The 71,298-nt window shown below is 45.5% G+C and overlaps 2 protein-coding genes and 1 long non-coding RNA gene across 3 annotated transcripts in view; 2 read left to right on the top strand and 1 right to left on the bottom strand.

Annotated features, from left to right (window-relative positions):
* Positions 1–12,228: 12,228 nt before the first annotated feature.
* Positions 12,229–17,860, top strand: LOC128150551 (uncharacterized). The gene is made up of 3 exons (XR_008238090.1): positions 12,229–12,507; positions 12,716–12,829; positions 16,943–17,860. It is a non-coding gene; the product is annotated as an uncharacterized LOC128150551 (long non-coding RNA).
* A 3,263-nt stretch (positions 17,861–21,123) lies between these two features.
* Positions 21,124–42,099, top strand: ACBD3 (acyl-CoA binding domain containing 3). Its single transcript, XM_052806007.1, has 8 exons — positions 21,124–21,441; positions 29,244–29,385; positions 30,417–30,557; positions 31,303–31,461; positions 33,516–33,690; positions 36,953–37,145; positions 38,803–39,087; positions 39,993–42,099. The coding sequence occupies exons 1-8, from the start codon at positions 21,177–21,179 to the stop codon at positions 40,202–40,204; spliced, it is 1,572 nt and encodes a 523-aa protein (XP_052661967.1). The 5' UTR covers positions 21,124–21,176; the 3' UTR covers positions 40,205–42,099.
* A 28,317-nt stretch (positions 42,100–70,416) lies between these two features.
* Positions 70,417–71,298, bottom strand: part of LOC128150133 (histone H3.3A) — a 6,701-nt gene continuing 5,819 nt past the window's right edge. The window contains exon 4 of the mRNA XM_052806063.1: positions 70,417–71,054. Within this exon, the coding sequence (XP_052662023.1) occupies positions 70,926–71,054 (129 nt within the window). The 3' untranslated portion in view covers positions 70,417–70,925. The remainder of the gene's footprint in view (positions 71,055–71,298) is intronic.

Below are 71,298 nucleotides of genomic sequence, written 5' to 3' on the forward strand. Positions count from 1 at the left end.
CAAAGAAAGAACTGTGGTCACACAAACCTGATTTCATTAACTTAGAGGAAGTTTAAGACAAAACAAAACCACATTTTTGCTGTTAAGACTTAGCTTAAGTTTAAGCTATATTGAAGAAGCCATGCCTGTAGAACTATCTCACAAATAGAATTAATTGTAGACCAGACACATTTTTATGGTTGCATACATAACTACATTTGCTCCAGAGCTTCTGCTGGCATGAAAATGCTGTATAATTTCCAGCTTCTCTAGCAGGGCCCTGATAGCAAAAATCATTAATGCACACTAGGCTTAGGTTTTGAGGTTTTTTTCATTCTGCCTAAGAGGAAATCGTTAGATGAATACCTAATTTCCCTCCGATTGCTTCTACTCGCTGTGACAAAGCTCTTCACAGCCTCCGAATGCTTTTAGAGGTTTATCAGGTCTTCCCAATGTACATACACCAAGATCTATATATTGAGGCACACCCAGGCTTTTAGGTAGAGTTCTGAGATCTCACAGTGATGTCATGTGTTTAATTTAAAGTTGTCATTTCATAGCGTTTATGTTTTTAGCCCTCATGGCTATAACAAGGAAGAGCTTGAGAAGGTGGGCTGCATATAGTCCTCACTTTGGCATAGTTTGCAGATCTTGAAGCGTATTCTTGAGAGACCTGAGCTGCCTGTCCACCTTGGCTGTTGAGCTGTGTCCCTGAGAGCTCCTCCTCGCCAGGGCCCTGGCAGGGTGCTGAGGAGGTCCTCACTGCCTCACCCCGCACATCATCCGCTGCTCCTAGGGGACTCCTGGAACAGATCCCAGCCCATCTGAAGACAGGGACCAGCACCCTACAGAGAAAAGGGGTTTTGCCTTCCTCGTCAGCCCAGGAAGCATATTTGATGTAGAGGGCTCCTTCTGCCTCTCGGAAGGATGGACGATGGCATGCTCACACTTAGGGCTGTGCCGTTCCCACTGCACGCGTGTGGCGGGTGTGATCAGTACAGTGACTTGTCTGAAAAGCGCCGCAGGCTGAGGATGCCGCTATTGCATTCACAGCTCTGTCTCTGGTCTTGCGTGGTCCCAAGCAAAATGCTGACTTCTGTGCCTCGGCTTCACCGTCTGTAAAACTGAAATGGCTGGGTTTGTCTCTGACCCTCAGGCTCGCCTCCAGCTGTGAGACAGTGAGGTGGATCCAGTGTCTTACTACAAGGTCGGAAGCGTGACTCGGCCACACTCCAGGCTGTCCCCAGGCTGTCCCGGTGGGCAGCAGGCGCCTGGGTGCTGGGGAGTGAAAGGGAGAGCGGTGCTGTCCCTGTCATGTGGCTGACAGTGGGACCCATGGCGGTGCGGCCGCAGCATCCTGAATAAGTGACCTGTGACCAAGGGGCTGGGCTGAAGCCCTTTCAGGGCTTTTGTACCTACGGCTAAGAAATATGTGATGGAGCCCATCGCGTTGGAGAACCAGAATGATGTCAGAGCCTGGTGACATCAGTCCCCAATGCAGGACACTGCTTGTGCAGCCCAGCGCAGCTGCAGTGCCACCAGTTATTTCAGATCACAAAGTAAAGGGCCAGTCTTGTCCAATAGCTCTATGCACAGATCTTCCACGGGGTTAAAATAAATGCAATGTGACAAGTGGTTGTTTTCTCTCTGAAAGATGACTGTCTCGTTTGGCTAGGATCTGATTACATCTATATATGCATGATCTATTTTCCTTTTAAAATTAAACTGCTGTCTCTCTTTGGTTTTGGCAACAAGGAACTAATAGTGTCTTGTGACTTCAGCTGTGTGCTTAGGAGGGGGATGTGACTTGGTGGGGTAAGCCATTTCCTGAGAGGTGCGAGACGTGACTTCAAGACCTGGTGGTGCCATTCGTGTATTCTGTTCCGAGGACTTGATAAGAGCTTCAGACACCCAGAAAGCCTTGAAGAAAGCGGCCGTGAGGGAGGCGTAAGAATCTAGCAAATGCATATGAAAAGATCAAGGGGCTGCACTTGCTAAATCCCAACAGGAACAGATTTGGGGTGAGACGTCCAGGTCCAGAGGGGACCCAGACGTAGCAAAGGGGCAAGAGCAGAGTATGTCTGATGGCTGGCAGCTGGCTCCCTACCTTCAGAGGGAGAGGAAGATCAAGGATTTGGGAGTGGGAGGGAGATAAGAGCAAATGGTGAGGGTGGGAAGAGGGAAAGGAAAGGGCAATAGGGAGGAAGCTACCTGGAGACAGGAGAGACTGGTTGAAAGGGCAGGCGATATTTGCGGTTGAATTTAGACGCTGTTAAACCTCAGCCCGCCTTTGAGTTTTGAGATGCCCTGAGAATGGCAGGATGTGTGTACCTGACTCGCACTGTTGCTTCTGCAGTGAGTGGGCAGTCCCACAAAGATTGCTGTGGCAGCAAGCCTTAGGCTTAAACAATTCCTTGTTGCAATTTATCTCTGTGCCCTCTCTGATTTTATGGCATGTGGTACCATGAGAGAACCTAAAGCATCTATTTAATAGAGCTCATCACGTTGCTTTGCTTACTTGCATGCCCTGAACAAGGTCATACCCCATTCTTAGAGATACTTTCCTTAATGAAGCATTTTATAACAACTGTTGATGCAGGTAGTTGTATATATAAAATTACTGGGTCATCTGAACTCCCAGTAATATTTAATTAATTCACTGTACAAGCAAAGGAAAAAAATCTATCTCTGCAGATGAACAAAAAAAAACCCAAAACCAAAGAAGAAGGTAAGAATGGAAGAGGTAAGGAAAAAGACAGGACCCTGTTTACTTCCTTTTCATACAGCACCTACTTAGGAGAGGCAGCCTTCCAGGGTGCAGCCAGAACAGGCACCCATAGCAGGGCTGGCAGGGGAAGGCAGGGTGATACATAGCAGAGAGGCCACATCCTCTTTTAATAGCACTGAATAACAGAAAGAAAAGCTCCAAACAGTCCTCTCTCTTCCTTTTTCAGGCTCCTTGGCCTTAGCAAGCAGTGCTAAGGCATTGTTTTGTACTTTTTCTTGGCAAACTCCTAAACCCTTATCATCACCCCCTGCATGCAGTGAGGTCTTCCTTCTACCCTGATGTAGCAAAACGACAGTCATAAGATTCTCTGTTTCTGTCTTGCAGTGTTTGGTATCTGTCCAAGCGCGCAAGCTGCTGAAATTAATATGTTTTTATGAGAATTTCACTTTTTTCTTCTTTCTTTTGTTAAAGGTTATTGAGAAAAGGATCCAAATGTGAAGCAATTTTTGCTCCAGTAGTTCAAACCAGAAGGCAATACATAGAACCAGAAGTTTCCCGGTAAGGTCGGATGCCCATTCCCATACGAACACAGATCCACCAGCTTTCGCTGCCCCTGGCTGCTCTGGTGCTATTAAACCCCACAAGTCTTCCCTCTCTGAGTGGTATTGACTGGAGATTTCTTCAGCTGGCTCCCCTGCGCTTCCCTGCTGCTGCTTAAGCACGTGCCAAGGCCGGTGCTCTGGCTTCAGTCTTACCATTCATTCTGTTTCCCATCTTCTTTTCTGGTAAGTTTTGGAGACAAGGGACTGTTGGTGTCTCGTGTATCACGGCATTTGCAACAAAACCATTTTGCTCTAGCATTTTTTTCTGGGGTGTTTAATTTCAAAGATATTCAGGCCTCTGTACAGTTTGGAAGATTTTCAGCTTTAACATGTAGATGGAAGGTGGGAAGTTCCACCTGAGTTGGGGATTTGCAGTTGATCATTAAATCAGCAGTTTCGGGTGATTATAGCTGGGGAGTGCAGTGGTTACTATGCCATTTGATGAAGTAATTATCTTCCATGCATGAATTGACTCATATTTCTTTGCTATTTAAAATCAAACTGAAGAAAAGAAGAAGAAAGAAAATACCATGCAATGAACCCAGTAGGCATTATTTTTGCATGTTATCCTGATTTTTGTAAGCCCACGGCACAGTTTTCTGGTGTCTGACTCACACAGAAGCTCCACGCATTTGCATAGAAAAGTATCTCCATCTTCCTCCCCCACTATCCCATCCTCCTGCCTCAACCATCCCAGATAAGCCATCCCATACCGTCCTGCATGTTGCCTCACTCTTCTCCACAAACAACGCTCTCTAGGGCATGTCCCTGCCCTCCACCCAGGACCGGTGCCCCCCGGGCTGCCCGGCTCAGGCAGCTCTTGCCCCGGACTTTCAAACTTCCTCTTGTTCTCTTGACCCTATTTTATATGACAGCTGTTTTTCTTCTCCTATTATTGAAGCTCAGCTTCTCTGCTTTTAGTTCTGGCAGGGTTTTTTTTCTATTTGACTTTGACCCCGTTTGTCAAGGGTGCACCCTTGTCACCTCCTTAGTCTAATCCTCTCCTTTGTTGTCTACAGGTCTTCCTCTCTTTCCTTTTATTGGTACTTTTATCTCTTTCTCCACTATCTTTTAGTCCTCTTGATTCTTTCCCCTCTCTTTTGCATTTGACCAAGCTTGTCTTACACATATTACTTGGGGGATTTAAGACTTTTCTCCTTGACAGCTTTTCTTCCCCGCCCCCTGGAAGTTTCTCCGTGCTGCTGGACACATGCCAAAGAGCAAATACATTTATTACTCCAAATGAGACAACTGCAATCCCAGATCGAGAGTGACTCCAGGCGGCAGTGATCGCAGCAGCTCTCTACTGCCATTTTAACCATCCCCCAGTATCTTTAGGCAACCATGTTTTTCCTCTTTTGCTGTCATATCTTCACATCTGGGAGGCTGTCTTAAGGTCTTTGAGGTAAGAGAAGGTATAAAGGAGGGGCGAGAGTTTGCTGCAAGGCTGAGTGATCAAAAAAGGGTGCAGCAGTGTTGTAGTGTAAGTTTCTATTTGCAGTTCCACTGCTGCTATCCTCTTGTTACTACTCTCAGGCTCACTGTCCATGCCTGAAGCACGACTGTAGACAAAGTCTTTATGATGGTGGCTGGAAACTGCAAAACTGGGCACAATATCAAGTCAATCACAGCATCACCTGGGTGTTTTACATCGTGTGTCTTGGTCAGTGCCAGCATAGCAGCATCCACGGTTTTCTAGCATTTCAAAGAGGCTGTATTTCTTTCAAATCTTGCTGGGATAGAAAAAGTTGGGGTCTTCAAAGGGCAGAAGTGAGAAGATAAGGAGTTTCCTTTGATTAATCTCTCTTGGTTGAACTGTCCTTCCTCCGTGTTTTGTATTTCTTACCAGATAAGGCAGCAGGAGTCCTGGCATGTATAGAGCAGTCCAGGACAAACAGGGAACCTGCTGACACTGAGAAGTCTGATCCTCCCTGTCCACAGAGCTTGATTTTGCATCTCTTTAGGCAAATGGTGATCTTTCCACTGGCTGCATGGAGCAGGCTCCTGCTTGAGGGACAAGGATAATTTCTAGCTGTGAGATGTGAGGAGCCACACAGGTGCCCACACAAGCAAACTCCTGTATGTTGCACTCTTTCCTCACCCTAACAAAGTGTCCAGAATGTATGTGAGCACTGACCTCCTTCATCTCAAACAGGTCTTTGCATTTCAGCTTTCCGCAGCAGCAAGTTGCCATTAACAGCATATAGCCAAGTCTGGGCTGTCCAAACATATACATCAAATGCCACTGTAACTTGCCTGTGGCACTGTTGCTGAAGGGAAGGTGCATGGCACGCTGGTGAAGGTACACAGGCTTGTTCCTAGAAGATCCCTGTTCCAGAGCAGGATCTGTGCCTGCTTCCTGCTCTCCAGGCCTTTATCTAATCTTGCAGCAATGCAGCTTCACCAGATTCCTTTGGCTAACCGAAGTGGAACAGCTGGTTTCAGATGGGAATTTTACTTAGGACCATGTAAAATTCATATGCACAAAGAGCTGCAGAAGACCCAGTCATTGCAGGTCTGCCTGACCTCTTTTCTCTGTCCACATTTCCCAGGGTCAGTTCTCAAACTCTTGCCAGCATTTTCAGCAGATGCAGAAACTGTGGACCATATCACACAGCAGGAAAGAGTTATTCACTTTTTCTTCACAACAAAAGGAGAGCCACTCCTGTGACATCCTCTCTATATCTGTGGGTCAGGGTTCCTGGTTTTCTCCATGTACGCATGCAGAAATCATGAGAAAAAGGAGTCATGAAGTGCTCTTTGGAGCACTTGCAGAATAGCCATAGTTTAGATAATTGCAATTTTTTTTTTCTGGGTGAAGTTTGGGCCATTTGGGAATTGACCATTGAGCCTGGCATGAATAGGAAGGGGAAAGCTAAGTGGAAAATACGTTTGCTAGCAGTGCCTCTAGTAGGCACAGCAGAAATAAGCAAGGGATGTACCTGCTTTGGCTGGCACTTTTTTGGTGAGTAAATGCCCCCAATTAGACCTATTTCTTGGTGGACTACATTAGCAAAATACTCCTAGTGTGGCTGCTGCTATATAGCGAAGTGTTATTTTCCACCTCCTTCCTGAAGAAAATAAGCAGTGCTTGTTAAAACAGAGATTTTGCTGTTAGAACTGTGTTTTTATTACAGCGCAGAAGAGCAGAGGGCAGCACTGGTAACGTTGTGGGGATGCTGTAGGGCACTGCTCTCAGTTGCCCTGCATGAAGTACATGGGCTACGTGTGCCTTGGTGAGGAGACAGTGTGACACTCTCCGCTGGTCCCCTTGTGTAGTGCCAGGTGGGAGCACAGCATAAAGAGGGCAGCAACAACCTCGGGGTGAGGCTGGAGAGGACTTCTGTGGTTGCCGGTGTCACAGGTTTAAGCAGAAATTCGTTTGACATTTTGGAAGGGGGAAGGCAGTGCCGATCATTCCTGGCTGCTGTGCTGGGTACGTGCCGATGCACTTGGCTATGAGGATGATGCATCTTCCAGCATAGAGGAGGCTTGTGTCCATGCAGTTTTAAGGTCAAATTGTGTCATCACGCCCTTGAGACAGTAAACAGTGGCAGATTGTGAAAGGGGCTGTACCAGTAACTCTTAACCTTGACATTTTTGGCACGCCATCTAACCAATGTCCGGGGAAGGCTCTCAGACCATGGTGATGCACCGTCTCCTCACATTTTGCAGCCTTTCCTGGTGAAGGTAGGCTATACATCCCTGGCTTGGCCTTTTAAATGGACTTCTTGCCAGGATGGTGGTGGCTCCCTGCAAGATGAAACAGAGCAGGTCAGGGAAAGAGTAAGACATTGACATTTCCCCATGAGGTCTTTTAGGATCTCAGAAGAAACCATAGCTGAAAACCAAATGATCTTCAGTCACAGACTCAGAGGGGAGGTGCAGTGCATGTAAAGCTGTGAAAGGTACATCAGGAAACCCAGGCCATTCACATGGACTATGTCCAGCAATATAGTAGTATAGATATTCAGACACGCACAAGCACAGGTGGATTTAGAAGTTTTGGGGGCTAGACCTCATACGATCAGCACTGGTAAAACCTCTGCGCTAAATCTTTATTTGGCAGCGTTTCAGCCTCCCCTATTTTATTGTACCCTAGTTTGCATGTCTTGTATTACATGGGCAGTCCCCTTGAAAGAAATTGAACCAAAAGTGTCTTCCGAATATTCCACATGGAAGAGAACCACTTACATATAGCAGTCACAGTGGCTGCTCCTATTCTTGTATCATCATGTCTGTTGTCAGCCGACAGATGTGATGATGAAATGAGAAAAGGGAGCCTGGAAGGAACCACGGCAACAATTTGGATACTTTGAGGAAAAATACTTGATTAGTATGTGTGATTTCAGCTCCATGGGCTGGCATCGTTGCTAGCTGGGCAGAAATGCCAGGCAGGCATAGGGAAGAAGCACATCATATATCTCATCCCATATCTCTCTAGCAGGCAGGGGAAGTATGTGGCTTTTTATGTGCTATAGTAGCCCAGGTGAGTTCATGGAGCATTGCAGTGTGGAGGGCCGTCCTAGCCCAAACTCTTTCCTTAGTACCTAATCCCTTTGTGTTAGCTACAGAGATGGCAGAGTACAGGCAGTAGTTGCTCCAAATCAGTGTGGTGAGTCCCCGTCTTCAGGTTTATGGGACTTGCTCTGAAACTGTTCTCCCTTGTGCTACTGCAGAAGGTCCTCAGGGCAGTGGTGTACCATGCTGCGAGGATTTAAAGCAATGCAGAGGTTTCATTCAGGAGGTCTGTGCCGCAGCAGATGTCACCCTCGGCGACCATTATTCTCAATACCCTGGAGTCCTGGATAAGCTTCCCCAAACTCAGCTTTGTTATTTTCTTAATAGTGAGTATGGTGCAAAGCACTATCCTGAAAACTCTGAAAGCTGCTGGTCCGGTCCATAAAGGGGCTTGGGTGTGTGATGCTCCTCACCAAAGATTTTTACTGCGCAGCTGCTTTTATCCAGGTTGCAGCAGCATCACGGTGGCACCAGTGGTAACAGCATAAAAGCATTTAGCCTCTTTTGGTCTGGACAGTCGTCTGCGAGGCACTAAGAGAGCTATCACTACAGCGGTCAGTCACTGCTGACCTGGGCCAGCTTTGAATGCTGGGTCCCGAGATGAGAGGTTTCACCCTGTCATTCTTCTCCAGAGGCAGCTGCTTTTCCTGAAGAAGGCTTTCAAGAGCATTTCTAATGGATGCAGGAAAAAGAAGAAAAAACATCCCCAGGCTTTTACTTCCGTGCTGGCATTGCATTGCTTCCTGTGACCCTCTCTCCTCCCAGCAATGCATGGTTTTAAGGTTGCATAGGCTGGGTGGAACATATTTTAGAGCGAGACTCTATTTAGACGTGATGTCAACTGCAGCCAACTATAAAAAGATCAGTAATGCTCTTTGAAAGTGTAACAGCTGCTGCTCTACACAGTCTCTGGTGTATTACCAGTCCGCCCTATTTCATGTGCACACAACCAAAATAAAATATTACAGCAATCATCTTATTATATAGTTCAAGGAATTTGGGACATAAACTCCCCAGAAACCAGGAGGAATTCAAGGTTAGACAAACTGGGTAATTTTACACAGTTTGTTAACAGAAAGGTAATTTTATCCAGCTTTGCAACATAGCCTGACTTTTACCTAGTACTTGACTATGTGCTATCAGCGATCCCTACATAGTGACAACAGAGCAGCAAACCTTTCCTTTGGTTTTGCTGGGTGTTGTTCACATATTTATAAACCGAGCTCTTGCATGGGGCAAGTCCAGCAATATATTATTCAATATATGAAACCTATTTTTGTCCTTAACTGGATGTGGCTACATATATTTGAAAACACACTAACCAGGCCAAAATTTCCCATAAAAGCAGGACTGTTTAAGAAAATGTGATTTATTAATCTAGAGTGAACAGAGAGAAGTGAATGACTGTGGAATTGTGCTAGCACTACACACCGTCACAGTACTGGAGACGGGGTCTCAGCTGGGTCTCTGTTAAGGACAGCCCTGAAACTGTGGATGGTGCAGTAAAGCAAATTCTTCTCTAAAATCTGAACAATAAACATTTAGGAATAATCCCCACATTTCACTCTGTGGAATTCCTTCTGTCAAGGATCTTGATACATTTTCCAGGGCTGACTCTGTTTTACTAAAACGTGGGATGGTTGAGCGGCCTGCCCGCAGTTATGCAAAAGCCAGTGAGTGGCAGGGCAAGAAGGGGAGCCTGGCTGTTCTGGTTCTGCTTTCCCCCTTCCCGTCCTTTCCCTTTAGTCACCAGGCCTGCCGTTTGGTGAGCTGACATTACCAGTGGTCCATGCAATTCAATTCTCTGCAACTAAATGAGAGAGCTTAAACAATATGAGTCCAGGAAGCAACAGCTACATAAAAAGGACAAAGAAAAGTTTCAGAAAAAATCTCACGAGTGCCCAGTTTGCTGCAGTGGTTGCTTGAAGTCCTGCTGGGTTGAGCCCTGACTCGGCGGGGTCTGTCATGGGGAGCAGCCAGGCTGAGGGACAGCACTCTCCTGCCTCGCAGAGCTGAGCGGATCAGCGCGAGCTCTAGGTCCTTTCTGCGTCCTTGACAAGACTAAGCAGTGCAAAGTGGCCGCGGTGTTGTAGGCAGGTTGATTTTGTTTGTTTTGTAGTGCAGACAGGGCCTTTGTAGCGTGGGTGAAGAACAGCCTGTTCCTAAGTGATGTGTAAACTTCTCTGACACAGGTTTGAAGCAGCGGTGAGGTCACCAGTCTGCGAGGAAATGGTCGGCTGCCAAACACGACTGTTACCAAAGGTGACAGGGCAGTTAGGCAACGTGAGGAATGACTTGGCATCAGACAAAGCCGCTGGGATGGAAACGTGCACACCGCAGGACGGGCTCGGCCGTGTCTCTGAGCGCTGGCTGCACCCAGCTCCCAAGCAGGGATGTTTCATCCATGAGGAAATGAGAGGCACCCAGAAATGAAAGCAAGCGGCCTCCAGTCACACGGGAAGCTTCGGAGGGAGCAGCATCGGTGCCCAGGCGACGGTGCTGCGGGTGCAGGCCCATCCTTCCCTGCCGGCTCTCTGGAAACCCCTCGGGTTCCCCCAATTTGCCAGGGTGCTCGGGCTGTTCACTGCTGCGGGCATGAGCAGCATTAGCAAGATGAGCAGCTGACTGGGGGAGCTAGTTTCTTCTATGTACAAATACACACGCAAACACACACCGTATGGTTGTTTAAATAAAGTGATGCTGAAGAAGGGTGACTTGTGTCAACAGACAGAGATGAATTTACATGCTACAGCGTGTAGCAATATGCTGTCAGGTAAGAGCTGGCAAATTTTTTGTGTCCAGCCGTGCATACATAAAGGTATCACAGGGGGAGCTGAGTTGCTGTGGAATTTAAGGTTGTGGTTTTTAATAGCACCTAGGAAACAGGATACTGGAAATCCTTGAACACTCACCCAATAACTTCCCAGCCAGAGCCTTTATTTGTCCTCTAATAGTCTGCAGATTATTTAGGATTGTACTATACCCCTTGATAACTAAGAGCTCAGTTCTTTAGCTATCAGGCAGCCTCCGTTCTAAATAAGGATGGCTGAGACTTTTTGCAAAGCTTTTGTCTACCTTTGTCTGAGGCTTTGCGACAACTAAGTGGCTTCCACACTTCTAGAAGTGAGACGGGTAAATCGGTGGCCATGAGCCCATTTGTTCAAAGAAGAAAAGAAAACAGTACTGCAATCCTACAGGGGTGACAAGATGAAGCTGTCTGTCTCATACAATAGCCATAGAAACCTCAGGCTCCTGGTGTTCTGACATCCTGGCTATGATTTTCCACAGTGACCAAGTAATTTATTTAATCCTTTCACTACCTCTTTGTAGAGTCTTGGAGCTTTAGGGTGTCGGAATCATCAAACTAACTCCTGCAAGGCATTAGAAGGCAAGATCTTGCAATGTGTCACTGGGGGCAAAAAAGGACTTTTCTTTCAAAACAGATGTTTTCCCTCTAATATATTTTACAAGTCAAGGAAAAACAAGCTTTTTAAAAAAAGAAAATTAATTGAAAACTTGGATCCTTTTGCAATGAACGTGATGCCAAAGCTGACATCTTGTTTCTCTCACATGTGGTTAGAGACATTTTCTTCTTTGGATCTTCAGGGCTTTCCAGTTCTCCTGAAGGATTTTTCTCCTGACTCCTAGGTGACTGTTAAAAAGATAAAAATTATGAGATATTTTGTAGTGCATTAAATTACTTGCCTCTAAATTAGTATTATTTTCATCAAACCAGTTGTATTGGATATTCTCTTACTTATTTTTGTGGAATTTGGGAGTCCTAATCAGGACCAGCCCTTTCCTGACATGGCCACTAAAGCCTGGGGACTGGATTATTCTGTTAAAGTAATCAACAGTGAGACAATTACATTTTGCACGCAAAATGTAGTGAGGGGGTCAGAAGGAATACCCACTGACCTGAATGTGGCATTTCGCACCATAGCAATAAGGTTCAACCAGCAAAGATTGCTACTACCCTCTTTTTGAATAGAGAGGTTTAGCAAGAACCGGCTGTCTGTCGTGGCTAACAGGTTACTGGGAGGTGCTGGGCAAACAGCTAGTGATGTTTGGGACTCCATCTGGCAAGGAATTTCCTTCCCCAGGTTTTGATCTGGAAAGAAATGTCAGTTGCTGTTGTGAATATCAGAACCTGTTCTCTAGCTGCAAAAATATTGTTGTTTTGCTGTTATATAAAGGCTGCTCAACAATTACAATGACGGGCACTCTACGGAGGCCTGTAATAAAAGCAACATGCAAAAGGAGATATTACATTCACATATTTTTGAGCCTAAGAGCTTGTCTATACTAGAGATAGGTTTTTTTGCTGTGTATCAGTGAGGTTAAAGACACACTCTTCCTGCCTTTGTCTGTATAGCTACATCTAAACGAGGGCTTTTATCAGCATAACTATATCAGCAAAAGACCCAGCTCTTAACTCACATAATTGCACTGGGAAGGCTCCTTAAGTGGAGGCCAGCTTATACAGATTCTGCAGACGGAAGGAAGCAAGAGAATTGCTCCTTTCATCATGATGGCGTTTTATCTCGGGGGCCTAGTGCTGGCATTTTGAGTGTTGTTAACCTCTGCTATTTTAGGACTGGTGTGTAGGAGCGCATCACTACTGAATCAGGCATTCAGATACTTCTCTCCTGGGAATACGGTTCAGAAATCTGGCTGGTAAGACGTAACCACCTTGGATAAGCTCTTCCTTTGAGAACTCTTGCCCTGTTTTTCCTTGATGAAACTCCCTCACATGCCAGCCATCCTGGACCCTGTTTTACATGAGATACATGATGAGGTCCCCAGTGGATGACTCCATGACTACTTTAAATTATATGTTAATATGTCGTTCCCCTCCTCATTCAAGGATTTCATTATCTTGCAGCAAAGCATGTGAAAGGAAGAGGATTCACGTCTCCCTATATTTAAGAGAAAAAACATATGACCTGTTCAGCAGCAATTCGTCTCAAGCATCAATCAGCAAGATATGGACCAGAAGGTATGTAAATAAACTGTAGACATTTTAAGCCAAAGGGGCTGGGTCAGATTATGGATGTACTAAATGTGCCAGTCTTGAGCTCTGGCTTGATGAAAAATGAGGGTTTGGCAGCTTAAGGAGGTGCTGCCTGCCACTCCCTTTGCCACCTCGCTCATTCACACTCCTCTCCTTGCAGCCCTTCACCCTGACAATTGTAGTGACTCAATTGTTTATGGGGCTGGGCTGTGAAGGAGATCTGGGAATAAAGCCAGTTTAAAAAGAGAGAGAGAGGGTGGGATAAAAGGAAGGAGGCTGCATTTCACTGCGAGCCAGTATGGCCACTGAAACCCCATGGTACCATAACACAGCCTTCTGCAGTGATGGGGAGAGGAGCCACAGTCTCTCCAAGAGGAACATCTGCAAGCCAAGAAAAGGCACAGTTACTAGTGCAGCCCATACACAAACATAGATTTATGACTCTGCCCTGCAACAAAGGATCTTGCATTACTTTTATAAGAAAGGATGTTACTGCTTATCTCCTTTGAGGACAGCCTACTCACAGATAAAGAGAATGGGAAGTCTTGTCTCAGTAATTTGTCCTGTGCTGTCCATTAGGAAAACAGAGTGAGGAGGTTTTAGCTCGAAGTTTCCATCTTTGTTCACCAGCCTCGCACACCATAGTCTGTTCTAATTTTATTATCCTTGATGAGAAAAAAAAAAAGAGAGAAGAAAATTATGTCAAAACACTGTCGCCAGTCTGAGGGGACTTGTGTGATTCTCAGCAGTTCTGCTGCGCAGCAGATTTCAGTCTACTGTTGTTGCCACTGTGAACAACTTCCAAGGTCCACAAAAGCCACAAAGGAATGGAATTCAATAGATTTAGTCCCACTGTGCAGGATCTGCCTCTCCACTAGCAGTCCACAAACCAGAAGAGGTTGAAATTGCCTGCTGAAGTGCAATTCTACTCGCATGGAATAAGGGAGATAAAAATACACTTCCTGCACTGAAAAGATGTTCATTAGAGCAGAAGAGCACAGGTAGGGAAGCAAACTATCTAGTGATCTGACTATTGCAGGAACAGCAGGATGGCTGGATTGGTGTGGCTACTTCTTAGGGTGCGGTTTGGTATTACAGCTGAGCTGATCTAGAAGCTAGTTGCTGCCTGTGCTTCCTGTTTGCGCTGCTTTCCTTATATTGCATCTAGTGGCTGTATGGCCACAGGGCGAATCTGTTCATCTGGCTGATAACAGCGGCAAAGTAACCGTGCCATAAAAATGAGTAGTTTTCAGCCAGATCAGCCAGCTGAATCAACTCACCCTGAAGCCACTCTGTTGCTAGATTCAGCACAAGAGAAAGGGCAGGAGAACGCAGCTGGGAGCAGCAGTGGAGTGCAACCACTGCTATTCGGCATTAGCTCATTCATGGCCCTAACTGCAAGCTGCCTCCTGAAAGGACAACCTGCTCCCATTTTCCCTTCCCTGCCCCCGGCAGTGTGTTTCTGCTGCCGCCAGTGCTTTCCTGACCCTTTGGTGAATCAGGCCTGCTCTTTAAGCCATCAGAGAACCAACCTAGGAAGCGAATAGTTTTCTCCCTGTTTGATAAGGTGAAGGGGATTGCTGAGAGGTCCAACAAGCCTAAGAGCTGGCAACAAGGATGCTGTGTGGTGCGTGGCAGGGAGCAGACCAGGGTGGCTCCCTCTGACAGCAGCCATTTCATGAAACCTCATTCTCAATTTAACCCAAAGCAGGAAAAAAAACCCCAAACAACAACATAAAAAAGTGAGCCGTTGCTGAGCAGATGGGAACCAGCTGCACGCTCTCCATTAAAGAAGAGTGCATCTGATAATTAGATGAAGAGGGACAGGTTTAATGTGTGCTTTTGAAATGTATGTTATCCTTCTGCTTGCTGAATGGAAGGAGTGACATGACTAGTGCCATGTATTGCACACATAGCCTTGCTCTTCGCAAGAGACAGGCAGGACAGTCAGCAAACAGTTTTGCAAAGAAATCCTTTCTCTGCCTATCATTTCCCATGCCATTGGGGGCCCAAAGGTAGATACAGTTCATTTGTGAATAAAGCCAGAAGGAAAGGACACTGGAGGGAAGAAGCTGGTACGTAGCACAGTGCAGAGGAGGATGTGTCTGGAACATTAGAGCTCAGGGGCAGGGGTGTGACATCTCTGTCCCCTTTGGGGACATGTGCTAGTTGGGGTCAGACCCTGACCCAGAGTTACCACTTGCTTTGGAGGTGTTTTAAAAGAGCATCCATAGGTGCTCTGAATTTACATGGATGGAAATCATTCATCTGCGTGTTGATTCACAGTTTTTTCTGGGCAGATAGCCAAAAATGCAATTGCTAATTGCATCAATTTTCATGTTCTCTCTTCTGTAAAATCACTTTATTAGAGGAGTTGGTTAAATTCAGGAAGTGCTCAAATTCCCGGCCGTATCTTGTTTAGCAAAGACTTCTTGATAACAGTGCTGTACTACTTCTCCCAGCTCATGTGCCTGTAAAAGGCATGATTGTGTACACAGTTAAGCTGCTGCAGATGCAATCATATCAGCATAAGATAATTAAACTGGTATCACTTATTTTATTAGACTGAACTGTTCCTTTATGATCACCTGTAGCTGGCATAACTGCGTCCATGCTATGGGATGTTTGCTGTCTGTCAAAGTGGGAATATTTAAGGAAGATGGACTTTAGCATGTGTATATTTCCTCAGGAGTCGCTCTAGCACTCTGTCAATAAACCCAATTTCAGCAGTGTTTGCTGATGTGGCTAAAAAGGTGTTGCCAGACCCTACATCCGATTAACTGTTACTCTGCACCTCGTGTAATAATTTAGAGAAGTCAGTGTGAATGTCACCATAAATTACTACAGAAATGCAAGGCAGCAGCGCAGTGAACGGTGTTAGCTTCAAAGCAGAGACAACTATTATCGACCCCACTGTAAAGGGGTCCCAGAAGGGACTGAAGTAGTCTGCAAAATTGCAACTGTACTGCTGTCTTTCAGAGTTGTCCAATGGGATGTGAAGCAAACGGCACTGTTTGCTCTTGGGTGCCAGGCAAGATTAGACCATGCTTTAAAGGAGACCTCTTGAAGGAAAAATAAAATGGAATTGTGGTTATTTTCAGGCATCAACCCAAATAGCATACGGGTTTCTACTCGGAAATTGCATACAGGCTTCTACTTGGAAAATTACCTTTCTCTTTTTTTTTTTCCTTCTCTCTCTCTGTTTTTGGAGCTTTCATTACTTCTTAGGAAAACTGACTCTATTCAATCCAGAGGAGACCGTGGTGGGGGTCTTGCAGAAGTGGATTCAAAGTGCTCTCTTGCTTAACTGAAAAGTAGAAACATAAAATCTTGAGCTGGCTTATTTTTCTCCACAGACATATGACATTTGAATAAACAAGTAGTAATGAAAAAGGACAGATTTAAATGACTTGAGAGAATTTTCTCTCAATGAATTCTGTGGTGCCATTACACACTTTGTTGTCCCAGATCTGCCAATCCCAGTAGGTCCAAACCCAATTTACTGTGCAGGCACAAATGGTTGGAGTGTGATCCTTGAATTTAATGTGTCCGGAACATCTAAAGAATTACTGAGAAGTTCCACTGTCTGTCAAACATACAGTAAGATCACCCTGGGCTCCTAAACTTCAGGAAAACCAATAAGCAGCCACAAAAAAAGCAGCTTGTTGGTAGATGAGGTTGAGTGGTCACCAAAATGGGCAACACTGGCAGATTCACTGTAGCTCCTGGGACAAAGATATTTTCCAACAGGCTTCCAAAAAAAAAAAAAATCAATTTCTATAAAATGACTGTGAGCAACAGAACTATAAGGGGAAAAGAAAAATATTTACATACTCTTTAGTTTAGATTATATCAGCCAAAGCAATGTAGAGACATAAGCACAAATCAAATTTGTTTTCCTTTGTGTTGCTATTAGAGCTGGGAGTCCACTACGCTGTAACAGTGCCTCCATGGGTGGTTTTAGAGTCCATGGGTGGTTTTAAGATCAGCTCCTAACCAAACAGCTTGTATCTGTCCTTTAAGGAAAGGCAGACAGACAAAGAGAAAGCCTGTAATTTAAAGTAAAAGAACTTGAACACTTTCTTCCTTCTGGTCCAGGTCTGTTCAGGCAGTACAACTCTCATGAATGCAAAATGAAGACAGTAAAAAGAGGAACAGAACTGTCATGTTCTGGAAAAAGGTAAATCCTGTTACTACTCACAATTGCCAAACCTTGGGGAATTTAATTCTTCCATTAACCTGGTCACTCTCCCAGAGATACACGTAGCCTTTTCTTCCAGGCAGTCCACTTTCCTCTCTTGCAGCTGCAGGAGCTCTGGGCTGGTATGATAACGCTAGGGCTGGGAGTGATGTTCGCACCTGGTTTATTTAACATAGCCATTCCTGAGAAGCTGATAACAGTATTTTCATAGTGAACGATTTGCATTTCTGAGCCCATAGCACAGTGCCAGACCCAGCTGCTCGGTGGTGTTCATTTGAGATAATCAAATATTTAGCAGCCATTGCTGTAGCAAACGCTGCATTAGGCCACATCTCACAAAGCGGGGCTCCTTCCTCTGTTAGCCACCACCGTGCAAGTGGAACTCCTCCAAAGGACAGCCTCTGCCGCAGGAAGCCCACGGGTTTCACCCATGGGTACCTGGGAGGAAGGGCTGACAGTCTGGTACCTGCAAACACCAGGAAGAGTAGAAGAGCTGTTTGTTTAAGTGAGACTACTGCTCTATGAATGTTTTAATGGTTCACTGTACAATTGCAGTGAGTAGGTTGCTATTTTTAAATGTTAAAACATTCACCAGCTTGAATTAAATAATTGATTTATTCTGTATAAAGTTTCTAGGTCTACATTTCTTAGTGGAGGGCACTGTTGCTGGACTAGACTACCTCTCTGGGACTTGTATTTCTTCTGTGTTTCTTTTCCTATGCAGAACCAGCTGTTACAAGAAATAAATGAATAATTTACTGGCTCAAATTAGCATTTTCATCTTATCTGTGAATTAAGCTAAGGTTTTTCTCAAATACATGAACCACTGGGAACTCTTTGTCATAATCAGTTGGGAGATACTTCTTCATTTACAGGATTCACAAGCAATTCACTGAAGGTGTTAGAAGTCATACTGGCTGCATGCCAGGGAACAGCCAGGGCCAGCTGCTCCCTCAGGGCCGGGGAGCCAAGGGGGCCGGGAGTGTGAGCCAGCGGGTCGGGGTGCAGGGCAGGATCTGGGGGCCCGTAGCAATAGATCAGGTGGGGGCCAAGGACAACAGCCTCAGCTGAACCAGCTCCCAAGGGCCAGGGCTCAGTGCCGGTGGTGGCCTCCCTGCCGCACTGCATGGGAGCGTTCTCCATGGCTGCGAGCGGGCCCTGAGCCCCGGCAGCCAGACCTCCAGCAGCGGGGAGGATGTGCTCAGGGGCTCGTGGCTGCCTGGACACGTAGCTCCGGGTAAATCTCTATTTTATACCAGATGAGCCAGGATTCCACACTGTAGCTCAAATAACCATCTCTGTAAAATCAAAATTTTCTTCTGGAAATATATTTTGTCGTTTGTTATTACATTATGCCAGACCAGGACTTCCTGACTCCTCTCAAAATTTGAACACCCATTTTTTTTCTAATATATCATCTCACAGCTATTCCCCTTCCTATATGTGTTCATGCACTCAGCTTGCCCACCAGTTGCACATCACAGCATTTACTGACGCTGCAGTGTAACAGCAAGTTTCTGTATTTACAAATCCGCCTTGGCAGCACCATGAAAGAGAGGAGAGTTGATGTAACATGTCCGTTCCATGCTCACCAGACAGCTGTGCTATGGGAAAGGCAGGCAGAGAGCCACTAAGGGCAGCTCAGCACTGCCTGGTGGCTCTCCAAAGAAGAGGCAAACCAGGTTACAGCACTGTGCCTTGGCCATGCCTCGGTCGGACGCAGCGCTACCAGACACGTCTTGCTTCGACTCTCCAGCTGGGACCTCTCCAAGAGACTACGTTGTGCTTTGTGGAGAAACCTGCTCTGCTGGCGCCAGCTCGCATGCCCGTTGCATGGTATAGCAAAGCTGGCACAAGAAGAGAGCAGTAGTCTCACATTTGCTAAACGTACCAAACATTTGCTACGGGAGAGAGCCTGTCAGGAAACAAATCAGTTTTCTGTAATTATTCCCAAAATCAGCTTGTCAAGCAAGATGCTTGTGGAGCATCTTGGATTTAGCTTGGCCTCCAAACACATAGGCAAACTAAGGGCTGCCTGGTTTTGGGCCAGCCTCCTACCAGGAAGCAGAGACACCTCTGGTTTTGCTAGTATATAAAATGAAGTAAATATTTTCTTCCATTTGGGTGAAACATAGCAAATCCAGTAGGGATCAGTCAGAACCTCAGTTTCTTTTACTCTAAGGATGCATTTTAGGATAAAGAATTTAGAGTTTCTTAAAGCACGAACTTTAAGATTAATCTAACTATGGTTAAACTGTAGAATCGATGCCATAAGAAAATATTTATAAAGCATAAACTCCTCAAGCCAAGCAGGAAATGTGTCAGATCAAAACTTTGAAAACAGACATTTTAATACAAGTGACTTTATAAATGAACAAACAAATCTTAAAGTGAAGTTGGATCTGATGCTGAAGTGACAGACTTGTAAAGCAGGGTGCAGGCTTGTATGAGGAGATAAAATCATCTGTTCTGCTGTTAGTCTGGTCCATGAGATAACACCAGAATATCAGTATGGAGAACTGTGTGCCCTGGAGAGCTCCAACTGTCAAAGAGGACAGTACACACTTGTTCTGCAGTCTTTGGCAGGAAAAAGCAAACAATAGGGTGTTACATTCGATCCTCAATCAAAACAACCAAACCCAAGACGCTAGTGAAGAAGCTACAAAGGATTTCCAATTGGTTGTAAAATTTCTTTTGAAGCTTAGCTGACTAATCATCTGAATCAAATTCTGCCCCATTTGTAGTAAACAGTGCCCTGCGTGGCATTCACTCTCCCAAGAAATACTAACTGGAAATTAAGTACTTTAAATTAGAGCTTTACATTTCTTCTCCCTTTTGCCCAAAGGCTTCAAAGCACTTTATAAATGTGACAATAAAATCCCTTCAGCATTCTTGAGAGATCAGCAGATGGATCTAAAGCTACCTTGAATGGTAGATAAACTCCTAGGCGGTGTGACCGACTTCAGAGGATAACCGCAGAAATGGGCAAAGCACTGGGGACAGGGGGACTCCCACATGCACCCCTGAGTTTCAGGAGGTTGCAGAGCTGTGCGGTTCTCTTCCTTTGCATCAGCTTCATGCACCACCAGACAGGGATGCCCCACTTTCCAGGCGTGCAGTCTGCGTCTCCGTTTGGGTGAGAAACATGACCAAAAGCACTTCATGCTAACGCAGCCTTTCCCGAAATCCTGTGAGGAGGATTGCTCGCGCTGGTAATAAACCTCCTTAGATGTATGTGGGAGCGATGCTCTCCCCTTGCGTAGCACACGATAATAGTATTGTTGTGAACCGTGTTTCATGGTCACAAGGGGGTGAGCTAATTGCAGATACAGCTCTTGAAGAAGTAATTCCCTTGTACTCTTCTCTTTTTTTCTCTGGCTCTTTTCTTTCCTTTCCCGTGTGAGGCCTGAAGCACGTTTCCTGAGAGGAGTTAAGAGAGGTAGGTGGCAGACCCCACACTACCTTCCAGCTGGAGCAAAAGGCTTTCAGTCTGTGACGTAAAGCTGCCGAAAAATCATTGCTCCCTTCTGCAAAGCAACCAAAATGCGCCCGCAGAGCGTTCACCGGCAGCTCCCCCCCACACTAACGTAACCTCCCGCACCCTGGCATTTGAGGGCCGCAGCAGAGGAGGGTCTGCGATCAGGGGCAGGCAGCCCGAACGTTTCTGGTGCAAGCAGCGCTGCTGCCTCGGGGCAGCTCCCCCGGCCCTGCCAGCGCTGCCCTACCTCCGGTCCCGGGGGGCACGGGGCGAGTTTATTTTCAGCCCCAGCCCCGAGGGGCTGCGGCAGCCCGCCCCGGGCGGGTGTTAAGCCCCTAGGCCCCGGCAGGGCGGGAAGAGGGGGGCTGCGAGGCACCTCACGGGCGCCGGCGGCCACGGCCGTCAGGCGAGCAGGAGCCGGCGGGCGCCAGCCCTGAGGCGAGGAACGGACCGCCGCCACGCGCGCCGACGGCCGTTGGGGAAGGGGCGGGGCCGGGGGGCCGGCCGTTGGCGAGGGGGCGGGGCGGCGGGGGAGGCCGTTGGCGAGCGGCGTGGGCGGGGCCGGAAATTCCGGGTCGGAGGGGACAGGAAGTCGAGACGTGGCCGCCGCAGCGGAGCAGGAGGCGGAGGGCGGGTGGAGGCGGCGGCGGAGGATGGCGGTGGTGCTGAGCTCGGACCGGCTCGAGGTCTCGGTGGACGGGCTGACGCTGAGCCCCAACGCCGAGGTGCCGCACTGTGAAGCGCGGCCGGGGCAGGGGGAGCCCGCGGCGGGGAGGAGCCGAGCGGGCCCTGGCTCCCCGGGCCAGGTGGAGGCCGGCGGTGAGGCGGCGGCGGAGGAGGAGGCGGCGCTGAGCCCGGAGCGGCGCTGGGGCTTCGCGCTGGAGGAGCTGTACGGACTGGCGCTGCGCTTCTTCAAAGGTGAGGCCGCCCGGCGACGTGGCCCGCAAACCGCCCCCCCCCCCCCCGCCGCCGGGACCGGGGCGGCGAGGCGGGAGTCGCCGCGTCCCGGGAAGCCCCGGGCACCGTCCGCCTCCCCGCCGAGGCGAGCTCCGGGGCGCAGGCGGAGCCCCGGATCCCCCGAGAGCCGCGGGGTGGGTTGGGGGGGCGGCGCCGGCACGGCCCGCGGCCCCCGGGGAGGGGGGGGTGTCGGTGTGCTGGGGCGAGCATCGTGTCACGGCGGCTGGAGATGGCTAGTGGGGACGCGGTTTTCCTGGTGCGAGAGGTGAGCCGAGGCGGGCGACCGGCGAAGAGCCGGCAGGTTGCCCCGGGCCGTGGTGTGCCCGCTGCGCCGGGCCGGGAAGGCATTTCCGAGGGTTTGCACCAGCCGACCTAAAAAGGGAGGGGGAAAAAAAAAAAATAAAATTCTTGCTTGTGGTATGCCAAGAAAAACCCTGCAAACGTAGGCGAGGAGTGCTCTCTTTGAGTGTTGTCGAGTCTGCTGACAGCCCGGATACTGGCGTGAGATGTCGTGCCGTCTCCACAGGATGCTAACTTCAAGTCTGGCTTTGCCGCTTCGTGTGCCGTCATGACTCCAGCTGGCAGCTGTGCGAGGGAGCCATGAAATACCCAGGGTGTAGACTTGGAGCGTTTGTCTTGGGATCCCCTGTAGCCAAGTTTGTTTCTGCAGGAAGCCGGAGGTACCTTGCCACGCTTGCTTTCCTCAAGAGGAGGAAATCGGCTGCGTGGTTTTGGAGGAAGAGCTGTGTTCGCTGTTGCATTATATTGCGCTACAGCATTTGAGCACCTCACAGCAATCTGTTGCTCTGTTGGCTTTCAGGCAGCTGCTGCTGCTTAACATGGGGCACAGAGCAGGGGGTCTAGCAACATGCCTGGGCTAGGGAAGATACAACTCTACTTCGAAAGGTCAGTCTTGTGGCGGTCAGTTGTTAGAGGACCCCCCAGGAAAGCTGCCTCTTACAAGGGCAAGCATACTGGCAGGTGGAGACTGTGCTGGAAGGACAAAGTTGTTTGTTTTCTTCGCTTTGGCTGACCTGCACCCTGATAGTTGTTAGGAGCTTGTAAGGCTCTAAGCAGTTTTCTTGAGCTCTGGTTCTTTGACCCTGTTCTGATGCCCTTCCACAGAGCAATTTTTTTGTTAGCATGCTAATATACAAAGATACTTCTTTTTTTTTTTTTTTTAAGCTGTAAGAATCATAAGGGTATTGATTTTTTCTTTTTTTTTTTTTTTTCCTGTGCCAAACTGCTGCAACGGTGTTTCAGGTTGTAGAAGCATTGTAACTTCTGTCTCTTTCTCCTTTCTGTAAAACAAGCTGCTTGAAAGAGTTCTGGTTTGGTTTAATGAGCTTTTGTTCTTAAAATGTGATGCAGAAATAAATGTCTCTGCAGTAGCAAATTCCTTGCCTCAGTCAAATGTGGTATTATTTTGTCTTGGGTTTAATATTCTACTAGAACCTGTATTTACAGTGCAAAAATTACACACTGAGAATGAGCTTATCTACGTTATTGCTACCCTGTGTCTATTATATCTCAGGTTTTAATGAAATTTATGTTCTACCTTTACCTCCTCTTGGATGGTAAAAAGTCAGTGGAGTGTTACTTGTATCTAGGTTCCAGTTCCTTATGTTGTGTTGTCTCAACAGTGGGGTTTTTGTTGCCTTCCTTTTATTAAAAGCTTAATTTCAACATGTTTAACTTACTGCTGCTCCTTTTTTAGCCTTCTGCAATTTCTTGTAATGCATGGTTTTGCTCATAAGAGGAAAATTTTCCACATTGTATGGAGCTGTCAGACTTTCCAAATGAAGACCTTGTTCCTCTATCTTTATGGCTGGAATAAGTCACATGAAGTCTTTGCTCGTATTTTCATCTGTAGTTTTTTGCTGAAAGTGACATAACACGAGGATTTTTTTAGAAGTTATGGTGAGTTACAGGAGCTTGTAATACTTGGATTACTGATTCTGCCAGCTTGTTCTATATCTGTATGGCTCTGAAAATAATTGGTCTTGTTTCCAAATTATTTTCATGCATCCACTGTCAAAACAACTGTGGGAGTGGGCATGCTTTTTTAGCAGCCTTGTAGGTGCCAAGGAACAAATATGGATTCCTCCTTTCCTTCAAGAAGCAACGTATGAGGGATCTGAAGGTTGACCTGTGTTAATAGGTCAATGCAGAGATCTTGTTTCTGATCATTCTTCTAAATACTATACTGATTTGGAGATGGGGGGCGTCTTTGAAAAACTTTCTTAAAGCTAGTTGGTATCCATGCCTCAGTATATGACATTACCTACTCACACAGCTGCTGTGGAACAAAGAAGTGACCAAGGGCAGCACTTGTTTGGGAGAGTGATGGTGTCTGGATTGACTATGGTGATTGGGATGAAAGGAGCTCGGTCGGGATGCTAGAGGAGTCCCTGTGCGAGGTCAAAGGGTAAGCAGCAATCGCTAGTTAAGCAGCTTTTTTTCTGCATCAGTGTGCAGACTGAGTTGTCTGGTTGTAACTCATGATGTACTTCCTAGAAAAGTTGAATCTGATCAAAATACTTCAGATTTGCTTATTACAGTGACTGCTAACACTTGTCTGTGGTGGCATATTGCATGTAACAGAATTACTCAAAGACAAGACAGGGTGGGAGTGCATATAAACAATGTGAAAAACACAACTGAAACAAGGCTAGGATATTAGAGAGACTCAAAAGCTACTTTATTCTGTCTCTGATAAAGACAGAAGCAGATCTAAAATGCTTGACCCTGGGTCACTTTAACTGTCAGGCCTTAGGCTGTGCAGGAGATGTGTGCTAGCTTTTTTTTAGCATCCATAATGGCTTGTGAAGAAAGCTTTTCAGAATAAGGGGCATAGAAGATAGACGGTTAATAGTGTTCCAATCCATTTTTCTGTGAGAAACAAGAGCCTTCCTTACAATAAGCACTCTTTCCCTTACTGCTCTGTCGACCCTAGTTCAGGTCGACCAGCATTTTGGCTGCCATTAAGAAGCTGCTCTGCTGTGCTGGATCCAGCATACAGTGGAGAACACAGCCGTGTTACTGAAATGGGTATGTTTCTTTGTCTCTTGGGCTGTCTGTAATTATGTGCCCTGGGGCAGCTGGCAGAGTAGAATTGTCTCAGACTGCTTATTCTGCTTGTTGAGCTGGTACGAGCTACACCAGTGAAGGTAACTTGTTTAAGGTGTAAGCTGTCTTCTGCAGTAGGAGGGGGTGGCTTGCATAGCTCTGCTAGCAAATCTCTTCCAGTACCAACCTGGCTTTGGTTTTTAACATCGTGTCATTGAAATACCATTGCACCCAACCTTCAATATATGACAGTCCCTGAAGCGTTCATGCACTGTCTAAAGTGATTTGCAGTGCAGCTCGTCTGAGTAGACAGTATACAAACCATATCGTTTTGGTATCTAAAAGCTCTCCTGGTATGTTAAATACTCTAATTTTGTTTGACTGCTCCAAGTTACTTCCTCTTATCCTAACAAGAATGCATCTTCAAACTCAGCAATACATCATTCTAAATTAATTGTTTGGCCTCATCTTTTTTTTTTTTCAGGGCTAATTTGATGGCGTGATTGTAATTCATAAGTTAAGTGGACTCTTGTTTTCAAGAATATGAAAACCCCTATAACGTATCTACGTTTGATGTGAAGTTGATCTTTGGTCACGTTTGATTGGAAGGGCCAGTTGGTAACTCTTCTGTTGATGCAGAACATCTTCAGGAGAGAATTAGGAGTGTGAGTGTGTACTGGGATCTGCAGGCAGTGATTCAGTTCTCGTGCTTCTCAGTTTTGGTCTTGCTCATTAAAACTTTGCAAATGAATAGCATTAACGTGTGGCTTCTGCTTTTAAAAGCTATGAGATGAAGAATTGCACTTCACAAACTCTTTTCTAGCTTCTTCTAGATGACTCAACTGAATGGTATCCCATGGGAATTAGGCATTTAGAGTGAGTGCAGTAGGTGAAGTTGGAGTGGAAGCTGCAGCATGTTGTGCCATGTTTCTTATAGGGGGGAAAAATCTGAAGTCACATAGGAGTAACAGTGTATTGCATGATGCAGTCTTTTACGCATATTTCTTAAACTCCCTTGAGTCTAAATTTGTGGGTTTATACCAATTCATGTCAATGGTACAGTGCCACATAGTGACGTAAGCCTCTGTTACCTGCTTTTCATTACTAGTTGTAGCTTCAACGCTCTGTTGCGTTCGGTGGTCTTCAAGCATACAGTTAATTACCTGTAGCACAAGGAGGGTCATTGGTGTTTAAGTACTGGTTTTCTGGAGTATTCAACTGAGTTGCCCTCAATGGATCTCAGTTTTGTGGGCATCTAAACAAAGTAGCCACTGTCAAGGAGAGCAGTAGTGTGAAGAGCTGATATTAGGTATGCAGGGATTTCCCTTTCAGGGGTGACAACACAGTAACAGTGTGTTGTGGTGTCATGGCACACATCAGGGAGGTCTGAGCTTGCAGTAAGTGGGAGCCAGTCTTTCTCCGTGTTCTGGGTGAACTACTTCATGTCATTGGTGAAGTACATGTGTATGTATATGTGTGTATATATGGGCCCTTACTGCAGAATGCCTGAAGCATCACAGGTCCATAGCCTGCCTGGTTCCTGTAACCATACCCTTAATCTAATCATACCCTTAATCACTACTTGAGTTTGATCTGTTAGTGGCTGCTGCTTAAGGGGAGAGTTTAGTTGACTTGAGAAATTGCCTTTTCAAGTGAATGACGGTTTGAAGTATTGCCAGGAAAGAAGTCCCCTAATCTTCTGTAAGAAAGCTGAGCCTTTCTCTGGCCCTGTTGGGTCAGGCATACCAGTGGCACAGGGAGAGTTGTATAGTTGCTGTACTACTGCTGTGCGCATCCTTTGTATTTCTCAGTGTGTTCCCTAGAGCTCTTTGATGTTCTTCAGCTTCCTGACAGATGTGTTAGATATGTGGGTAATACCTACTTAAATGGTATGTTCACGGATGCTTGAATAAATTTGGCACTTCTACTTGTCTGGACTCTCTAATGCTCTTTTTTGGCATATTTGACTCTGCAGATGGCTTTGAGTCCTCTGGTTCAGTTTAATGGCAACAGTTCCAAATCTTTTGGATAACTATACAGGGTGGTTCGTGCTGAAGAATTCAAATGCAAAATAGCTAGTATACAACTTCACTCTCTTGACTGGTTCCAAATATTTTGCTGAGAGTTTGCTTCTAATCTGCATTATCTACAAGTCACTGAGTGCCTGTCTCCTATTTTTCTCATCTGTCTGTTTTCCTCTCCTATTTAGCTTGCTTGTTCTTCTTCCCTTGGGCCACCGTTCTTTGTAAATGCAGATTTTGGCTTCTCTTGATAGGTAGGTCTTGAGGTCTGACTTCTCTGTTCTGTGAAAATGCAGATGTGCTGTTTATAGCATGGGAAACCATGTTTTTTTTCCCTCTAACCCTATTCAGGAGTGAGTTCAAATACTGTTGATGATAGCTGGCTTAGGTGGGAGTCTAGTACAGCAAATAGCTATGGGTTTTGGCAGACAACTGTAGGTATACAGGTTGTGCAAGGTAAACTATGCCATAGGGACCCCCTTGAGAAGCATACTTCACTTAGAAAGAAGCCTGGCAAAATTTCAGTGTAGTACCCTTATCAATTGACTTGCTTTTAAGCATGCTGCCCCAGGATATTAAGTAGGATTTCAAAGTGCATGCTGTTTATTGAGGCTAATGGAAGTGCTTGCTACTTAATAAGCAAATTCTGAGTTAAATGTGAAGTGTGAAGAATTGAGGAGAAGCTGAAGGGCTCTTTGGGTGGCCTGAAAGCAGGAGACCTGAGATGCAGGGAGAGAGCTTACCAGGACATGGTGATTTGCCTCTCTTAAGGATCACAGACCTGTTGGGGTGGGAAGGGACTTCTGGGGATTGTCAAGTTTAGCCCTTCTGTTCAGAGCAGGCTTCTCAGGACTGTGTCCATTTGGGTTTTGAAAATCTCCAAGGATGGAGAGTTCAAAAGCTCTCTGGGCAACCTGTTCAGTGCTTGATCGCTCTCAGTTTAAAAAAAAAAAAAAGCCATCTCTTACGCTTAAGTGGAATTTCCTATATTTCAGCTTGTGTCTGCTGCCTCTTGTCCTTTCACTGGATACCACTGAGTAGGCCCTGGTTCAGTCTTTACATCCCCCCCTTCACCCCACCAGGTATTTTTGGAAATAGATATTTTTGTGGAGAAAGGCTTCTGGTTTTTGAAGCTGGAAGCTATATTTGCTGTAGCGTTGTGCGACACTGGGAGAAGAGTGAATACTTGAGATTCTGGAAGAGGGAAGTGGACCTCTAGGAATGGATAATAAGTAATTAGATGTTTACCCTCCTAATTCTTTGATTCTGGCTTCAAAACAGATGGCATGCACGTAGTGATTCTTTGTGATGTTTTAACTGAGTAAGTACAGTAATATGCTGAACTTACTGAGTCAAAAATATAGCTTCTTCCTGTGACCTGCAAACACTTTCCCTCTGGGGTTGTTTCCAATTTTCAGAAGTATTTGCTCTGAGTTTCTCAATAAGTCATAGAAGAGGTATTTCCCTTCCTCTCTTGTTCTGAGATTTGCTTCTTTTCCTGTTAATAACTCTGTTCAGAAGCTTCAGCCGAGTAATTTCACAATATGTAGATGTCAGCCCTAAAATTTGGGTGTGAATGGGACTGTTCAGTTTGGGGCTGTAAACAACTTGCTCCAAAGGAGAGCTGGAAACGAGCAGCAGCTCTGCCTGCAGTTCCTGACTATATGGAGAGCAGTTAGTAGTACAGTCATGTGAAATGACTGTTGTTTACCTCTGGTAATAGCTTCCTTATTTCAGCCCTTCCAAAAGGAGATGATGCTTCTTTATTTGTTTTCCTGTTCACGAAAAAGGTCATTTCTTAATGAGCAGTGTAATTACATATAGCGGTACCTGTTTCTTTGATTTGTTTTGACAGTTTGAATGTGCTGAGGTAAGTCCTAACTGACTAATTCATATATCATTTTAAATCGATGCAAGTCTCCTTTTACCAGCAAAAGCATGGTGGGATCTAACCAGGACCACTTCAAAAGGTGTTGGTGTGGAGCCATTGGAATTCTGATTATGTTCAGGCTTATGCTGCCTGCGTCTCATGGCCAGAGCTCTCTGTACATGTTGGTGCTGATGGAGTCACTGCTAAGACTTTTCATTGTGAGGGCTTATTCCAGCTGCCTTGGCAAAGTGCAGCAATCAAATTCCCTCAAGGAAAACTCTCCCTTAATTCCAATTTTTCCTCTCTGCAGTTTTCTTTGCCTTAAACCTTGCTTGTTCTGCTTTCATTCATGTGAAGAGCATGAAAGGAGAGCAATCTATAAAGTTAACATCACATCTATCTTTGTGGAAAATCCTTCCTATCCACGCTATAATAGACTTGGCAGACACATTTCAATTAAAGTTAAGGTTTTTAAATATTTTGGAGATAGAGATCCATATGGTATGATGTTCAACTAATTAACATAAATATTTATGTGATAACTTACTAGCTAAGTTTGACTTTAGATGGTATGATGAAAAACACTTCACAGTTAAGTTTCAGCAGCTGAAGTAGATGTGTTTCTCCTGGACAGATCTATATTCTATTTTGAACAGAACTGACTTAATTTATCTCACCTTTTGCAACTTACCTATCTTATTCCTTTTTTATGGAGGAAATCATGGTAGTGGTTGTACAAAATGCTCTTTGCTGTCCTGTGCTTAGTCAATTAATCACCACAGTGAAATTTTCTTTTTCTACAGAAAAAGATGGCAAAGCCTTTCATCCAACATATGAAGAAAAACTCAAACTTGTGGCGCTGCACAAGCAGGTTCTGCTGGGACCTTACAACCCTGACACTTGCCCTGAAGTTGGATTCTTTGATGTACTGGGGAATGATAGAAGGTAAAAGGGCTGGTGCTCTTGTTGGTCTTAACTCTGCTTTTCCTGTCTGAAGATAACATCATCCAATTTCTGCAATAAGACGACAAGTATGTGGGTTGCCTTGATATGTGTGTATGGTAGGGGAAAGTGAGAGTGGCCTCTTCAAATAAATCTTAGAAATCTGAGTCACAGTTCAGTAAAGGAGCTAACAGAAGATTATTGGGTTTTTTTCAATCACATTAGGAAAAGCTGCTGTGCCAACAGTCCAGTTTCTCATAGCAGTTTAAAACTTGGTTAGCTGTGCATTAATGTGCAGGCCCACGTTTCATCCTAATTTCACACCAGGGTTACAGCAGGCCAGGCCTTTTGCCAGTGGTAGCAGCATTCACCATAGCTTTTGCTAATACCAAAGATAACTTCTGAAATCAGTTACCTGATACATTCAAACTGAGTAAATTTTTGAGATCTGGGCAGTCTCAGGCATGTCTCTTGTATTGCTTGGGGTTCAGGCTGTTTTTCTAATGTTCATTGTTGCTATTTCTAGTGTGAAGGCAATGTGCAACACAGCGCTGGCTTCTCAGAGCTGGACCCGGTGCACTGCTTTTGCCCAGATGGATGTAGCTTTCCTTTAGGAAGAACCAGGCTGTTGCATGCAACTAAGTGAAGCACGGTTGTTACCATGTTTGTTCATTCAGGAAAATGTATGCAATTTTTTCTACAAACTAGAGTGGAATAAGGGCAAAAAATATTTCGGGTTCATTTGTAGCTGGGAAGTTTTTTGGACATAGTTCAGAATTCTAAGTAGGGTCAATGGTATGTATGTGGTATCATATAAGCACTCAGTTATGTCTGTTTGAAAGAGCTCTTCCGATGCAGGCAGAAGAGAGCACTGTACTCTCTTTGGGAAAAAGTTGTTAGTTCTCTGAAACTGCATATGATAAAGTTTGGTCCCTGGTCTCCCAATTTTTTTGTTTTCTTGGAGTTCTCAGAGATCACTACTGACTTGAAAAGAGTTGAGTCTTCTGTTATTTCAGCTGATTTCTCTCTCTCAGGAAGGAATGGGCTGCCCTTGGAAACATGTCAAAGCAAAAAGCTATGACAGAATTTGTTAAGCTCCTGAATAGGTGCTGCCACTTGTTTTCAACATATGTCACTTCCCACAAGATAGAGAAAGAAGAACAAGAAAAGAAAAGGTAATGTTTGAGTCCTTTGGTGTTGGAGTATATTGAGTGTATAACTCTTGACCTATGGACAGTGTCACAGCTAGCTTAGGTTGAAGTTGTCTTGGGAAGAGAAATGTTTGAAGTTTAGCTGGCTGTGGTACCATTTGATCTCTTTAAGCCTTTTTACTTTGCCAGTAATGAATTATTGTTTCTGAGGTAAAGACACCTAGAATATAAGGAGTTTTTAAAATTTTGCTGATACTATCATCTTAAGAAATACACGCTTCACAAAATGTCTGCCCTGATATGTCTGTGGACTAAGTGTACACAGACCATGAAATTGTCAGGTGCTAACCCTAGTATGGGTTAGCAACTTGACAAAGGCTATCTTCTACTATCATTTACATATCATGTGATTATTAAACTATAGTATCCATGTAATTACTGAACATATGTTAAAACTTGGAAGATGTGTTTAAAGTTTCCAGGTAATTTTTTCTACTGCTCTCTGCTACAGATAGTATACTAACACGTTAGAACGAATATCAAATTATAGTACAGAATTTACACTTGTCATACTGCAGAGTGCAGTAAAACTAAATATGTTTTCTTCTTGTGTCCAATAAGACACTTCTCCAGGCCAATTTAAGTGGGAGGAGATGATACCAAACAAAAAGCCTAATTGGGGAGGCCAAAGGCAGGTTACAGCATGTTGAAAATAACTCATTCTAGGATTGTAGGAATGCTGAAATAGCTTATTGAGTGGATGTTGCAGAAGAGAAGAGGAAGAACGAAGGCGGCGTGAAGAAGAGGAGCGTGAGCGTTTACAAAAAGAAGAAGAAAAACGTAGGCGAGAAGAGGAGGAAAGACTGAGAAGGGAAGAAGAAGAGAGGAGGAGAATAGAGGAGGAACGACTTCGGATGGAACAACAAAAGTGAGTAGCTGAAACAAACAACATGTCAAAGAAAATAACTGCCTTGCACTTGAGACAATTGTATATTAACTGTTTAAAAAGTTATGCTAGAATTGAATATCTGAAGTTCAGAGCACTCAAGTCTAGCAGTGACATTTGCATCCTTAGTTGAGGGACACAGTTTGCAGAGAATAACTATCCTAACGTGTTATTGTATGCAGCCGCCTTAGATGAAAGTGCTAGAGAAGCTTTGTTTAAAGAGATGCTCTGGAGGGTTTTGGGTTCAAGGGCTGTATCTCATGAAAACTTGTGGCTCTGCTTCTTAAATGATTAATGCTGCACTCAACTGAGGAGTGTTAAGTGTCCAGCTGAAAGTGTTGTTCAAACTGTGACTTAAAAGTTTCTATACTTTCACAGAAGGCGGAGCCTTGAAAAAAGGATAACTCTCCTTTGAACTGCAGTTCAGTGGGGTGTTTTGAATCCGTGGCTGAAATTTTCTAACTTGGTAGTCTAACACTACCTCGTTAAAGGTGCTCCCTTTCTAGGAAGTGTCTGCAGATCTCATTTGTACACTGGCAATCTCTGGATCTTACCACCTTTCTAAAAGGAATACAAAATTTACGTTCAAATGCACTTAACCTCTGTTTGTAGCCTGAATTAAATTGTTTCCTTAGAATATATAGCTCTAGTTATATTTCATTGTTCCCATTACATCCAGATGCTGAAAACATGGATCTAGCTTTGCACGTATAATATTTAAGAGAATAGTAGATCATCAGAGCTGTTCCACATCAGTCAGCAACCATTTTCCATAATAAAAATGTCTTCACAGGGGGTGTCTCTGAAGTAGATCCTGTGCTTGCTATGTAGTGGTTTTAAGAAGGGACCAAATAACTAATCCACAAGTTTTACCGTTTGTTTAACGTGTGGTGCGAGCCAGAGGGATGTAAAACACAGACATAAATGGAATTGAGAATACAATAAAAAATGTTACATAGTGTTAAGTAACAAGAAGTGTGGTATGCCTTGAAATTAAGAGATTTTTTTTTACATGAATAGCAGTTGTGTATTAAGTGGTTGTAGCAGCTTACAGAGATAAAGAGTTTAGACAGAAAAGGAATGTGGATACCTATATACAGGCCACGTGTATCTAAACTGGTCATAGTTCACTGAAGAGTAGGAAATCTTGCCCTTTAGTATATTAAACCAGTCTAATACTGGAGCTTTTAGAGGATGATTTTTGGAGAAGGAAGAAGAGTGGGAAAGAAAGAATTACTCCTGCATTTGTGTGATACTTCTTTCTTCCTCTGAAGCATTGATAGCTGGTCACTGATGGACATAACATGTGAGACAAACCCTGGATCTAGCTAGTAGCTTTACTATATAGTTTCTGTTAGCCCTTTGGAGGGAGAACAGCTGATCCTGTGCATAAGTAACCTATGTGTTCCTCCTGAAGTTTCAGCAGTTGAGTTTACTGGAGGTGGAGATGGCCTATTTGACAGCATTTTTTTAATTCCTGAATTAGGCCACAGTCAGTCATGCTTTTCATATTTGTTTGCATACTGTCCTGGGAAATTAAGACAGTAATGTGGTGTGTTCTGCTTAGATTTACCAAAAAGCATTGGTGTGCTGTACCACAGCAAGTTTGTTCTTACCAATATTTGTAGAAGGGCTGCTAGAAGGATGGTTTCTGCATGTTTTCCGGAGGAACCAAGTGTGGGTTTTTTTTCCCTTGCTTGCTTGAGAAATTTAGTCATGCATTTTTCCAGCTCTACCTCTTTATCAGACTACAGATTGAGAATTATGTAAGAGCTCTTGTGTTTTTTAACATTTGGTATTTTCAAACATTGGGTAGAAATTGTTGCTCCCTTCTTTATATTCTCAGCATATTTTTTTAGGCAAAATTCACATTTGCATTACCTCTGGGCTCTGCTCTATTATGTAGATTTGTTTTAATTGGTTTTTGCAGGAATTGAATTAACTGTCTTTGAGGCCACTTAAACCACTTAAGTACAGGGATTTCCTCAATACCCTCAGCTGCTTGTAATCTTCATACTCTCCTCCCACCACTCTAGGCAACAGATAATGGCAGCACTGAACTCCCAGACTGCCATTCAGTTCCAGCAGTATGCAGCCCAGCAGTATCCGGGCAACTATGAACAGCAGCAGATCCTAATTCGGCAGCTCCAGGAGCAGCATTATCAACAATACATGCAGCAGTTGTATCAAGTCCAGCTTGCACAGCAACAGGTATGGCCGACCAGCTGAGAAACTTAGATTTTTGTGTCTCTGGGAATTGTTAACATGTCTGCCATTATCTCCTTGAAAAGATAATTGCTACAAGGAAAGATAGTGTCCTAGTGACTAATGCTGCTTCAGATTCAAACACCAAAGCCCCTTTATTTAATCTTTTCGAGTAGTTTTCTGAAGCAGCTGTTAGTTAAGAAAATTCTAAGCAGCCTTTACTAATGACTTGGTTCGATATTCTTGGAGATGAAATGTGAAGTGCTCTACTGCAGCATCTATTGTGTGTGTAATTTAATGGGGGTACGTACCAGGGCATATGAGCATGAACAAACCTATTCAAGTGACTCTTCATGTAGGTATCGCACCTGAAGATCTGTGCAGAGCAGCAGGCTTTGGTCAGCTGTGTGTTTCCAGCTGAACATGCATGCAGCACTATCACATCACTAATGGGTTTGAGATTGCTCCTCCCTGTCAGCTTGAGCACTACTGACTTCTCTCTTTTGCATCTATTGTCTGACATCAGTATCTAATTAAGTTGCTTGCCTGCAATAGACTGCTCGTGATTTGGGTGGGAGGACAGACTTCCATATTTCTGGTAACAATGGGTGACAGTAGTACATTACTTCTTTGCAAGGGTTTTGTGTCTGGGCTTGAAAGGCTACTTCTCTGTTTAGAGGAATCTTGCATCTCTGGCAAATGTGTTATATTCACATCTCAAGCTATTTTAAAGTTCAAGGATGTCCATCTGTAACTGTCTTAAACAGATGTAAGCCAGACTTCAGACTGTAGTACATCTGACCTCTCTGGGCAGGACCTGAACCATAAATGGCCTATAACTGCCAGCCTGAGGTCTGTTGCTCCTGAGCTAAAGACTTAAAATTCAGAAACTAATTTCCTGTTAAGTCATTTGTATTTTGACGAGGCTGATGCCCTCAGCCAAGGAAGGAACCCACATGGCCCATGTGAACCTCATGATGTTCAACAAGGCCAAGTGCAAGGTCCTGCACCTGGGTTGGGGCAGTCTCCAATATCAGTACAGACTGGGGGAGGAATGGATTGAGGGCAGCCTTGCAGAGATGGACTTGGGGATACTGGTGGATGAAAAACTGGATATGAGCGGGCAGTGGGATCTTGCAGCCCGGAAAGCCAACCATATCTTGGGCTGCATAAAAAGAAGTGTGGCCAGAAGGTTGAGGGAGGGAGGTGATTCTCCCCCTCTACTCAGCTCTCATGAGATCCCACCTGGAGTCCTGTATCCAGCTCTGGGGTTCCCAGTACCAGAAAGATACGGACCTGTTAGAGCTGGTCCGGAGGAGGGCCACAAAAATGATCAGAGGGCTGGAACACCTTCCCCATGAAGAAAAGCTGAGAGATTTGGGGTGGTTCAGCCTGGAGAAGAGAAGGCTCTGGGGAGACCTTATTGCAGCTTTTCAATGTGTAAAGGGGCTTTATAAGAAAGATGGAGTAAGACCTTTTTACGAGGGTCTGTAGTGACAGGACAAGGGGCAATGGTTTTAATCAGAGTGTAGGTTTACATTGGACATAAGGAAGACTTTTTTTTTTACAATGAGGGTGGTCAGACACTGGATCAGGTTGCCCAGAGAAGCTGTGGATGCCCCATCATTGGAAGTGTTCAAGGTCAGGTTGGATGGAGCTTTGAGCGGCCTGATCTAGTGAAAGATATCCCTGCCCATGGCAGGGTGTTTGGACTAGATGATCTTTAAAGGTCCCTTCCAAGCCAAACCATGATTCGATGGAGTTGAAGTGGTGTAGGAAAGTCAGAGGCTTCCTGCACTGTTACAGTTACTCTCGAAGCTTAATGACACCTTGGTACCAATGCTTTGGTGCCATAGTGGTAAGCAAAAGCTATAGCCTCATCTGTCTTGTCCTTGATGCCTTCTGTAATTGATACTACTCCCTTGAGACTGAGGTGTCAGAGATGCTGCTGCCAATTTCTTCAATGCTATCAGCACTGCTCCTTTCAATCATGGTTGTCTGATTTGTATGTACAGAAGACTAATGCCCTCCGAGACCTGAGCAAAACAGCCTTTCCTTTATAGTGGCTTACAAAATAAGAAGTCTGCCAGGCAATGAAGCTTATCTTTCAAATCTCTACTTGGACAGCTCTTGTAGAGGAAAGGATGAAAAAGAAGCATGTAATAGAGCTAAAATTATGGTTGCTTACAGATCAGCTTGTGATACAATTAATTTTTGAAAGGCTGTATGCAATAGTTTTTTAGAAAAATTCTCACCACTTTACCTTGTCTCAGCGCATAGAACTGCTGTAGTAGAAAGTGGATCTGGGCAGCATCTGTACAATTGCTCAAATTTGAAATCTAACTAATGTTTGACTATACTCCTTCAGGATACCTATATTCCATTCATTCATCAAAATCATGTGCTTATTAGGTTATTCTTTAAAGAATGGTACTGTCAGTTGTACCTTTTCCCTGTCCCAACAAAAAAGCATATGTAATCTCTCTGTACTGATAACTAGGCGCAGAGGAATAAGCCCTGAAGCTAAAAGGGGTAATGCATCCTGCTTAAATCCAAAAGGGTGGTTCTTACCTTGTATAATCTCGTTTTAGCTGTATTTAATCCTTTGCACAGGGACAGCATGATAAATTCTATCTAAAGAGTTTCAATGTATATAAGTCATGTTCTAAAAGCAGCACCTCTGAGCTTTAATAACTCTTTTCCCTGACCACTCGCAGTCCTTGTGGATCTTATGCTTCCTGCTTTCATATTAAATAACTGCCTTTGTTGGGCATCATGGATTTGGTAGAGAACCCTGTTGAGCCAGTTAACTCACAAATTGACAAATACTTAATAGACCTTAAATACTTCCAGCTCTTTTTAGACCTGGATGAGCTCAGGCTAGAACCCTTTCAGCCCACTGGTAAAAACCAGCTAACAAGTCATTAATTTCAGTTTTGAAAGAAATGTTATAGGAATTACTGAAACACAGAACTTCGTATTGAAGTGCAAGAGTTTATTGTGTGTGCCCTACTTAACTTGAAAGTTGAATCTTTTTGTTCAGGTTGTATTCAGCAGCCTAGACAAAGTTACTTCACTTCCCCTGATACTTACTATATGTAATTCTCACTGGTTAATGTGTGCTGTGTTCTGGTCTTTTGTGTCAAGCTGCCTCATGGGGTGCAGGGGGAGATTTTTTTTTCTTTAAAGTGTCTTTATACCTTCTGCTGGAAGAGGGAGACATCTTGGGAGGTTTTGGTTTTACTTGACTTAATTTCTGTCATTTTAGGCAGCCTTACAGAAACAGCAGGAGGCGGTTGTGGCAGTGACAGGGACACCTCTGACTACTGCATCGAAGGTGAATGCACCTGCCCCAGGGGACACCCCATCTATTAATGGGCAGGCCAGTGCACATGCAGACAGCCCTGAAAAAGAGCTGGATCCAGAGGCTTTGGAAGAAGCACTGGAGAATGGTCCAAAAGGTAGGACTAGCTACATTCCTTAATTAAAAATAAACAGTAAAAGCCTTTCTTAGGATTCAGATGTCTTAAGTATGTTTACTATGGCTCTTTGCTTGGCCTTATTGGGCTATGCAAGAGCTAGGTTTGATTCCTGGGTCCAGTTTCTCTCAAGGGAGAACAGTATTGCACAGACAAAACGCAGCTTTTGGGGAGGGAAAGAGGAAGCAGCAAAAGCATTTCAGGTAAAGTGGATGGGATCCAGAACCTCCTTTCACTCTTGACTTGAAGGAAAGGAGCATAAAAGTTCTAGCAGAAAGCTGTTCTGCGTGGAAATATGTTCAATCTTATTTAAACTCGGGTCAAAACTGAGTGATTTAGCCTTGCAGATTAAAATAAAGCCAAATTCCTCTTACTCTCCCTGAATGCTGCTCTACCTGTGGCTTAGCGCTGTCCTATGTGCAGTCCAGACTGCTGTCCCCTCACATTTCCCACCTTCCTCAGACTGCTTCTAGGAAGTGGAGCAGGAAAAGTAGCCTCCCAGCAGCTCTGTCATCGCTGGTATTTCAGGGCATTACCTCTATACTTTCATCCACAATCAGTAGTCCTCCAAAGACTTGTTTGGATCCCAGTATGGAACCAACACTAGCCCGGTCCCTGTCTGTGTAATGAGGTGTTCGGTTATTTTAGTCAATATTTGACAATTTCTAGACAAATCCGCATCCTCTGGTTCTACTGCGTTAAAGGTCCTTTTAGTGAAGCGTTCTGTGCAACGTAACCCCATTAGTACTGTAGCAGTACATCTGTCTTCTGAGTCTTTTTTGCATAAGCACTGTTGATTTAAATGTGGCGGATCGGTGAACTGGTAGGATTTAAGTGCGCAGTGTTACATCTAAACCTGCACTGTTTCATGCAATTTTCAACTGTGAAAAGATGTTTCTTCAGTTGTCCTGGTTTTGGCTGGAATAGAGTTAATTTTCTTTCTAGTAGCTGCTATAGTGTTATGTTTTGGGTTCAGTATGAGAAGAATGTTGATAACACACTTTTCAGTTCTTGGTAAGTAGTGTTCATACTGAGTTAAGGATTTTTCAGCTTCTCACGCCCAGCCAGCAAGAAGGCTGGAGGGGCACAAGAAGTTGGGAGGGGACACAGCCAGGAGAGCTGACCCCAACTGGCCAAAGGGGTATTCCATACCATGTGATGTCATGCCCAGTATATAAACTGGGGGGGAGTTGGCCTGGGAGGGATTGCTGCTCAGGAACTAACTGGGCATCGGTTAGCAGGTGGTGGGCAATTGCATTGTGCATCACTTGTTTTGTATATTCCAAGACCTTTTATTATTATTATTATTATTGTAATTTTGTTGTTATTATCATTATTATTGTCTTCCTTTCTGTTCTATTAAACTGTTCTTATCTCAACCCACAAGTTTTACCTTTTTCCTTCCAATTCTCTCCCCCATCCCCCTGGGGGGGGGGGGGGAGTTAGCAGCTGTGTGGTGCTTGGTTACCAGCTGGGGTTAAACCATGACATCAGTTAAAAAAAAAAGGGGGGGGGCGGGAAATTACTTGGAAGCAACTCTGATGCTTGTGGTCCTAAGTTGCCCCTAAGGCACACTTAAGTATGCAGCATAAATAACTGAAACAAAGCTTAACTGGAGTATTTCCTCCCCTTTCTCCAGATTCTGTTCCAGTGATAGCTGCCCCATCAATGTGGACACGACCCCAGATAAAAGACTTCAAGGAAAAAATCCGGCAGGATGCAGACTCTGTAATCACAGTGGGCCGAGGAGAAGTGGTTACAGTTAGAGTACCAACTCATGAAGAGGGGTCTTACCTCTTTTGGGAGTTTGCTACAGACAATTATGACATTGGTTTTGGGGTGTATTTTGAATGGACAGACTCCCCTAATACTGCAGTCAGTGTGCATGTCAGCGAATCCAGTGATGATGAGGATGAAGAAGAAGGTAAGCATGCTTATTTGAATAAACTGCCAGTCCTGTGGAGCTTGCCACGGGGGAAAACCCAACTGACTGTCTTATGTAACTTCCTAGTTCCCCCAACTTCAATCTAGCTGGAATCTTGTCTTCAATTTTGGATAGGAAGTGCAATTCTGAAAGTAACTTCAGTCACCTGATTCGGTCACAGATTGGTTAAAGCAGTTGAGGGTGGGGAAATCCTTTTCCTAAGTTTTACTTACTCCTTAGTGTGCCCTCTCGTCCAGTTCAGCTATTCAGTAAGCTAGATTGAAACCTGTCCCATAATAGACCATAGTGGATCTGCATGCTGAAAACCTTTAAGAAAAATCCTTCCCTGCTGTTCGTGAACTTCTAGGGAGGAAGTTTCCTTGAGGTTTCAGCAAACAGCTTAAAAGAGCAATTCCTGATAGTGGCTAGGGCACAGGTCACAGCCTTTACCTACAGGGGAGTCTAGCATACCATCAGAAAAAATTATTTTGAAATGAGCGTGTGATTTGCTTAGAAGGAACTGCTCTGACATAGGAAGCAGTGGCCTTCTGGATATTACTACTAAGTAATCAGTAGTAGTATGTCAGATCAGTAGCAGTCAATGTGAGGTAATGTCTATGAAAACTACAGCTTGACATTTCTACAAACTGACCCAGCTGTGCTGGGGAGATGGGTGTGGTGAGTTTTAATATCAAACTGTAAAATTCATGATAAAGTGAGCATGCTTACTGTTCCTCCTGCTTTTGAATGTTTTGGCCACAGCCTTGGTAAGAACCCCTTTGACCCATCTGATTTCTAAACTAACAAAGAGTGCCTTGTCCACTACAGATCAGTCTGACTTTCTGTTGTAAAGCATCCACCCATGTTAACTGACACCTTTTTTTTTTTTTTTTTTCCCCTCGCAGAAAATACTAGCAGTGAGGAAAAAGCCAAAAAGAATGCCAACAAGCCTCAGCTAGATGAAATAGTGCCTGTGTACAGACGAGACTGTCACGAAGAAGTGTATGCTGGCAGCCACCAGTACCCAGGGAGAGGAGTTTATCTTCTTAAATTTGACAACTCCTACTCTCTATGGAGGTCAAAAACAGTTTACTACAGAGTTTATTATACTAGATAAAGGTGTGGCTGTGTCTGAGGCTGGGCTGTGCAGAAGATGTCATTTTATTTGGAATTTTCTTCAAGCATAATGGATCCTTTTGAGTCTGTGTTTTATCCTGTCTGTATCTGTATGGTTTGTGTGAACTTTAACAAGTAGACACTGGGATCTTCCTGCTCCGTGACACTAATGCATATTGCATTGGGCTTAACACAGGATCTCCCTAGCCCTTTTGGGTATTGGAGTTAACCAATGGAAGTCATTGGCTCCAGTGCTAAGGTCACATCAGTTGCATTTGTTAAAGCCTCATGAAAAAGGGGGAGGGAGTTGCTGGCTCACTGGCTGGGTGATCTGATGTTTCCAGGTCTGGATGCTTTGAATAACTTGTTAACAGTTAATTTAAAGGTCCCATCAATAACTGATAGATTTGGATGCAGTTTGCTGTGTAGCAAGTTTCTCTTAACTGTAATTGAATGTCAGATTTTTACACCATTAAAACTTGAAACTTTAAGTTGATGCAGTTTAGAAACAAGTTGTCTCACTTCTGTCCTCATCAAAGAAGAAACATTCAGTTCTTTAAACCAGTGTAGTGGCTAAGACAAGGATGAACAGCATCCTGAAAGTACAGCAAATAACCTCTTCTGAAGATGTAAGCTGAATGATGATTAAAAGTATATGTAACAAGAACAACCTTAATCTCTCTGCCCCGGTGCTAACCCTAGAATAAAAAAAGTCATTTTTTGAGGCAATTGACTTTGAACCAGGGCACAAACTGTTTCTAAGTTTCGTGGGTTTTTAATGGGGGGTAGACTTTAAAAAAAATAGATATATATCTACAAACCTGAAACCAGTTTTCTGCACAACGTTCTGGTTTGGTTTTTTTTGTAAAACCTGAATAAGCATGTTGCGCGTCTGAAGAACAGTAAGTCACTTTGATAAAGTATAGGAGTTAATGCTGCACTAATTATGGAAATCGCTGCCAGTCCATTTTAGTATGAACTGGTGATACTTGGGTGCAGACTTTCTGCTTTAATCTGTAACTGTCTGCAGAAAGCCAGAGTGCACATACTTAATAATGTAGCTTTAATCTCAATTTCATATGGTTTGGTTGGGGCATTTCATATTTTGTGTAGTGGAAAAATGCAGGTGGCTGCTTGACTTGAGGCTGCAGTAAGAATCCGCTCTCCTTGGAGCCCTGCACCCCAGGGGTGATGCATTGCAATGATGACTTGCATAAGTGCTCTCTGCATGGGTAATGCACTATGTTACTGAAAGAAAATGGTTACTTTGGGTCTCTCGGATCAGTTCTTGCAGTAAGACTTCCATTGATTAGCTGCAGCATGTACAGTTCCATGGCAAATGATGTTGAGTTTGTGGGATTTGTTTGAATAATCAGTTTGTACATACATGATACTTTACTTTTCTCATACCAACCATGGAGATATTTCTCCTAGAGTGCTCAACTTGTCATCTTGCGTTTGGTTCAGCAACACCGTACCAGCTTATAGCTAGTTAGTGCTGCTTTATCCAAAAACACTGTACAATGTTCTGCTTTTGTGTACATACAGTATACCATGAATTTAGAAAGTACCTTGCTTTTAAAGAAAACTGTATTTAATGTAAAAAAAAAAACTTTTAAAAAGGCAGGCACTAATATATTTCTTCCGGTCTTCAATTTTAATTTTTTTTTTGTCCATACAAAAAATGTTACGACTTCTTCCTCTAAGAATATCTGTTCTTGGGAGCGGTGTTTGTTGCTTTAAATGGCAGCACTTACTGTCATGTGTTGGATGTTAGAACTTTTACGTTTTCAGACTTTTTTTATTGCCTCTGGCTGTTGATTAGTACAGTACAAGTGCGATTTCAAGATACCTTGAGATAGTATTTAATCCTAATTAAAATACATTTATCTGTAATGCTGTTGGCTTTTTATTAATTTGGAAACCTTGGCATTGCTGTTTATGGCTATTCAGCTAAGATAAGCTTGTCATTTTCCCTCTCACTTTTAAAAATTCAGTACCATGCTAACGTTGTGGTCTTAGCAGCCACATCACTTGGGCCAAAGGCTCTGCAGGAGAAGTGTCACTAGCTCACTGGATGAGGCCATCTCTCAATATCAGAAGAGCCCAGCTTGAACAGCATAATCGCTTTGGTTTTTGAAAGGGCACCAGAAAGGATTGGATTTGGGCAGCTAAAACTTGTAAGCTATTTTCTGCCTAGGAGAAAAGTGCGTACCCTTCCCCCTGTGGCTTAATGAACCCAGCCCCAAGGGGCAGTAGGAGCTGGCTGCATTGTCCTGAAATGTCCTTGGCCTGAAGGGCAAGAGACAGCAGGACCATGCATGGTTTAGACTGAACAAGAAGAAAAGCGAGAACCTAGAGGCACAAAGGCAAGTTATGCTAAGGTTTCTCTTGGCCAAAATCACCCTTTGCTGCTTACCTGCCACTAGTAAGTGGCTTATCCTGGAGCTGAGGCCAGAAGTGGGTTTTGCACTAGTTTGATCTGTGGTCCAGGTCCTGTTTGCCCCATCTGCCCCCATAGACAGCAGCCTCTCAAGCTGGGGCTTCCAGATCTCATCTGGGGAGCAGAAGTCTCTTTAGTGAGAACAAAACAAGTGTTGTGCTGTTAAATGCAAGGTGCTGAGAAGTACAATGTACCATATAGTCTGGGTATGCTACAAACTAGTTTCATGTGAAATGTGCAAGTGCATTGAAAACCAAAGTAATTACAGCACCAAGGCTACCCCAGCTGGACTTATTTTACTGTTTTCATGCATGTATAAATTCACCTTTTTCCAATTAAAAGTGAAGCACTCACTTAAGGCAGCTCTGTTCCACAAGAGAGTTATCATAAACATTCTCTGAAATGAACTGAGTCACTGGCAATAAATCTCAGTGATGCAACATAAAGAGGCTGACAAAGCTCTGTTCCAAATATACTGGTCCTTTGAGAAAAGCTAAATAATCTGAGGGACAAACTGTTGTTAGAAATGACATTGTTTTCAGAAGCACTGTCAATGTGGATGTTGCTTGTGCAGCCTCTCTTTGAGGTAGTTGCATGGGAGATACCATGGCAAGGTCTTCCTTGACTCTGTTGTCCCAGAAGGATAAGCAGTGCAATTGAAACAACTTGGCCAATTAAGCTGCTTGGCTGCTCTACGAAATTATCCTTGCCTATCCTCTTTGCTGTCCTTTCCCACCCCTTGGCTTTTAGCACTTTCTGCCTTGGGACTTTGCCTTGTAAGTCACAGATGAAATACTGTGTGATTTAGAGCAGCTGGATGCAACCTCTGAGGTAGCTGTAATGGGCAGGGTCATACAAATTGGTTGTCTGCTGTCAAAGGAGGTCTAAGGGGTAGTTTAGCCATTTAACCTCCTCCTATTTATGCAGTTGCTTTAGAAATTGTGAAAGGAGGCTGCATAGACCTGTTGAAGTACCACAAAGCAAAGTAGCCATCCTTCACCCCAGTGCTAGCCACTTCTCCAGGCTGAGTAACAGCTCAGGGCAGTTGTTATCCTTATTAATCTAAAAGAGCAATGTGAAGGCTGCTTTCTGACAGCTTGATGCTCTCTTCTTTCTAGCACTAGAGGCTGCAATCCCCATCTTCTTTCCACCCTCGGCTACGTTTGCAGTGAAAAGACTGTAAGGGGAAGCTGGAAGAAGCCTGCTTGAGACCTCTAATCCTTCCCAGCCTGTTTGACTTGCATTCCTGTCCTCGGGGTTCAGGTCCCGTAGCTCCTGCCCTTCCTTGAGCTCCTCTGCCATGTTTGGCTGCCGCGTCTGCACACTGCGGGGACTGGGCCAGCACCTTCCATACACGTGGCACGGCGCAAAGGTGCCAGCTAGAGCAAGAGCCCAGTTAAAATGCATGATTTGCGGAAATCACGGTTTCTCTCTTGCAAGCTGCTACTTCCTAGCTATTTCTGCTCTGATCTCCCCCATTCCACCTTCCCCCCAAAACACAGTTCAAATTAATAAGCCCAGCTCCTGCTGTTAGTTGCTTTGCAGACCAAGCTCAGTAGCAGGAGCCAGCCTGTCTGTGCTTTCACTCTTGCTCGCTGTACAAGGAGGCAGTGCACAAAAGGGAAGACTTTTGGGGTTGGGTCTTTGCTTTACTGTGTGCTGGTGGAAAGAGATTTGTCACAGAGCTGTGCAAGTCCCTGCACTAAACGTTGGTCCCATGCTCTGCGACAGCAGCTTGCTTGCATTAGGCTCAGGTGTGCCGGTGGTGTTTTTATGCTGACAGCTGGTTTGATAGGACAGGTTACAAATGTGAGCTACGTGCTTTTGGGTCCATTGCTTAAAAAATAAAACTTCTAAACTCACACTGCAGCTACATCCAGCTCCACGTACTGGAAGATTAAGCAAAGCATGAAACGGTATCCCAAATCTTCCCCCAAATACCGCTCATCTGAGACCTGCCTGTTGCACATCAAAGGGCTTTCAAAGGTGTTTCATAGAAACAACGTCAGATTGGCTTAAAGTATATTAAACCATTTGGATTAGTATTGATACGCAAGGCACGGGCACTTCAGCTTTATGGGAGATGAACCCCGTTCCTCCTCATTGCCAGGTTTTATATCAGATGAAGCAAAACAGTCTTTGTGTCTCAGCTGGCACTCTGCGGATGCTCAGAGCCAAAGGGTGGCTCCAGCCAGGGAAGAAAAAGGGGTCTGCAAGCTGATATAAGCCATGCAAGGTCTTTCTGTCCTTTGCAGTGCAGCTGTAGTTTGCATCGGAGGGCTTCAACAGTCACTTACTGACTGGAATCCGATTTCTCAGGCTCTTATCTTTGACACATGCTGTAAAACACCAGGAAGTTATTTGCAGCCTGCATCAGGATAGTCAAACAAGATTGCAGAGCGAGTGCGGAGCAGCTAGCAGAGCTTTACGTGATGCTTGTAAAATTTGGTTCTGGTTTGCAGAGAACAGAGGTTTTTAATGTCTAAAAAAAAAAGTCATTAAGCCTTGGATTGCTTCTTACGCACGGGGAAGTGACTTCAGTGCAGGCCTGGTGATGAGAAGAACAGGGTGGGAAATGTTTTAATGCCAGTTTCAGCCGTTCCCATTGCCAAGCTCAGCTGCCCCCCGCCAGCACCCAGGGGCTGGGCTTTGCCCTGGCACAGCAGAGCACCGGGAACACCTCCAGCACCCCAGGATAGAAACCACCCCCTGCCCCAGCCAGCTACGCCCCACAAACGCCCCCCCCCCTTTGGCCTGATGTGTCCCTCGGTGGGGAGTGGGGACCCTCAAACCTGCGCCAACCTGAGGCGAGGCAAGCTGGGTGGCATGGGGTAACACCAAGGAAAAGCACCATCCTTTTGCAGGTGTCCCACTGCCAGTCGGTAAAGCTGTGCCAAATACATCCATGCAGGTTGCCCAACCTGGCTTGGTTATTTTCCCCCCAGATGAGTAACACTGTTTTCCTGGAGCCTGTCGACAATATTTTTCCTTGGCAAAGGCTCTCTCCAGGATGCTTGTGCCAAAACTAATTTTTACAGGTAGTCTTTTGTAGCCAGCCTGCCAGTGCTGGATAAACAGGGGGCTGGGGCGGTGAGCTCCCTCTCCCAGCAGAAGGGACCCCACAAAGAGCTGCTTTCTGCTCCCCCCTGAAACCAGCCAGCCCACTGGGAGCTGTGCCAGGTTTCCCTCCCCAGCCTCACTGGTGGGGCTTGCAGCGGCCACGATGCCATATTTCTCTGCTTTTGTGGGCTAGCGCGTAACTCGGAGCTGGGGTCGGGCTGCGGGAGAGATGGCGCTCGCTCTCACCATGGTGCATGGTCCAGAGCCAAAGGGATGTTGCCCAATGATGCCTGATGATGCCACCTCCGTCCCAGTGCCCGCGTGTCCCCAGGGCTCTCCGAGAGCCCCAACACCACCATCCCTGCTCAGACTCAGCCAGCATGAGGGTCTCGGGGGACCGTATCACACAGGACATCAGGGCACAACCTCATGCATGGAGAAAGTGGTGGCGGGAAGGGAAAAACCCACCACAACTGGAAGCGGTGTAGAAAACCTCCTCTCTCACAGAGGAGCTGCTTTGCCCAGCAGTAGGAGCATTTCTCTCAGCCAGGTTTGGAAGAACACGACTCCTGGCTGTAACCTTGCAGTTGTTTTTAGGGAGGGGAGCTGCAGCCCAGCAGCTGGGTGCCTGTTGGGCATCCAGCCTCAGTATTTGCCATCTCCGCACCGTTAGCAGCCCAAGTCCTTAATGAACTTACCCAGGCAGGCCAGGTAACATACACGGGGCTGTGGATGCACGCGCCGGGCCAGCACACCCCTTGAGACATGAGGCTAACACAGCTAAAGCATCCCTCCACCGTCGTGGAGGGCAGCAGGGCACCTCTCACCTGCCCGCCTCTTCCCCTGGGCAGATGCAGCGGAGCAGCCGGGCTTTCCAGCCTGCTTTTAGATCATCATAACAGCACAATTTGGCTCTGGATGACAAGGTCAGCCTCATCTGGCTGCAGTGGTTGGGTTTCAGCCACCACTGACATTTGAAGATATTTGCAAATGCAGCTGCAAAAACAAAGAAACAAACAAAAAAAACCACCCCACCAAACCCAAAACCAGCAAGTAAACTGTCCTCCAAAGGCCACAGTAACACTCACCATGGGCTCAGGGCAGTCCCTACCAGCAACCCCATACCCAGCACCAGTACCACCATCACCATATCCCAGCCTGCAGAAGTGGGGGAAAGGGATGCTTCAGCCAGCAAGGCACGAAGCAGATGCAGGACGCTGTCCTCTAGGCAGCAGACAGACCGTGCAAAACAAGCACCACTGCCCTCAGTTCTCATGGCCTTTCATACCTTAACCCTAGATAGAGCTTAAATTCAAGTAAACTGAACTTTCTGTTACTATTAGGACATCAGTGCGTAGCTCCGCATGGCTACAGCGGTTCAGTCCAGGAGCAGGCAACCCCAGGGAAGCTGGGCCCTGGGGCTCACTCCGTGGATTTCCTGCCCATTTTCCTTGCTGGAAAGGGCTGGAAGGCAGCCGAGCCCCCCTCAGCTCTGCCTGGGATGCAGGCAGTGCCCTGGCTCCCACGGCAGCCAGGGCATGTGTTGGGGACAGGACGGCGTGTCCCATGGGGCTGCTGCTGATGTGCACATGTGCTCCTGCATGCATACAGGGGATCTTCCAGAGAAGGGGTGGCAGGGCTTTCCCTTAAATGCTTTCCATTAATGGCAGTGCTGCTTACATGCACGCAGGAGCACCTAATGCCCACCCTGCCAGGCACCCTGCGCCTTCCCCACGGCCTGTGCGGGAGCAGTGGCAGCATCAAGCTGCTCATACCCTCAGCTCTGCATCGCTCCGGTATGAGCATCCATCAGAAGATGTGCCAGACACCAGCCCGGGCACAGAAGACGACCTCGGAGGACCCTTCGGGGAGAGCTGGCACAAGGATCCCGCAGCACAAATCCCGCTGCTCCCAACAGCCATGCGTGTCGGCTCCCGAGCCGAGCCTGGCAGCCCGCGTCCCGCCTGGCACAGCCGCACTCAGGCGGCAGGGGCCAGAGCCCAACATGCCTCGCCAAAGAGGCCGCGGGTGCTGCTGCTTTTTTACACCAGTAAAAAGGGAGAGAGGGGGGAAAAAACCATACTGGGGTACAGCCAGAGCCGCTGGCATGCCCAAGCGTGGTGACAGTGGCAGCCCCCGGCGCTGCTGTGTCCCCCACCAGAAACACTTGGCAGGCTGGATTTGGCCCAGCAACGCCGCTGGCACACCACGACAGCAAGAAACTCCCAACTCCGGAGGAGGATTCGCACCCACCCAAACATCAGCGTTGTACAGGGAGCAGCTGGGATCGTACCATTAGATGGGGCTATAGTTAAAGAATTAGGATTTGTAAATTATATTTCGGACTCCAGGTGGGACTTGCCCAGGGGCAGCAGGTAAGTATTGGCCATCACTGCTTCCACCTCGCTGTTGGCTGCGGGGCAGGCGAAAGCATGTGGGCTGCAGAGGCATGGCAGGAGGAACAGGAGTCCTACAGAGCCCGTGGGAAGCTGTAGTTGGGAGAAGTTACCAAATTGCCTGTGTCCACGCCTGTTGCTGCAAAGTTTATCCATCCTAATTAATTCCTCTGTAATACCCCCTGTTTTTCCCTGATGCAGTACATAGAGCACAGAAATGGGAAAGACCCCTGGCAAAGGCAGATGCCTGGTGCTCATCTGCCCATGGGCTCCTTGTGGCTTATGGAAAGACTCAGCCTCATTGATTTCTGACCTAAACTAGATAACTGTCAAAGCTTCAGGTACTGGCTAAATGCTTAGAAAAAAAGTATAATAATCCAGCTGAAGACTTTGAAGCTCCAAAATGATACCAAGCCTAGCAACCCCCAGGGGCATCAGCATTTCCATGGCACTGATGAAGGGGATGAGACACGGAGCAGAGCTTGCCCAGGGTTCACCAAGCCACAGTGAGACCCCTTTGCCATGAGACCACCCCATTTCTCTTCACACACAAGTTCAGGTGGCTTCATGGTGCACAGCAGCATTAGCATCTCTCCTACCACAGTACGGTAACTACTGGATTATAAGCCATAAAAACCGAACTGCTCCATGCTATCAGGCTGCCAAACACATCCCTCTTGATATTCCCTACTTTCCATAAATATTTTATTTTATTCCCAAGCAGGTTCCCAGTGAATTGTAACATTTTGCCGACAAAGCAGCAGGCAGGTCGTACCCGATGGACTGCACCGAGGCCACAGCTTGGTGCCACGCTCCCAGCTTCATGGGGTGGGACCGATGTACGCGCCCATCTTTTCCCAGCCCAGAGCCACACTTACCTGATCGCTGTCAAGGCAAGCATGGCCACTGGCCTCCTCCCTGCACAGATGCATTCTGCATAGCAGAAATCCACTTTCTATTACGATTACTGCCTAACACATGGTTTAGTTCCAGCCCTTTCCCCCTTTGAGAACACGAGTGCCCAGGAATAGCTGCTGGCTTTCTGCTCCCATGGCTGCTTCTTCTAGGCAAAAGAAAAAGAAATTCCTTTCTTTCATTAAAATTGACAAGGGAAAGCCATAGATTTCAGATATATCTGTCCCACCCACCCCACCCCATCCCATCCCACCCCATCCCTGAGCCAGAGCTGTCAGCAGGAGCTGCTGGTAAGGCAATAGAGGCACATGGCAAGTGCGATGCCTGCGGCCCAGAGCACAGGCAAGGGGGGGTATCTGCAGGAGGAAAATTAAGTCCCTTCCTTACCTTAAGCAACAAGAAAGAAATTTGCTTTAAAGGCTGCCTTACCAGCAGGGGAACTTGCTCTTACTCTGCTTAAGTGCCTGTTGAGCAAACTCGGGAAGCTGCTGCCCTCTCAGCAGCGGCTGGCACTGCAGCTCATGGAATCAAACCTCATGTTTCCCTAGGAGTTTTGTGCTTAAAAAAATCCCGACCCTAAAACCATATTGTCGAGGCTGAACCTTCATTTCTTTTTACAGCAGGAGAAGGAAACTGGGAGCAGCCTCAGCTCTAGCCAGGGTGAGGGAAAGAGGGGCCCTCCTGGGGCTGCGGGGTGAGCATCTTCCCTTGGTGGGGGCGAGCAGAGACCTCGACCTGCACCCAGGACGCACAAGTCAACAGCTCAAGAAGTTCCCAGTGGTTTTAAAGGTTCATTTGAGACACCAAGGGATACCAGCTTTCAAGGCTTTTTATTTTTTGGCTCACTAAGGCATAGTGCTTATCATGTAAGTCAGGTCAAGCAGGGCAGGCCGCTGCCAAAAACAGGTCACGGTGGGAAAATGTTGGCCACAGCCTTTTCTTTGTGGCTCAGACTCACCACATGCCACTTAGGGGTGTTTCTAGAGCACCAGCTAGTCCAGAAAGTTATTTTATTTCTTTTTTTTATGATTGATCTTTTAATCCCAAACAAAGGAAATCAGCGGAAAAGTCACAATGCTGTCAGAAACAGACAGGACTTTGGCAGCGCTGGCAGCATGCCACCTCCCATTATTTGTGGGAATAAAGCCATTTAGCCATGTAGAAGAAGGAGTCAGGCCCTCAGCCTGCACCCAAACCCACCCTGCACCCCTGCCACCCAAAGGGGAGGATATTTTGCAGAGCACGGGCCACCCTGATCTCTGGGAAGGACGGAGCAGCCTGGCTGAAAGCTGCAGTGCTTCACCAGCGACAGCCACACCAGCGCCTGGGCATACCCGTGGACACAGGGTATCACCCAGTCTAAAACCAGCTATTAAAAAAACCCAGTCCTTTCCATCTTTTATAAAGTATAAATGACCAGATATGGACCAAAACAAGGTGCACAGGGCCGTCCAAGCCGGCAGCGCACACGCCTGGCTGGGGGAGGCGAGCAGGAAAAGAAATAGGAAGTGGAGACAAAGAATTTCCGCAACATCCCCCAAAACCACTTCCCGCACGTGGGGAGCCAGGAAACATTGATGGGAGAGATGCCCAGCCAGGGCTGAGCAGGGCTGGGGCCCCAAACAGCCTCCAGGGAAATAGATTAAAGCACAGGGAAATAGATGGAAACTCACAGCCCACATCCACAGTAAAAATCCCACCTGACGTGTCGAGCCCTGGATTTGGGAATGACAAACACATATGTGCTACACCCTAGAAAACAGGTGGGCCAAGCTCTCCAGGACCGATATCTACATCCCACCCCCGGCAACAAAACCCTCCCAACAGCCCGGTGAGGAGTCAACAACCAGCAACACCACCCATCCTCTCTGAGCCTGTGGGGACCCTCATTTCAACACCCCCCCTTTGCTCCAGGAGGAAAACAGAGAGGTGGGCTACTTACGGGTTGAGAGACACCATGCACAGATAAATAACTCTGTCCCAACCCAAGGGGCAAAAAGGCTGGAGCCCCACGAGATGCTTCTGAATTGCTTGTGGCAAGCCGGGAGGAGCTGGTGGCCGCCCGGTGCGGTTCCCCCCATCCAACAGCACCAGGTGACATTCTGCACGTCCCAAAAGCACTGCTGACCCATGCACAGGTTGTGGGCAAATCATAGGTAGAGTTTTTCCTGCTTCCATGGAAATTTTGGGGTTTACCTGTGCTGTTAGGAAGCAGCGCTGCCCGGCACATTGGTTTCCTGGCCCCGCAGCCTCCGTCTGCTACAGGCAGTGCCGGCGGCTGGCGAGCCTTGCTGCAGAGGCAGGGCCTGGCATTGCAAATATTTGACCCTTACGTATTGAAAAGGTGTGTTGTCAGAGCATCTTTTTGAAAGCCTCTGTTTAGTACATGAAACTATGAAAAATTGTGACTGTTTTGTTCTTATATTAAATTTCTCCTCATTTGGGGGGCTATTTATTTTGAGTTTCTTCTGCTTTGTGTGGCTGGCAATCCACTGCTCAAGGCTGCTAAATTAAAGATTTCTTTGGGATTTGTTAAATAAGCTTCCATCTATCAGACTCTATAATTTTTTTTTTTTTTTTTACTTTATTCCTGTTATTCACCAGCTTCCCACTAACCAGGTTTGCTTTACTCAGGACCCTTACGTTTCGCTGGTGGTTAAAGCATTGAACACTGATGTGATGTTGGGAGCACCTCTCCCATGAGGGGTGGGACCAGCTGCCGTCCTGAAAGACAGCGGGACACAGTACAAAACTTTGACATGGCATTATGCCTGGGCTTTTTTTCCCTGATCTGTTTGACAGTAGACGATTAATGCCTGTAGACGAAAGCACTTCATTAGACAGCTCATTCGTTAAGCATGCTTGTACGTGTGATTTCTCCTGTCCCCATACATGTGACAAGGGAAGCTGATGAATCTATGGGAATTATTTAAATCACCCACATCCCACACCTAAGACTTAAATACCCTGACAGGCAAAGAAGCATTAATACCTACAACTTCCTGGCATTATTCCAGTGTTGCTACTGTACACCAAAATATTAATAAGCCCTGGGGCAATAATGGTTAACGTTTTAGCTAGTTAAAAAGGTTTTTTTTTTTTAAGCATTAATTTGTCAGGAAGATGACAAAATTATATGCATCGTCAGAACACTAGCTCATTAAAACTGCCATCATGCAAATACTTGGCCATGCTTTACCGTAACAGCATAAAGCAAGGAGGCTGCTCTTGATGGCAACTTAGTGCAGCTTTGCAGCAGGAGGGTCTCACATTCACAGCTTAGCTGAGAGGGAGTGAACGTATGGCAAGAGGGTGGGATCTTCTGTAAAAAATCTAGGTTCAAGTGAGAGAGCCGACATTTCAGCTGCTTGGTTTTGCTCAACCTGTTGGCCAGGACACGCCAACTGGGAGCTGATAAGATTTGTTGCCTTTTAAATGGTCCCCTTTTCCTTCACGCAAAGAATGGCAAAGAGGATCAACATGTTTAAGTCCCGTTTCTAAGTATAAAGATGCGATTGACCCCAGAAGTATGAATCCTTGCTAGCACATAGCCACCCCACATTACCCCTAAGGCACCCAGCCATACATAAGCATGAGCCAAGAAGAGATGAGCCACGACTGAAAGTCCCTCCCAAGGCTTTACCCAGTGACTGAAGGATACCTCAAAGTTTCAGCTGTAAGAGTAACCTCTAAGGGTTTATTTTAAACCTTTATTATTGTAATATATAATGCCCTGATACTGGGTTTGCACAGATTTTCAGCAACCACATTGTACTCCGCTTAAATGCTGTGCACCCAAGGAATACACTTATTTTTGAAGAAGCACATCTGCATCTTTAGTGTTCAGTGAAACGGCTCTGAGGTCCTCGGGGAAAAGAAATCTGGAAACATGAACTTTCAGGTGCAATTTGGTCTGCTACATTCCCCTTGCACATGTGCAAGGAAGAGGAGTAGCCCGACATAGCAGCTACGTGAAGACCTGGCAGGTACCACTACTTGGATGCCTGTCATGCAGAAAGGACCTGACTCTGCTACTGGTACCAGTGGTGCTGGATGGGAGGAAACTGGGTGCAGATGAGCACTTCCCTGCTTGGTCACTTGAGGGGGGGAGGCAGGGATTTACTGTTTTTAAATAAAACTGAAAGTCGCCCTTTCCACTCCCCTTCTGAGTTGCCAGGGCCATCAGCAGGGTCTGTGGTGCTCTCCACAGGCGCGCGGGGGCTGGAATGGGAAGGAGATGGGCTCCCCCAGCACCCGCCGAGTGCCCCTGCTGCTCCATCTCTCCCTGAGATTTACATTGTCAGGAGGGTTTGGCACAGGGCAGCACCTGCCACCAGGCAGGCACTGATTGCCTTTGCTTGATGAGGGCAGCGAAGATGCTCCTCACACACAAGGAATGCTGAGTCCCCAAGGACGAGCCCGTATCGTCCCACCGCAGCTACTGTCTCAGGGCTGGGCTCCCCACAGGGCACCGTGGCATGGTGACAGAGAGATTGTCCCAGGAGGGAGAAGAATGAAAAAAACCAGCAGTTATACCCATGTGAGTGCAGAGCCAGGTCCAAGGAGGGCTGCCCAGGACCACACAGTAACACACCTGAGCCATCTCCATCCGCATCCGCCTCCCAAATACTCATGTGGCTCCATCGCTGCTGCCTTCCCCTCTGTGCCCAGCCTCCCACCTCTTCCCAAAGCATCCTCACCAGACCCCTCTGTCCACATCCATGTGCCCAACCACTCCTGCCCTACCCAGCAGCTGCCACTGGGGCTGGGATGCTGAACTGCCTGGTTTTGCTGAGAGCTGTTCAGTACCCAGGAGGAAAAAAGACAGGGGACTGAAGTCCTGGTGAAAAATATGATGGCAGCGAAGTGTTGTTACAGCCACAGCACCTAGTTATTAAGGAGAGGCAGGGAGAGGTAGCATCTTTTATAGGACCAATTTATAGTGTTGGGAAAACAGGCTTATGGGCACAGGCACCCTCTCACAGGAGAATGTATGTGCTTCCTCCCGGGTGATATCCATTAAAGGGATGTATTTGGATGGGATGGCGAGGAGCAGCAGCACAAAATCCTAAAATAGAGATGACAGTGTTTCTTTCTGTCTGGCTCAGCTTGTGCAGGAGTTTCTGCTGCTCCTCTAGCACCTTGCCCAAGGAGAGATGTTTTCCTCCAGCCCCGTACCCATCTCCATCCCAAAGCTGGCCCAGCACGGTGGGATCAGGCTGCAGAGCCGTCCCTGCCTGTGAAGGAAAATGCCAAGGGAAAACCCAAATCACAAGGCAGGGAAATTAGGAGGGTGGGAGGGAGAAGTGCTAAATTCTGGACTTAGGAAGTCAGGCAGACAACTGAACGAGAAAACACAGATGGAAGAAAATGAAAGACCATTTTCATCTTGTCTCCAAAATCCTGCCCTTTTATATAACCAACTTCTGCTGCAGGAGGGAGGTGGGACGGGGAAGGGGCTGGGAAGGCAGGACATAAACAGCACAGTGCAACTGGCGGCCTCTAAAGGGGACCGCAGCCCCCTGGGGTGACATCCAGCCTTCCTTTCCCAACCCTGTCTCACTGAGCTATATAGTCTATTCTTTTTTTTTTTTAAACTCTGGTCTAATATCTGTGATTCCTGGCCCATCCCTTGCTGCCACCATCAGTCCCTGCCCATCAGGACCTGCCACCCCCGACCCAGCGCACAGCAACACCTCGGCCGTGCTCCCACATGAAAGACTTGGCATGCTCCCTGCCACTCTCAGGCAAGCCAAATGTTCTTTCTTTGATTTGTTTCAGACATACCAGCCATAAACCTCAGCCTCTGGCCTCTTGTTTTCATTTGATGAGACCGGCTCAGAGGAAGGAAGGGATCCAGCTTTCACTGTGCCGGGCAGCCTCAGCACATCTGCTGAGCAAACACCCTCGGTTTCTCCCCCCACTACCCAAAATCACCTCCCCATCCCTTCACCTCCTCCTTTTCAGCCCCGATTGCTGGTTTCTCTGGGCAAGCGATTAACGCTGGGTGCTCTGGCAAAGGTGCAATGGCCATCGCTGTCACTCGCTGCCTGGCACCACGGCAGCCGGAGCCCAGCCAGGCGGGTGCTGGGATGGCCGCTGCCCTCAGAAGCACTGCCAAAGGGGCGAGCTCCTGTGAAAACCTCCCCCCAGGCTCGAGGTATTCCGCATTTTTGGAAATGGAGCCCTGTGTTCTGTTAAATCACTTTTTTTCCTGTGTACAGGCACTCTACCTCTCTGAATTGACTCTGTGCCCCGGGCAGCTTTCCTCCCACGTGTGTCCTTTACCCCCAATTCTTTTTGCCTTATTGCTAAAAGAACAGAAAACTGCCCCTGTGCACACCAAATAGCTGATTTCAACTCCTTGCTAAATTCCTCGGTATCACTGCTCCCAGAATAGTTGCATAATGGGCAGGAGCAATTTTCAACTACTCTAGCAAAATAATCTAAGAGGTTTTTGGTTTTTTTTTTTTTCTTTTCCTTCTTCCTCAACTTACTTATAAAATGTTTATTCTTTCCTGAAACGCAGAGAGGGGGGAACAAATTGAAGCCACGAGAGCCATCGTCTCCTTCGGTGGGGTCCAAACTCAGTCCCTCATGTCCAGTGAAGTCGCATAGCCTCGATCCAGTGACACTATTCCGTGTGGACATAGGACAAAGGAGAAACCTTAGTGTAGGAGAAACCCTTTAATATGATGGGAAGTTGAAGCATCTACCCAAAACAGCTTCCACCATTGTCTCCACAACTGATGCTCTGATTTTTTCAGTGTCCGAGCGGAGGAAACCAGCCTGGTGACTGTCTCTCCCATGGCATCCTGTGAAATGCAGCCTCTGCCTGGTGCAGCCCTGAGATGGTTTTTACTATGAGCATCCCATTGTGGTGACCATTGTGCTGCTGCTGAAAGGAAATTTTTCCTTATGAAGCATGCGGATTAAAGCACTTCTGCTCAGTGATGGATTTATTCTGGAACAGCTTGAAAAGGGCACCACTGCCCTTCCATTTTCTTCCACGAAATACTCAGAATTTACCAGCCTGCTGCACGGATGCTCTGCTCTCCAAATGGCCATCAGTGTTAATTTTGACTACTGTCTTTCTTGTACCTACATAGAAGTCATTTGTGCATTTAAAACAAATCAAATAGGAACACGAGGGGTTATTTTAACAACTGTTTGCATAGATGAAGGTGGGAAGGCGTGATTAACCCGGCAAGGGGAAGGCTGACCTCTTTTAGCTGGAGCATAGGGATGGGAACTTCCCACTCTGCTCCTCACCCAGATGAAACAGAGCAAGCCACAGCATCTTAACTGTGTCCAGCCTAGGTAGAGTGGTATTTATAGTCTCCCCAATTAACTAGATCACATTTACACATCAATTAGCTCTTGCTTTGTGCCTAGAAATCCCTGTTATATGAATAATGCTTATTACATCTCTCTGCCATTGGGACATTTCCCCGTTGCTGCTGACTGTGGGTGAGGACAAAGGTGTCTGGATGGATGCGAAAACAGGACCAAGAGCCAAGATGGCTCAGGTCATTCTTTAGGCTGCATTTCTACCACAGAGATGCTGTGTAACCTTGGAGAATAATAACAACAACAGATAATAATAAGCCTTTCACACGGGGAAGTTATGAAAAATTGAGCTGCTTCTGTAAGAAATAAATATAAAGGAGTCTAGCTCAAAGGAGAGTTAAAGCAGTCAGCTCAGATGTGACACAGTCCAATAACCCCCAAGCTTCCAGCATATTCTTTCAGCATTTCTTCAGTGGTTCTAAAGCATCCTTTTAGCCCTTTCCATCTCTGCAGCTGGAGCCAGCTTCACACACGCTCAAATATCCTGGGAGGTAGCATCTCTGCAATCCAGCCAGCAGCTCAAGAACAGCTGTTAATGCCGAATTTGCAGGCTGGCGTCACAAACGCAGAAGGTTTGCAAGGGCATCATTGGCTGTTAGGAAGGAGAGAAAAATCATCCTCTTCTCCTTCCTTCTCTTTTCTGCCTGCCTGAAATGAGGTCTAGATACTGAACATCTGCTTAACGTACCAGTCAAGCAGGGACATGCTCTCCTCCTTGTTTATTGCAGAGCCACGGTCACAGAAAGTCTAGTTTTGATGTATAGCCTGGAGACACGCACATGGCTCCGGCTTCCCAGACGGAGCTGCAGTGGGGCAGGAAAAGGAAAGCAGCAGTAAGAAATATGGGGATGCAGGGTACGGCACAGCATCCATGTAATAACTGAAACCATCCGGCAGCGTTTGTCCTCCAGTGGCATCCACAGAGCCGGGTCGCTGCTGCCTGCCCCAGCTGGGATTAGCCTCTGTCTTCCAAAATCAGAGCCCGGCATCACTGAGGTACGAGGAGGTTCACCGATCACAGTGGAGATACAGTAGCAGAGAGCAGTGCTGAGTTCGTTTAGCAAAGTGTAGTGATAAATAGAGAGTAAATGGCCCATTGCATACTAATTTCCCATGAGAATCAATTAACTGTAGTTAAAAAATATATTTTTAATGTCATAATCTTCAACCGTCACTGGCTGATTGCACTCACAAAGTGGAGCCAAAATCCTCAGCCAAAGGTGTTGTCTCCCCATTAAAAAAAAATTTTGGCTGCTGACATCAGCACCGCACAACCCTATACCCAACATAGGCACAGGAACCGACACGGGTGACATCATTGAGGACAGGTCTAATGCCAAAAGAACTTTATGACACTTTATAAAATAAAATATGCTTATTTAGCTGCCTTTAAATAAGGTGGGTGTATTTCCTGCTGTTTGAATCTGTTCAGCAGTGTAATAATATCATTATTAACATCTAGGCTGGCATTTAAAGCAGCAGGGAGTTCAGTGACGTTGCTGAAAGCAGATTTCCATCAGCAAGAGTGTGCTCCTCTCTGAGCTGCCCAGGAGAGACCTCCTCTATGGTCCCACCTGAATTCCTGCTCTGCCAACAGTGGAGCATCTATTCCAGCTTTCACAGGACTTGTAATAGGAGGAGGGTGTGTTTTGGGGGCTAACCCCCTCATCTCCAGGGTAAATCTCACAAAGCGGTTGGTGGCTCTTTGGAGCACATTGCAAACAGTAACAGTCCTCCCAGCACCGCTGCAAAGGCACAAAAGCAGCAACTTCACTTTTAGGAGAGAAAAGGGAAGTCCAGAAGCGATGTAATTTGCCCAAAGCTGTTGAGAAAGTCATTCTCGGGGCAAGACTGGGAAGGGAAAGCCTGCTCCTGGGCTCAGAGGGTGAGTTTGGGTGTCTGTCTCCCCACTGCTGACTACATCTCAGGGCAGTTCAGCCCCAGTCCTCATCTTCTGCTTGTTTGCATCTCCACCACACTTCTGCTCCACCCTGTGGTTTGTTGTACTTGGGTCTGGGTTTATTTGATACAGAAATGCTTCCAACATACTCTTCCTCAATCTGTGAAGCACTAGTCACAACTGTGGCATTGTATAAATACTGATGGGTAGAGGCTTGTTTAATTTTATTTTGGCTGCCTGCACCCCAAAGCTATGGCTCAGCATCCTACCAAGTTTTACTCAGGAGCTGAGATTTGGCACCTTGGACCAGCAGCTCCCAGCACCCATGGGATGTAGCAACAGGTACTGTGTGAATCATCACATTACTGGTATAAAAGCAGCAGCATCTTGGGACCAACATATCATAATTAATCCAAACGAAGAAGTGATTAGTGCCAGGCTACATCCTGAAGATGACAGTAGCACCGTGGTGCTGAATAAAGGCAGTTCTACGTGGTGCCAAATGGCTTACTGTGGACCTTGTCTGCTCCCTGTTTACCTTGCTTAAAAGCAAGCTCCAGAAGGCATCCAATATTTCTCCCTCCTGGCAGAGCCTGCCTAAGCCGTTCTCGGGAAGAAAAGCAGCACAGATGTGGTGAGGAGAGAGATATATACAGAAAAAATGAGTGGCAAAACACTGACGTAAAACAGGATTTCAGAGCTCAGGAATCACAAACACAGCCCGCACCATCCCTCACCCACTATTTCCCAGTAGCCGGTAGGTGATGTTTTGATGCTGTGCAAGCCATGGGTGGGCTTGCCTTGGTCTCCTGCAGTTGTTGCTGGACTGAGAGCTCCACAAGGTGTTCTCTGGGCCGGCCCGCAGGAGTGGCCATCACCCAGCTGCTTGGCAAAAGGGTGCTGGGGTGGGCGCTGGGAGGGTGTTGGAGGGACCATTTGCTGTGACCCCACAGCCCTGGGGCAAAGCTGACTGCAGACATGCTCTCAGCAAAGCAGAAATGGGGGCAGGACTGGGTTCAGCTGGACCTCACAGCAAGCACACGCATCTTACATCGAGGGTGACCTCTCGGTTTTTCTGGTACCACCTTAGCCAGGCTGGCTGGGGACAAGGCTCTTCCACTGGTCAAGTATTGAGGAGGTCACTTTAGCTTGGTGTTGTACATTTCTGGAAGCCCAGAACTAAAACACTTTTTCCTACTAATTTTTACCATTTTTCATGTGACAAAGACCCTTTGGGAGGGAGACATGGAGTCCCCGGGTTGGTGCTATGTGTCTCAGGAAACACCTGAGCTCCCCACCCAACTCCTCACACAAGCTCCAGCTTGGGGACGGATACGCATATTCCTCAAGCTGGAAGAGGAAGGTGCAGGTGGTTCTCCTGGTCCCCAGCTAGAGCCATCTTCATCCACCTGGCAGTACAATCCAGAACCACCCAGCAAAGCCTTTGCTGGCACGAGGAGACACCACATCTTTGCAGGACAGCAAATGAACCCAGGAGCCTGCTGAAACTGGAGACTTGCTCTGGCACCAGCTTTACTGTACCCCACTCCTCACCTCCCTCGCACACCGTCTCCACAAGCTGGAACCTGCAAGGCAAACACCTTGACTCTGAGCTGCTCTGCAGATCACGTGCTTGAATCTCAACGGGATGGCAGGCCGTTAGAGAAATGAAATGAGTTTTCTAGTATCTAATGAAAGATACCCAAGGAAGAGGTCATCGTTAGGACTGTGTTGCATCTGCCTCAAAACTGCAAAGGCAGCTCTCGGAGGAGGTGAGGAGAGGGTGGGAGAGAGCAGGTACATGCATGAGCAGGAGGGAAATCATACTTCTCTGCCTTGCAGCACATCACACCCCCTAAAGAAAGTGCCTGGGCTGGCCCCCGCTGGCTGTGGCCTGAGTAATAGCGATGAGCTCCACGGTTTTGTTAGTGCCATTTGAATAGCTGTATGTCTGTAAAAATGTCTCTTCTTGCTGAAGAATCCACTTAACCTCTGCTTCTTCTTAAAACAAAAATACAGAAAAAGCAACATTAGTGAATAAACCTAAGGCAACCTACCTTTACCAGCCCTCCAGAGGGGAAAAAAAAAAAAAAAAAAAAAAAAAAGATATATAGACATATAAAGCTAACAGCAGCCTTCCATCATAGCACTCAATTTCTCTCACCTTGTGACTTTGGTATGAGGTTGAGGAGATGCTTTTTAATATGCCTAAATATATACTTATAATAAATAATATATTATTATTTAAGTATATAAAAAGCATCTGCCCAACCTCATATGCTTAAATAATAACATATTATTATATATTTTATATATGCATGCATGTATAATTATATAAAATAATATATTATTCATAATAATATAGTTACAATAAATATATGCTTAAAGAACATTTATTATTTATATATAGTATATAATTAATAATCTATTATTATAATATACTTATGGTAAATAATGTATATTATTATTTAAGCATATAAAAAAGCATCTGCCCAACCTCATACCAAAGTCAGAAGGTGAGGGGAATCGAGTACTATGAGGGAAGGATGCCGCCAGCTTTAGAGGACATGGCCTTAGCCAGCCAAGTCCCTGCAGCAGCTGTGGTACCTGCAGAAATAAAGCCTATCTTCCCTGCCACACGAAAGGCCATCTTACATTGAAAAACCAGGAACCGGGTGGATGTGGTGGCAGGAGAGGAAGGTAACGGAGTCTGTGCAAGAGGAAGGATGTACCCGCTGCTCCTTTCAGACAGGGTGTGCAGCAGTATTGCTGTTTCACGGTGGGTAGGGAGCAGGAAGGCTACGGCTGTGGCAGAGACGGGCAGGGTGATGTAGCAGGGAAGGGAAGAAGCGTTACAGCAAGAACGTAATTATGGCTTTCTTATTTGTAGAAAGAGCACACAAGTCATATTGACACAGAGTTTAAGTGACCGCAGGTTTCCCCGTATTCGGGGACACAAGCTCCCTGCTTTCCATGCTGGGAGCGCGTGCCCTGCCTGCACAACAGCCAGGCAGGAGGAAGGTCAGAGCAGCTTCAGGAACAAGGTGCCAAGGTCAACAGCCCCCCAGTATTAGCATCGTATTTTACAGGATCTCCGCAGCTCAGGTAACTAAGACCAGGGGGACAAATTCAGCACCAGCAGCAGCAGGCAATGGAACCAGAGCAGCTCCCCATCAGCGTGGCAGGGAACAGATGTGTTTCTATGGAGCTGTTACGCCCCAGCTCCACGATGCTCATGGGTGCACTATAACCGCTATCTGCACCCGTAGTCAGATTTTTTACATTACGGATAGTGGCTGCTGTGTGGTGTGCTCTGCTAGCAATAGCCACGATGGCTTAAAAATAGATTATGGCACTGTTGTGAACTTGAATGCTACCCTATTAGTGTTTATTTTATTAATTTATTGAGTAAACACTAGCGAGGTTAGATACTGTCTGTGGCTTTGGCTTCTTTTTTCCACAGCATTCAAAGCAATTACTTTCATGAAAGCAAATGGTCCATTTAGTTGGAGAATGTATAAGGCAGAAATGAGATCAGATTCCTGAACAGATGTGCCCTCCTCTAGAGGGATTCGGTGTCTGCGAGGCTTCAAGCTGACACCAGGCAGAAAACATCTCTTAACTTCACTACGTCTGAGCTGCGCAGCAGAGCTGGCAGTTATATCAAAGAGCCAGCTCCATAACTTCAAAACAAGGGAAAGTACCCATCAATTTAAAGCATTTCTCTTCCTCAACAACTCAGGCAAAGAAAAAGGCCTTTGCTCATTTTTTGCACATGTAGACCTGAAGAAGGGGACTGGAGGAAGCCAACAACAACTATTCCAGGTCCACACATCATGTCACGCTGTCCCTCGGTTGGTGCTACGTGTCTCGGGAAACACCTGAGCTCCCCCCCAGCCCAGGTCCCAGGTCACATCAGCAGCAAGGCACAACTCCCTGGTGTCAGTTCCACGACTACCACTGGAGCTAGCACTGCTGACCACAGCTCGGATCACGCCCTGGGAACACGGCAAAGCCCTGTTGACACAACCAGCCTCAGCTGTGCCGGTTATCTCCTGGAAGACAGCATGTGCCTCCCCAGCAGTATCCCTCAAACCAACACCCTGGACTTCCCCCATTGCTCACGTCTGGCTGGTGAAGTCCCAGCTTTCACCCTGTCCTCCTGGGAGAGTAGTGCTGGAACCAGCCCTGTGCCGCGTACGCCTGCCCACGCACCCGGGACCTGCCGTAGAGGTCCCCCCTCCTCTGCGCATCTTCCCTGGCCCGTGCCCTCAGCCTCAGCGGGGTGCAGATGGAAGGAGGCACAAAGAAAAAGCCATCATCCACTCGCCCGTGGAGACAGCCCCTCCGGGCAAAGCGCACCGGCAAGCCAGCACACGGAAGCTCGCGTGGCTGCTGCCAACTCCCTACCCGCTCCGTGGCTAAGCCGAAGCCTAAGGTCTCAGGGCTATGCACGCCTCGGCCTGGCAACTCTTGTGCCCCGAATTAGCCGGCACGGAGACCGTTTGAAGTCACTCCAGCCTCTAGATGTAGGGACACACAGCTCCTCAGCGGTAACTGGTCCCGGGGATGCGCCCAGCTGGGATGCCCATCCTGCCATCCACAATTCTTGCTTGTGCTCCTCCCGGCCAGCATCCATGCCCATGTGTTCACCTGGCAGCCTTCCCACCCACGGGCTGCTTGACAGGGGCTCAGCTGCCAGGCAGTGATGCATTTAGACAGGAAGCCTGAGCAGGACCATAAATACCATTTCTTCGGCCTGCCTCCTCCTCCGGTACAGAGGAAAGAATGGAGCGTCTCTCACCTGATGACTGCTTTGTCATCTCAGCCTGTCGTCTCCTCAAAGCAGCCCGCAAGGTAAAGGCAGAAGAGATAATTATACTCCTCAGCAACTTCAACAGCCGCTAAGGAAAACTCAAAAGTGGTTGAACTCGCAAAAATCTTTCACAAATCTAGGTTGGAAGGAGAGGGGATAAACTAGTCTAATTGTTCATGAGCAAAGGGTGCTGGGGGCAAAACCAAGGGTTAACATTTATCACTGAGGGATATGGATTCAGCTCACAGTCACTGCAGAATGTATATGCAATAGATGTTTTCCAGTCGGGTTTTACTTAGGACACTTCCACACAACAGCATAAACACCAACATCATGCAATGAGGGAAGGACAGGCTCCTCTCAGGGTAGGGGGACAAGAATGCTCAGTCCTAACACCGTCAGGAGACACAAGTGGTTTCCAGAGCTGTAGGGATGGGTTTTTTTTTTTTTCTTTTTCAGGTTGTTGATTTTTTTTTTCTTACATCTTTTCTTGACTTCACGGGAGCTTCTAGTAACATAAAGCATCCCTGCTGTTAGAGATCCTGCTGTGTGTAATGGCGTGCCTACACAAGTAGATGAAGGGGATGCTGTTGGCAGGGGACAACACAGCAGAGAATACGTGCGCACATCTCAAACCACAAGCTACATATAAGCCTACAAATGTGTTATCAAGAGAGACGGACAGAAATCTAGGCTTATTTCCTACTCAAGAGTGACTGAGATGCTGATTTGGAGAGTGCATACCATACCTGCCTTTGACCCCAACCTCATCTTTTGTGGGATTTTACCCCAGTCTCTGGATCATCAGTGTTACTGCTGCAAAGGGACAGTAAGCACCACCATCAAGGAAAAAGCAGGTAGCTTCCATCTAGGCATGCTGCAACTGAGAGCATTCCTAAGCCTCAGCATTTTGCAGCCATTTCTCACAATTAGACAATACTCTCCATTTTAAATCAATCATTTCTTGTGTATTTATTTAGTTGTGATCATGTAACAGGTAGTATTCCCAGGCATGACAGGCAGGAGGCAACCAAAAAGCCCCTCACTCTTACAGCTACAATTCATGCTGTCCTTCCCCCTTTATTCAGAAGTATTCACTGCCAGGCATACATGGAAAATTCTTGGATAAAGAAAAGGTGGTACCCATCTCCTACAAGGATCAGATTTGTTGTTGGTGGGGTTTTTTTGTGGGTTGGTTTTTTTTTTTTTAATTATTATTATTTTAAATTTTATTAAAATCCCCACACATGGGCCAGGAAGATGGGAAGGGGTGGTATGAATCAGAAAAAAAAAAAACCCAAACAGATAAAACAACTGCCTCTGGGACAATATCCAGAAAACAACTTTCTATGCAGAAAGTCCCTCCGAAATAGGTCACAACTTCTGTCCAGTGAGAAGTGAGAAAGCCAGCTACAAGGGCAAGGGAAGAAAAAGATACGTCCTTACCTGCATGTCCCTCCTCGATCCTTCTTCTCCATTTGTAGCCCCTGAAATGTCACCAACTCATCTCCTTTGGAGCAGATACTTGCCCATACACCAGAACTCTTCTGGCTCAACTTTATTCTCATCCGGGTAGCAGGGGAGAGATACATTTTGAGTAAGAGCTGTCCAACGATATAAGACCAGGCAAAAAGGAGGGTCTGCTCCCCCAACCAGGGAATCACTACTTGAAATATAATGCTCAAAAGAGGACTCGTGATGTGCTGAGGCACCCTTCCAAAACATATGTAAAAAGTAATAAATTCTTATAGTTTGTGGGGTTTTTCTGAGAGAGATTTCTTGCCTTAATCAACTATGTGACAGTAGCTGTCCCAAACAGAAACCAGACAGTCCCTTCGCATTCCCTAGAGGTTTTTGCTGCACACAGTCTTTTATAGCAAGTCTTTAGCCTCTGCTACATGCACCGCTAAGCATCAGATGTTTTAAATTAAAAAAGACAATATGAACTGGATTAGGTACCATTTGATGAAATTCAGTAGTTTACATTAAGCAGATCAGCCTATGCAGTCATAACGGCCCCTTTTTAATTCTGCTATTGATAGATGTAGTGTTTTTCACACACTGAGCTAGTTTTTTTTGGCATCTTATTACCCAGGTCAGAAGATAACAAAGCCTTCTCAGATTAAAAAAAAAAAATAGTAATACATAAACAGTGGCTTTTTGTTCAGCAAAATACTTGCCTGTTTGTAGGCAAACCTGCCATAAACAAGTCTGCAACATCCACTTAGTGCAAAAAAAATCTCATCACTGAGGATGACTCATTATACATGGTGATGGGAATAATACACAAGTAAAAGCTGAGCCAACAGCTCCTCAATATAAACAGGGTGATCTGGACCCGGGAAAAACTCTCCTGACACTAGAATTCCTCCTCTGAATTCAAGCCTTTGAAGCCAAGTTACATGAAAAGTGTTTTTAACTCCTTACTCATTATGAAGACCAGGAAAAGTTGCATGTGTGTGTTTGCTATAGTAAGAAACAAAATTGCAGTAAACAATGCAATCAATGTCTTCAATCTGAACACTGCCTGTACTTCATTAAACCTTGAATTTAAAATTAAGCTCCAGAAGATAAACTGAAGTAACCCATCACAGTCTCAAGACAGGCAAGTGAGGCAGGAAAAGCTGGTATTAGAATGGTAGCACAGGCGTAAGTTTGGATTAAGCACATTGTGAAACTGAACCTAAACTGTATACTGCTAGGGAAATGGATAGTCCTAGTCTCCTGCCTGCTCTATCGCTTCAGATCAAGGGGATATGCCGACTCAAATTATTTGGCTAATTGACCAAAACCAGTGGTACAGGAAGCATGTGTGTGAGACACACTGGTTAGTCACATCAAAAAGTGGATTCAAATCACTAAGTGGTCACAAAACCCCATGAAAGCCATAGGGCAAGAATGCACATCCTGGGACAGTAATCCCAAATTACAAAATGCATCCCAAAAATTCACCAATGTAAAAGACTGTTAGTGAGCAGTTATTTTAACAGAAATAGTTGCACTTATTCTCCTTCCTGAACAAGATGGCACTACTAATTTCAAGTTTGTGCTACAACCTGTCACAGAGCAGGCATTAATGAACCTGGTCCCTGGACAGACTGCTGCCAGATGGGATAAAGGGCTGGATGAACCCAGCTCAGCAATGCATCATTTAAACACAGGTACAGTAATATTAGTTACTTCATATTGAGCAAGTTACTTTTCTGAACAAAATCTGAAATGCTGGGTTTAAGCTCAACTTTAGTCAAGCTCTCAATAAATACCAGTTGAATTTGATACAGCCACACGAGAGAGACTGATCTTGTATCTGAAGTTATCTCCCAGCACATTAATTTTTGACTTGGGTAGGCAAGCTTGCTTTTTGTGTTGCTAATACAAAGCATCCAACTTAAAAAAAAATAAGGTTTTGTATCTACTCGAGAAAACAGCAAGTAAATACAGCTGTTAACATTACAAGTCTACAACAAAGACCTAAAAACCAGCTTATCACATACCCCTTATAAAGGACTTCACAAAATGATTCAGAAATTGAAGTGTGGACATACATGCAACGATATGCCTTAAACAGATGTTCAGCCTTTGAGTACGTTTGTCACTAACAAGTAAGGAGCCACGTCACATCCATCCCTCCACCCAGTACAGTTAAACTCCTCCCCAGGAAGATGTCCACATGACCACAACTTGTTTCTAGTATTCAAAATCTCAGCCGCAACTGAATTGCCCAGGAAATAGCAGAATTGTTATGGGGAAAAAAAGGTAAACTATTTTAGGAAGTAAAGTTCAGCCTACTTCTTTTTCAGATGTGAAACAGGAACCTGAAGCCACTTCTTCCACAGAATGAGAATGCTTTAAAACATTATTACATCTCTCTCGCGTGTAAACGATAATTTCTTTTTGCAGAGAACCACGTGACTTAAGCAGATTTCTTTTTCTGTCACTGTTAAATTAGCCCACATTCAAGTTTGATGGTATTCCCTTTCCCTACAACTCCCAAACACCACAATTTCATAGAAATTTACATTTTTAAATATTACAATTTCTTTGACATATGGCAACTGTAGATACTAAGAATCTTGTAAGACTTTAAACAGTGCTTGCAAAACTGGCTGAGGAAAACTGTGCTTCTCTAAAAAACAACAAAAAAAACCCCAAACCAACCAACAACAAACCCTTAAGTCACTTTAAATCCATTAATATTTGTTTGTCAATAGTTTCCTCAAAAACGATCTCGCCCAACAAGCAGGCATATACAGTTCCGAGAGGACCACCCCTTGTTTTATCAGAAGAACATTCAGGACACCCAAAAGCAATAAAATGTTGTAGTGGATTGCCATCCTGTAGGTCAGCTAATTCCCCCCATGACTCATTTCCCCACCTGTCAGCTCCAGAGGAAGCAGCCCAGGAGACTAAGACAAGCTGCAATACCTACTTGGTAAATGCCTGCAGACTTTGGACTACAGGCTGATTTTCTTCTTAGCTGATGCCCAAACCTGCATATGCAGACAGCTAACAGGGCCACCAGCAGTTACTGCTCACTCCAAACAGCATGACGGACACGTGGCAATGTGCAAAATGGGGAAATGGCACTGATCAAAACACAATTCTTCAGTTATTTTTAAACACCACCACTGCATGTAACTGGATCAGAACTATTTTGTCCACTCTTCTTCACCCAAGGGAGCAGGAACCTGTAATCCTGAAGTGACCGAATGGAGTGCCAGCATCACAACATAAGCAGCTTAAAACTTAACTCTAAATAACATGCTGTATCCTACCTTCTCTAACAATCCACGTGTGCCCTAACTGTGGATCTCCACCACTTCCCAAAAACGTTTTTGCAGGAATGCTACTACACAAGGAAAAAAGATGATTAAACAGGAACTGTAGATGGTCTTGTTCCTCCTCCTCTGCAGCTTTTGTATTAACACCAATCCCCACCTTTTTGTTTTGCTCTTTCTGTATTGCAAAGCCTGTCTTGGAGAGACTCCCAGGTGCAAGTGAACTGTCAACTCTGGATGAGTTATGCCAACAATATTTAGACAGATAGCTTCCAAAATCTGCTGGGAAAAAACCCAACCATATAACCCCATATAACTAAACTCTCAGCATAAAAAAAAAAAAAAAAAAGTAACATCACCTTTTACACTCCCCTTCCTCCATTAATATTAAACAGCATCAGGTAGAAGATCCATCCAAAATTGGACTGGCACCTGACTATTCTGGCAATTTAAAAAAAGCAGTTCTTAACAAAAGCTGACAATTTAATTGTTCTTATTTTCATGCTGCTGCACAGTAAAGACAAAAAGATAGTGCACTCAGGGCAGGGGGTGAGAAAGCTAGAGATTAAGTTATTTGCTCAGCAAAACAGTGGAAAAGTCTGAAGAATGAAAATCTATCATGCTTGCAAGAACAAACAAGGAGTAGAGAAGTGATACCCTAAGATTCCTCAGGAATAAAACCAAGACAAGACCCAGTATCAATAGAGACACAGACAGCTAATCACTAACAGGATTCACATGGCATCTCTAGGACCACAACCATCACAACCAACAGTCTCAGAGGCAAAGTTTATCCTTAAGCTGCAGGTATAGCACTGCACACTTAAATGTTGTCAACTGCAGATTCCTGATCCCATCTTCCATTATGAATTCTTCTGCCGTGGACAGTTTAACTGCACTGTCAGTTAAACTGGGATATTCCTCACCCCAGTTCTCTTTTAAGAGAAGAGCTCAATATTTCATTTGAGTACCAAAATCTCTAGATTTGGTTTTCTAATATAGCTAAGGAAGAGAAAATTTAGTTCCTTATCAATACTTCAATTCCAGGTTATTAAACAAACAAAAGAAATCAGCCTAATTACCTTTTTGTGTAGGTGGTTCCAGCATTGTTGACTGATGCATGAAACAGAATTCTGAAGTACAGGACAAAACAAGTAGTTAATTATATTGAAATGCATTTACAGCAAGTTTAACAGGGTTGTTATCAAGTAGACAGAAGTGACATCTCAATTCAGTTAAGTCTCAGTTACTCACCGTTTATATTTTTATGGTTCTGGATGCTCCAAGACAAGTCTTACTTGATTTTTAGTAGATAGCTATGAACTGCTTGGCATCAAAAGGATGTGATCACATTTTGTCTAGCATTAGTTTTCTCTGTGACAAGCTACTCCATTTAAACAGGCTTTACTCCACACAACCCTGGCAAACAGCATTCATTACTAGAGCTGAGTAAGTTATGAATAATGTGATTTATTCTATAATTTTTGGCTCTCTGTTTAAGATGCCAAAGCAGATAATACATCTCTATTAATCCTCTTTGGAAATCTTCAGACAAATTTACTGGTGTGTTCAGAGCTCACTCAGAAACTCCTGAAAGAAGTTAGCAGCAAATAAGCTCTGTAGGGGTCTTAGCATAGAGGTGAAATCTGTTCACTGCCTACATATTTTCTTCTATGTAACTCAATCATTATCCGCAAGAGCTATCAAAAAGTACACCATATAACTCATTTCCAGACTGGTCCATCAGAATCCAAGTTTCAGGTGAAAAATTAAAACCAAGTTTTTATAGAACATAATTTCAGCAGTAAATTTCTTCACAGGAACTTTCATCAGCAATTGGAGGGGTGAATATAAAAAAAAAATTAGTAAGTTTCAAATGTGTGCTCCTGTCCAAGTACTGCTTTTATGAAGTATTGTAACAAACAAAAATGGTACAAAAGTGTCTTTTTGATTGGAGTGTACAAACTGAAACTGATCACACATGGACTAAGCTCTCAAACATGCTGGAGGGTGTGACTGAAACAGAAAGGTAGTCAACCAAAAAGTGAACACCTACAAACCAAGAAACCAGATAACAGAGTGTAAATGGGCTTAAAAAAAACAAGGAGAAAAAAAACCCACACCAAACCCAGAACACACCAAAAAAAACCCCAAACCACCACACCCCACCACTTCTACCATACTAACAAAACATGAAAATCAGAAATGCTTCCAAATTCAGCATTAAGTTGAGTAAAAAAGGAATCTAAACAGCAACAAAACTGCTTTTTCTTAGCACTGTAGCTTAGTTAGGGAGCTCAGTCCAGGTCCAGACTCTACCCGGTAATATACTCACCAAACCTGCTTTCACATGGAGCAGACAGAAATTTTACACTCTTAAAAAAACCCTCACATATACACTACTTCAGCCAAGGCAGTATCCCCAGTGTTTCCTAGATCTGCTCTAAGTGTTTAGGCCACATATTGAAGAGAAAAAAAAGAAGGGAAGGCCGATGATTTTTTTAATCAAATACAACCCACATGTAATATTTAAAAATCAAGACTAAAAGCAGGCATCATTTAATGTATTTTAATAGCAAACTTACAGGAACAGCACAGAAGACAGACAACATTAAAAACATGTACTTGCATGTAGGACAACTCAGTTAGAAAAGTATAGTGAATGGATGGAATCTACTGTATGATAAAAATGCTACAAACACCATTTAGTTGCCATTGATAAGAAATTTACTTGTTTAAAAAAATCCAAATGCTGGCATTGTCCAGAAAAATTTGACAGGTTTATTTATAATTTTTTTTATAAAGTTGAATTGTTGAAACTTGTTCACTGAAACATTTTTTTGACCGCATTGATGTTTTATGTCCCCTCGTTTATATTAAAAATCCACACACAAATGAAAATGGAAAAAAACTTGCCAATACCCAATTCTGTCCCCTATTTTTCCATTTGCAACCATATACTTAGGTACCTTTTAACCCCATGGAAAAAATATCTAACGTTCATTACTACCAATAACAGGAAGAAGATTTTGCTTCGAGAATGACAAACCCATCATGGTGAAGTTTAGGCACGCTCTCCACGTATGCGGCGTGCTAGCTGGATATCTTTTGGCATGATTGTGACACGTTTGGCATGGATAGCACACAGGTTGGTATCTTCAAACAGGCCAACCAAGTAGGCTTCACTTGCCTCCTAGTGTAGAAGAAAAGAGTTAAGAACACTTTCACTCTCTGAGCGCTGGGAGAAAAAATAATAATAATTCAAAGTACAATGTAACATGGCATTAAGTTTAGGCTTCTATCTTTATTACTCACAAACATCAAAAGTTTTAGATTCTCAAAAAATAAAAGCCTCCATTTTCTTATAAACCACCAAATATTCTACATCAAATTTGCGTACTACTGCTATTTGGTGAAAACATCCTCCAGAACACAAC

Source organism: Harpia harpyja, chromosome 13 (genome assembly GCF_026419915.1).
Source record: "Harpia harpyja isolate bHarHar1 chromosome 13, bHarHar1 primary haplotype, whole genome shotgun sequence".
Classification (NCBI taxonomy): domain Eukaryota; kingdom Metazoa; phylum Chordata; class Aves; order Accipitriformes; family Accipitridae; genus Harpia; species Harpia harpyja.

Excerpts from the sequence above, each read along its gene's own strand:
- ACBD3 (XM_052806007.1), top strand. The coding sequence starts at position 21,177 with ATGGCGGTGGTGCTGAGCTCGGACCGGCTCGAGGTCTCGGTGGACGGG. Across the intron at positions 33,691-36,952 it reads TCCAGCTTGCACAGCAACAG|GCAGCCTTACAGAAACAGCA; the intron begins GTATGGCCGACC and ends CTGTCATTTTAG. Across the intron at positions 39,088-39,992 it reads TGATGAGGATGAAGAAGAAG|AAAATACTAGCAGTGAGGAA; the intron begins GTAAGCATGCTT and ends TTCCCCTCGCAG.